Source organism: Lithobates pipiens, unplaced genomic scaffold (genome assembly GCF_037356315.1).
Source record: "Lithobates pipiens isolate NorthernLeopardFrog02 unplaced genomic scaffold, aLitPip1_a1.2 Scaffold_30, whole genome shotgun sequence".
NCBI lineage: Eukaryota > Metazoa > Chordata > Amphibia > Anura > Ranidae > Lithobates > Lithobates pipiens.
The window spans coordinates 57,480,279-57,552,367 of NW_027507791.1; the positions used below are offsets into that span (position 1 = coordinate 57,480,279).

The 72,089-nt window shown below is 44.1% G+C and overlaps 1 protein-coding gene across 2 annotated transcripts; it reads left to right on the plus strand.

The window, feature by feature from the left end:
• The first annotated feature begins 11,947 nt into the window (after positions 1-11,947).
• Positions 11,948-48,607, plus strand: POLR3GL (RNA polymerase III subunit GL). 2 transcript variants are annotated; one of them, XM_077464280.1, is made up of 8 exons: positions 11,948-12,003; positions 16,289-16,449; positions 19,636-19,765; positions 31,738-31,806; positions 36,422-36,478; positions 40,192-40,265; positions 46,279-46,389; positions 47,273-48,607. In XM_077464280.1, the coding sequence occupies exons 2-8, from the start codon at positions 16,330-16,332 to the stop codon at positions 47,357-47,359; spliced, it is 648 nt and encodes a 215-aa protein (XP_077320406.1). In that variant the 5' UTR covers positions 11,948-12,003; positions 16,289-16,329; the 3' UTR covers positions 47,360-48,607. The 2 variants fall into 2 exon arrangements, with proteins under 2 accessions (XP_077320406.1, XP_077320407.1); XM_077464281.1 differs by having other exon boundaries at positions 11,983-12,049.
• The last annotated feature ends 23,482 nt before the right edge of the window (positions 48,608-72,089 follow it).

Consider the following 72,089-nt stretch of genomic DNA (forward strand, 5'->3'; position numbering starts at 1 on the left):
TCTTCTTCTTCACTGCCTGCAGGGAAAGAGAACTCCTGTGAAGACCAGTTGGTGCAGTAATATGTATTAACGTGGCCACGGAGATGCACCCAAGCTTTGGCACCCCTGTAGGTGTGAGCCAAGACTTAGTTGGGTGTAGGGTAGCCCACTTAAATAAATAGCTGCCCTATATATGCCATATATATAGGGCAGCTATTTATTTAAGTGGGCTACCCTACAGGCATGGGAACACGCAAAAAACACTTTGCGCTGCACCCGTGCTTGGGCACCCCTGTAGATGTGAGCCAAGCCTTAGTTGAATGTAGGGTAGCCCACTGAAATGAATGGGCTGCCCTACATGTGGTGGTTGGGAATGTGCAAAACACGCGTAGAGGCGCACCCACGCTTGGCTGCCTCTGTTAGTGTGATCCGAGCCTTAGTTGGGTGTAGGGTATCCCACTGAAATAAATGGACTGCCCTACATGCAACGAATGGGAACGCACAAAAACACGTAGAGATGCAACGCGCTTGGGTGCCCCTGTTGGTGTAAGCTAAGCCTTAGTTGGGTGTAGGGTAGCCCACTTAAATAAATGGTCTGCCCTACATGCAATGAATGGGAATGCGCAAAAAACAGGTAGAGACGCATCCGCGCTTGGGCACCCCTGTAGATGTGAGCCAAGCCTTAGTTGCATGTAGGGTAGCCCATGCATATTTCAGTAGGCTTCCCCACTGAAATAAAAGGGCTCCCCTACATGTAGTGCATGGGATCGCGAGAAAAACACGTAGAGCCGCACCCCCGCTTTGGCACCCCTGTAGGTGTGAGCCAAGCCTTAATTAGGTGTAGATTAACCCATTTAAATAAATGCACTGCCCTACATGCGGCGCATGGGATTTCGCAAAAAACACGTAGAGAGGCATCCGCGCTTGGGCACCCCTGTATATGTGAGCCAAGCCTTAGTTGGGTGTAGGTAGCCTCCTGAAATAAATGGAGTGCCCTACATGCAACGAATGGGAACGCACACAAAATGCGTAGAGATGCACCACGCTTGGGCGCCCCTGTAGGCGTGAGCAAAGCCTTAGTTGCATGTAGGGTAGCCCAAGCCTATTTCAGTAGGCTTCCCCACTGAAATAAAAGGGCTCCCCTACATGTAGTGCATGGGATCGTGAGAAAAACACGTAGAGCCGCACCCCCGCTTTGGCGCCCCTGTAGGTGTGAGCCAAGCCTTAGTTAGGTGTATAGTAGCCCACTTAAATAAATGCGCTGCCCTACATGCGGTGCATGGGAATGCGCAAAAAAACACGTAGAGACGCAACCGCGCTTGGGTGCCCCTGTAGGCGTAAACCAAACCTTAGTTGCACAGTTGGTCACTGAGGCTGGCTGGGGATCCTGGGATTTGTAGTCCTCCATCATCCTACAGTATGTATGACGCCAGTCCCGATTTCTTGCGTACCTTTGCCCGCCCACACACATAAACATTTTACTAAGCAGTGCGTTCGTCACATGGATGCGTAATACAGCGATGGGAACAAACACTTTTAGTCGTGCATTCACAGAGAAATGTTAAAAGTACATTTATTATGGAACTTGTTTCTTTGAAAAGGATCTTTCTATTCATACCAAGGTCACTATGGCAAGGATAACTTTATATAGCTGTACAGGGCTTCACATTACGCATTATCACGCCACCTCTTACGATCTGCGTTGGCGGTTCATTGCCTTGAGAACGCGTTGCCATCATTTTATTAATAAAATGGGAATGTTTGTTTTTTAAGCACGGCATATTGTTGTTGTTTTTTTTCTTCCGTTAAAATGCTTGTTTTTTGTTCTTTTTATCTAGTGCTGCCGAGTTCCCCCGCAGCCTCTTTGCGGTTATTTCCTGCCTGCACTAAACCACTGGGTGGCATTTCTAAGGGCGAGGTTCCTGATGGGCCAGGGCTGCGTAATGTAATGAAGAAGCGGCTCCTGTATTCTCCAATCGGAAGCCAGCGTGACAGAGTGACTACTGGAGAACAACCCCCTTCACAGCAGAACTCCCAAACAGGGGGAAAAGTTCGGCCTCCATCCGCCATCTCCATGGAAGTCTATGGGAGCCGAACATGAGAAATCGAAAGTCCCCATGCAAGTATTTGGCCTTAAACAGCGTATGGGGGTCAGGGTACTGCCCTGGGGTACATGTGTTATTGCAAAAAAAATAAAAAATTTAAAACAAACTCCCTTCCCTTTCCCAATGCAAGGCATTGGGTGTCGGGGGACCTTGTCCCGGCACTGGTTGTACTGACAAGGGGCGAATCTCAAGCCGCACAGTTAAAAATGTAATGACTTCTTTTGAAGCTTTCTGCAATGGCTGTTATCAGACAAAACTTAAAGTGGCAATTTGTAGAATTTTCCCACGGCGTTCATCGAGGTCTGGAGATTCTCTCTCCGGCTCCTCTTGTGATTCCGGCATCAGTGTGGAGAGTGGATGATGAGGAGGGAAAAGAGAAATTGATGTACAAGACAGAACTGCAAACTCTAGAGCTGAGCGGGAAATAAAAGTTATATAAAGAAGCAGGAAGAAAAAAAAAAAATATTGCTTTTATTTGATCTTCTATGTACAAAAATAAAATAAAGCAAAATAAAACAAAAATATTTATTGATTCCTCAATTTTATATATATATATATATATATATATATATATATATATATATATATATATATATATATATATATATATATATATTTATTTATAAATAAATATATATATATATATATATACACACACACACACATTTAAAAAAAGAAAAACTTTCTAAAAATATTTATTATATTTGCTTGATATATATATATATATATATATATATATATACAAACACACACACACATATATATATATATATATATATATATATATATATATATATATATATATATACACACACACACACATATATATATATATATATATATATATATATATATATATATATATATATATATACACACACACACACACACACACACACACATATATATATATATATATATATAATATATAAAATATATATATTTAAAAAAAAATAAGAACTTTTTTTATTATATTTGCTTGATCTATTATATAAAGGAACCAAGAATAAGAAAAAAAAAAACAAAAAAAAAATGCTTTTTTTTTATTTATTTTTTTATTCTTTATCTATATACAGGAACCAGGAGCAAATAAAACAAAAATATTTTTTGCTTTCATTTCATCAATTATATATATATAAAAAATATTTTAAAAAACCTTCTAAAATATTTATTGATTTTGTTTGATCTATTATATAAAGGAACCAGGAACAAAAAAAAAAAATACAAAAATATTTATTGCTTTTTTTTATTCTTTATATAAAAGAACCATAAGCAAAAAAACAAAAAAAAAAAAAACCTCCCAAAAGTATTTATTGCTTTTATTTGATCCATTATATAAAGGAATCAGGAGCAAAAAAAAAAAAGAAAGAAAAACCTTCCAAGAATATGTATTGCTTTCATTTGATCCATTATATATGTTTGATCCATTATACAAAAGGAATCAAGACCAAAAATAAATAAATAAACCTTCCAAAAATATCTATTGCTTTTGTTGGTTCCATTATATACCAAGACCAAAAAAAAAAAACTTTGAAAAAATGTATTTCTTTTGTTGGATCCATTATATATATATATATATTAAAAACATAAGAAAACATTTTTTTTATTATATTTGCTTGATCTATTATATAAAGGAACCAAGAATAAGAAAAAAAAAATCCAAAAAAAAGTATTGCTTTTTTTTATTTTATTCTTTATCTATATACAGGAACCAGGAGCAAATAAAACAAAAATATTTATTGCTTTCATTTCATCAATTATATATATAAAAACCTTCTAAAATATTTATTGCTTTTGTTTGATCTATTATATAAAGGAACCAGGAAAAAAAATACAAAATACAAAAATATTTATTGCTTTTTTTATTCTTTATATAAAAGATTTATTTATTTATTGCTTTCATTTTATCAATTATATATATAAAAAAATATAAGAAAAATTCTAAAATAATAAAAACCTTCCAAAAAAAAAAAAATATATATATATATATATATATATATATATATAATTTTACTAACCTTATATTAACCTTATATTAAATATGTATTGCGTATTGCTTTTGTAAAAAATACATATTTCTTTTGCTCAATCCAACCAAAAACTGTTTGGAAGTATTGTTGAAATTCTAAAAATGTAAAAATTAGAGAGAACGTCTTACTGAGTACATAATATCAATTTCCAAAAGAATTGTTAGATGGACAAATTTAAAGTTGAACTCTAAATAAATATAAAAGACACAAATCATTTTAGATCTCCATTTATTTTTACATCACTCAGTGGGTCTACATATGAAAAAACTTGCCTTGCAGACGTCTTACCCACGAACGTTCACCGTATCGTCTGTACTATAATTATCTCCTATGATCCTCAGCACCATCTAGTGGCCGTATGAAAAAATTCACCTTGCAGACATCTCAAGCGCGAACGATCTCCTATGGATTATCTCCTGTGAAGGTCAGCCCCATCTAGTGGTCGTAAATTAATTTATTTTTTATTGCGTTATTACAGGAAATTATGCATTATGGCCACTAGATGGAGCTGACAATTCTAGGAGATAATCAGATTACAAAGACTACAGCGATCACTCTTTGTGCCTGTGTGAATACACTGCAAATTTTTATATGTAGACCCCAAAGTATTTTTTTTTTCTTTTTATAAATAGAAAAAAATGTTTTTTTTTTTTATAAATAGAAATAAAGGAAATGTATTTATTTTCATTTATAAACCCCTCCTTTTTTTCATCTGTGTCTCATTGGGGAGATTTCCTTTCACTTCCTGTCCCATAGCCCAAAAACAGGAAGTGAGAGGATAACCCACCAAGGTCCCGATGTTCCCAGGACTAGTGTCCCCATTGGATGATTTCCCTTCTATACCTGTTCTGGTGACCACTCAAAATTTGGGCCTATATGCAGGCACAGATGGGGTTTGAACCCATGATCTTTGGTTTACAAGACCAACGCCTTACCACTTGGCCACTGTGCCTTCTGTTAAAGCAAAAGCATGAAAACTCCATGCAGGCTGCATTCACACCAATGCGTAGCGTCTCAGAATTTTTCCAGTGTTTTTATGCACAATTTTGGTATGCAGCGTTTTTTAGCTGGTACTTCATGGGCTTGTGTTACTGTTAAAGTCCAATTTATGAGGGTTTTTCTATTGTCAAATCAGTAAAAATAATGATAAATAAACAATAAATCAATACATACAATAAATCAATACATACAATAAATCAATACATACAATAAATCAATACTATGTAATAGTAAATAATTAACTCCTAACCTTAATCCCAACCCTAAAAAACAAAACAAAAAAAACAATAATAATAATAAATAATTAACCCCAAGCCTTAACCCTAAATAATAATATAAAAAAGATAATAATAATAATAATAATAATAAATAAATAACCCTAAGCCTTAACCCGAAATAATAATTAAAAAAAAGATAATAATAATAATAATAATAAATAATTAACCCCAAGCCTTAACCCTAAATAATAATTTAAAAAAAAGATAATAATGATAATTATAATAATAATAATAATAAATAATTAACCCCAATCCTTAACTAAATAATAATAAAAAAAAGATAATAATGATAATAATAATAATAATAATAATAAATAATTAATTAACCCCAAGCCTAAATAATAATTTAGAAAAAGATAATAATGATAATAATAATAAATAATTAACCCCAATCCTTAACTCTAAATAATAATTAAAAAAAAAGATAATAATGATAATAATAATAATAATAATAAATAATTAACCCCAAGCCTTAACCCTAAATAATAATTTAAAAAAAGATAATAATGATAATAATAATAAATAATTAACCCCAATCCTTAACTCTAAATAATAATTTAAAAAAAGATAATAATGATAATAATAATAATAAATAATTAACCCCAAGCCTTAACCCTAAATAATAATTTAAAAAAAGATAATAATGATAATAATAATAATAATAATAATAATAATAATAATAATAATAATAAATAATTAACCCCAATCCTTAACTCTAAATAATAATAAAAAAAAGATAATAATGATAATAATAATAATAATAATAATAAATAATTAACCCCAATCCTTAACTCTAAATAATAATAAAAAAAAGATAATAATAATAATAATAATAAATAATTAACCCCAAGCCTTAACCCTAAATAATAATTTAAAAAAAAGATAATAATGATAATAATAATAATAAATAATTAACCCCAATCCTTAACTCTAAATAATAATAAAAAAAAGATAATAATGATAATAATAATAAATAATTAACCCCAATCCTTAACTCTAAATAATAATAAAAAAAAGATAATAATGATAATAATAATAATAATAAATAATTAACCCCAAGCCTTAACCCTAAATAATAATTTAAAAAAAGATAATAATGATAATAATAATAATAATAATAATAATAAATAATTAACCCCAATCCTTAACTCTAAATAATAATAAAAAAAAGATAATAATGATAATAATAATAATAAATAATTAACCCCAAGCCTTAACCCTAAATAATAATTTAAAAAAAGATAATAATGATAATAATAATAATAATAATAATAATAATAATAAATAATTAACCCTAATCCTTAACTCTAAATAATAATAAAAAAAAGATAATAATGATAATAATAATAATAAATAATTAACCCCAAGTCTTAACCCTAAATAATAATTAAAAAAAAGATAATAATGATAATAATAATAATAAATAATTAACCCCAAGCCTTAACCCTAAATAATAATTAAAAAAAAGATAATAATGATAATAATAATAATAATAAATAATTAACCCCAATCCTTAACTCTAAATAATAATAATAAAAAGATAATAATGATAATAATAATAATAATAATAATAATAATAATAATAAATAATTAACCCCAAGCCTTAACCCTAAATAATAATAAAAAAAGATAATAATAATAATATAATAATAATAATAATAATAATAATAATAATAATAAATAATAATTAACCCCTAACCCTAAAAAAATAAAAATAAATAAATAATTTACCCCAATCCTAAAAAAAAAAAAAAAAAAAATGAACCCCTAACCCCAAAAAAGACTGATCTTCTGTTTACATGACATGATCAGCTGCCATTGGCTGACAGCTGATCATGTGGTAAGGGTTGAGATTGACCCCTTACTCCGGTCTGCGATCCCCCGAGTCTCACACACTTGCTGATCGCAGAGAGCGCCCTGCAGGGGGCGTGTGCGGGGAGCGTGCAAAGGGGATGACGTCTATTGACGGCCTCCCGGCAAAGTAAAAAAAAATTGCTGAAAAATAGCCGTATGAACTGAATGCGGAACTGAAGGGGGTTAAAAACGCACTGGAACGCATAAAAAATGCATAAAAAAAGCATCAAAACGCACCGAACCGCACCTAAACTCACCAAAAACGCACTGGAACGTACAGTGGTGTGAAAAAGTGTTTGCCCCCTTCCTCATTTCCTGTTCCTTTGCATGTTTGTCACACTTAAGTGTTTCGGAACATCAAACCAATTTAAACAATAGTCAAGGACAACACAAGTAAACACAAAATGCAATTTGTAAATGAAGGTGTTTATTATTAAAGGTGAAAAAAAATCCAAACCATCATGGCCCTGTGTGAAAAAGTGATTGCCCCCCTTGTTAAAACATACTATAACTGTGGTTGTCCACACCTGAGTTCAATTTCTCTAGCCACACCCAGGCCTGATTATTGCCACACCTGTTCACAATCAAGGCATCACTTAAATAGGAGCTGCTTGACACAGTAAGGTCCACCAGAAGATCCTTAAAAGCTACACATCATGCCGAGACCCAAAGAAATTCAGGAACAATTGAGAAAGAAAGTAATTGAGATCTATCAGTCTGGAAAGGGTTATAAAGCCATTTCCAAAGCTTTGGGAATCCAGCGAACCACAGTGAGAGCCATTATCCACAAATGGCGAAGACATGGAACAGTGGTGAACCTTCCCAGGAGTGGCCGGCCGCCCAAAATTACCCCAAGAGCGCAGCGACGACTCATCCAAGAGGTCACAAAAGACCCCACAACAACGTCCAAGGAACTGCAGGCCTCACTTGCCTCAGTTAAGGTCAGCGTTCATGCCTCCACCATCAGGAAAAGACTGGGCAAAAATGGCCTGCATGGCAGAGTTCCAAGGAGAAAACCACTGCTGAGCAAAAAGAACATCAAAGCTCGTCTCAATTTCTCCACAACACATCTTGATGATCCCCAAGACTTTTGGGACAACATTCTGTGGACCGATGAGACAAAAGTGGAACTCTTTGGAAGGTGTGTGTCCAAGTATATCTGGCGTAGAAGGAACACTGCATTTCAGAAAAAGAACATTATACCAACAGTAAAATATGGTGGTGGTAGTGTGATGGTCTGGGGCTGTTTTGCTGCTTCAGGACCTGGAAGACTTGCCGTGATAAAAGGAACTATGAATTCTGCTGTCTACCAAGAGATTCTGAAGGAGAATGTCCGACCATCTGTTCGTGTACTCAAGCTGAAACCAACTTGGGTTCTGCAGCAGGACAATGATCCTAAACACACCAGCAAGTCCACCACCGAATGGCTGAAGAAAAACAAAATGAAGACTTTGGAGTGGCCTAGCCAAAGTCCTGACCTGAATCCTATTGAGATGTTGTGGTATGACCTTAAAAAGGCCGTTCATGCTCGAAAACCCTCTAATGTAACTGAATTAGGACAATTCTGCAAAGATGAGTGGGCCAAAATTCCTCCAGGACGCTGTAAAAGCCTCATTGCACGTTATCGCAAACGCTTGGTTGCAGTTGTTGCTGCTAAGGGTGGCCCAACCAGTTATTAGGTTTAGGGGGCAATCACTTTTTCACACAGGGCCATGATGGTTTGGATTTTTTTTCACCTTTAATAATAAACACCTTCATTTACAAATTGCATTTTGTGTTTACTTGTGTTGTCCTTGACTATTGTTTAAATTGGTTTGATGTTCCGAAACACTTAAGTGTGACAAACATGCAAAGGAACAGGAAATGAGGAAGGGGGCAAACACTTTTTCACACCACTGTACATATCCTTATTTAACCACTACCCATGAGCGCGGCGATTGCGAGTGGGGCGTGTCACTGTGACACCCCGCATCACCGAGCCTCTGCCAGAGACTTCTTACCACGTGATCAGCTCTGACCAATCACAGCTCATCATCACATGAACCAGGAAGTGCCCGTAAACGGTATTCCCCTCCCCCCTCCCCCAATACCGGATTATTGTCCTTCAGACAATCAGATCCATCCCAATTTCACAATAACGGAAACATTTGTGGGAATGTCAATTGGTAACGGAATGAGTCGCACGTGACGAACGTGTCGCGTGTTTTACCGCCATTCCTTATCGCCCCGAGTGTGGGCGGGGCCTGGTGCCTTCTTCATCCCACAACAATCAGGGCACAACCTAAACAATGCGTTCCATTTGTATCCAATCAGGTAAACCGTCTACTACAGAGAGCAAGGAGATTGTATAGTGAATTGTCCGCATAAAGGAGATTGTACAATCAGATTGTATAGTATATGACCCACTTGAAGGAGATCGTAAAATCTGATTGTATAGTGAAAGGGGATCGTACAAGCGGATTGTATAGTGAATGGGGATCATACAGTCTGATTGTATAATGTATGGTTCCCCTTAAAGGAGATTGTACAATCGGATTGTATACTGTATGGTCCTGTTGAAGGGGATTGTACAATCAGATTGTACAGTGTATGGTCCCCTTCAAGGGGACCATACACTATACAATCTGATTGTACAATTTCCTTCAAGAGGACCATACAGTATACAATCTGATTGTACGATCCCCTTTCACTATACAATCAGATTGTATGATCCCTTTCAACGGGACCATACACTATACAATCCGATTGTACAATCCCCTTTAACTGGACCATACACTATACAATCCAATTGTACAATCTCCTTCAAGGGGACCATACACTATACAATCTGATTGTACGATCCCCTTTCACTATACAATCAAATTGTACGATCTCCTTTAAGATGACCATACACTATACAATCTGATTATACAATCTCCTTCAAGTGGGCCATATACGCTATACAATCCGATTGTACAATCTCATTCCTTACAATCGTACAATCTCATTGTATAGTGAAATAGGATCGTACAATCACATTGTATAGTGTATGTTCCTCTGAAAGGAGATCGTACAATCCGATTGTATAGTGAAAGTGGATCGGATTGTATAGTGTATGGTCCCGTTGAAGGGGATCGTACAATCGGATTGTATAGTGTATGGTAAGGAATCAGATTGGTCGGTTCTCTTTGTTTACCATCACACAGTACAGGATCTGACAATAATAGCGCTCCCTCGTCTCCATGGCAACCACACGCTGCCTTGGCCCTCTGGCTCCCCGGGCCAGTCCCGCCTCTCACTAACTTTTCAGCCATTGGCCGCGCAGGAAATTGTACAATCTGATTGTATAGTGTATGGTCCCCTTGAAGTAGATTGTACAATTGGATTGTATAGTGAAAGGGGATCGTAAAATCAGACAGTACAGTAACTGTTCAGCCATTGGCCGCACGTGGGCTGACTGGCGCCCCGCTACAATCGGATTGTATAGTGAAAGGAGATTGTACAATCGGATTGTATAGTGTATGGTCCCCTTGAAAGAGATTGTACAATCGGATTGTATAGCGAAAGGGGATCGTACAACCAGATTGTACAGTGTATGGTCCCCTTGAAGGAGATTGTACAATTAGATTGTACAGTGTATGATCCCCTTCAAGGGGATCATACACTGTACAATCCGATTGTACGATCCCCTTTCACTATTCAATCAGATTGTACGATCTCCTTCAAGAGGACCATACACTATACAATCTGATTGTACGATCTCCTTCAAGAGGACCATACACTATACAATCTGATTGTACAATCTCCTTCAAGGGGACCATACACTATACAATCCGATTGTACAATCTCATTCCTTACCATACACTATACTATCGGATTGTATAGTGAATGGGAATTGTACAATCTGATTGTATCGTGTATGGCCCACTTGAAGTAGATTGTACAATCGGATTGTCTAGTGAAAGGGGATCGTACAATCAGATTGTATAGTTTATGATCCCGTTGAAGGGGATTGTACAATCGGATTGTATAGTGTATGGTAAGGAATGAGATTGTACAATCAGATTGTATAGTGTATGGCCCACTTGAAGGAGATTGTGCAATATGATTGTATAGTGAAAGGGGATCGTACAATCAGATTGCATAGTGTATGGTTCCAATGAAGGAGATTGTACAATCAGATTGTATAGATTGTATAGCGAAAAGGGATCGTAATCGGATTGTACAGTGTATGCGATTGTATAGTGAAAGGGGATCGTAATCGGATTGTACAGTGTATGCGATTGTATAGTGAAAGCGGATCGTACAATCAGATTGTACAGTGTATGGTCACCTTGAAGGGGATCGTACAATTCAATTGTATAGTGTATGGTCCTGTTGAAGGGGATTGTACAATCGGATTGTATGGTGAAAGGGGATCGTACAATCTCATTGTACAGTATATGTTCCCCTTGAAGGGGACCGTACAATCGGATTGTATAGTGTATGGTAAGGAATCAGATTGGTCGGTTCTCTTTGTTTACCATCACACAGTACAGGATCTGACAATAATAGCGCTCCCTCGTCTCCATGGCAACCACACGCTGCCTTGGCCCTCTGGCTCCCCGGGCCAGTCCCGCCTCTCACTAACTGCTCAGCCATTGGCCGCGCGTGGGCTGACTGGCGCCCCGCTAAGCCAATGGGCGCGCCGGCTAAAAATACCCAGTCTGGCCGGAGCCCTGACGTCATCATTGCGTGCTGCGAAGCCTGCGCTCCACGTGGGGGGAAGTGCGCTGCGAGGTAAATAAATGGAGGAGGCGGCGGGCGTGTGATACCGGGCGATGTGGTAACGTGCACCAGGCGTATCGTGCGATGTGACTCTTAATTAGGACTGATTACAGGAGGGGGGAGGTGCTGCAGGGTTAACCCTTTCACTGCGGGTAGAGACCTCTCCCAGTGGGCCTCCATGAATGGTGTGACTATCTGGCAATATATGGCAGATCTTCATATCTGGCAATGGCAATGTATGGCAGATCTTCATATATGGCAATGTAGAAGAAGTCGCCATCGACCGCCGTGACCGATCACTGTTGTGGCGTTCGTAGGATTAGCGGCGCGGCCAAAATATTATTCTGAATACTTTTTATTTTGAATAGAGCGGGAAGAGTTCTCATTCCAGTAATTTTTTTTAATGTTTGTGACTCCGTTGAAGAGATTTCCCCTCACTTCCTGTCCCTGTGACACCATGTTAATGGAGAGGAGGTTCTGTGGTCATCGGGACAGGAAGTGAAGGGAAATCTCTCACTTCCTGTCCCTGTGAATTTATTGAAGAGATTTCCCCTCACTTCCTGTCCCCGTGACACCAGGATAAAAAATTGAGAAGGGGTGCTGTTGTCACCAGGACAGGAAGTGAGGGGAAATCTCTAATTTCCGGTCCCTGTGACTCAGTTGAAGAGATTCCCCTTCACTTTCTGTCCCCGTGACACCATGTTAATAAATGGAGAGGAGGTGCTGTTGTTCACTGGGACAGGAAGTGAAGGGAAATCTCTCACTTCTTGTCTCTGTGACTCTGTTGAAGAGGTTCTCCCTCACTTCCTGTCCCCATGACACTCGGATAACAAATGGAGAGGGGATGCTGTTGTCACCGGGACCAGAAGTAAAGGGAAATCTCTCACTTCCTGTCTCTGTGACTCTGTTGAAGAGGTTCCCCCTCACTTCCTGTCCCTGTGACACTCGGATAACAAACGGAGAGGGGGTGCTGTTGTCATCGGGACAGGAAGTGAAGGCAAATCTCACTTCCTGTCTCTGTGACTCATTTGAAGTGAGTCCCCCTCCGTTCCTGTCCCTGTGACACCAGGTTAATAAATGGAGAGGAGGTTCTGTGGTCATCGGGACAGGAAGTGAAGGGCAATCTCTCACTTCCTCTCTCTGTGACTCAGTTGAAGAGATTCCTCCTCACTTCCTGTCCCTGTGACACCAGGATAATGAATGGAGAGGGGGTGCTGTTGTCACCGGGATAGGAAGGCATAATAAAACCTGTCTGAAGGTGCGGTATAATGGTGAAAAGTGCCTGTAGAGGGTGAACAGCGATTGCTAATCTACTCCTTCCAGCCAGGAGGAGCCGGCACTTTAAATGGTTATGAGCCTTGGAGGCAGGCTTCCCAGTCATGTGATTGGCTGTCTCAACGATCACATGATCGGGCGCCCGTCGCTCCCAATTAATTCATTTTTATCCAGGGGCAGCTGGTCCTTTAAATGGTCCTCAGCAGCAGAGGCAAGCTTTCCCGTCATTTGATTGGCTGTCACAGTGATCACCTGATCTGGGGTCTGTCCCTGCTAATAAACCCTTCCCTCCAGGGGGAGCCGGCCCTTTATGAGCAGCGGAGGCAGCCTTCCCAGCCATGTGATTGGTTGCCACGATGATCGCATGATTGCCAACACATCCCTGATATTTAATCCAGGAGGATGCCGGCCCCTTTTTAAACAGTTATCAGCAGGGGAGGGGAGCTTCCCAGCCATGTGATTGGCTGTCCCTGCAAATGAACCCCTGTAGTCCAGGGGGAGCCGGCCCTTTATGAGCAGCGGAGGCAGGCTTCCCAGCCATGTGATTGGCTGCCACAGTGATCACATGATCGGGAGCACATCCCTGCTAAATTAGTCTTTGTCCTCTAGGAAGGAGGAGTCGGGGCTTTAACCAGTTGGCGTCCGCGCTATAGCCAAATGACGGCCACAGCACGGGTCTGAATTTCCAGGAGGTTGCCATATGACGTCCTCCCCTTTTGCACGCTCCCCACACATCCCCCGCGGGGAGCGCGCTGTGATCACCGAGTTACGAGACTCGGGTGATCAGAGATCCAAGTAAGGGGTCGGTCCCGGCTCCTTACCACATGATCAGCTGTCAGACAATGACAGCTGATCACGTGATGTAAACAAAACCTCGGTAATCGTTTTTCTTTCTCTTCACGTGAGGAGAAAAAAAGGATGATCACCGGCTTATGTGCAAGGGACATTGGTCCCGAAAAGGAAGGAGGCACATCTACCTCGTCTGTGCCAAACAGTGCCACCTATCAGTGCCCACCAGTGGTGCCAATCAGTGCCTCATTAGTGCCACCCAGCAGTGCTGACTATCAGTGTAACCTATCAATACCCATTATTGCCACATATCAGTGACCATTACTGCCACCCACCAGTGCCCATCACTGTCAGCTATTAGTGCCACTTCTCAGTACCCACCGGTGCCACCTATCAATGCCCTTCAGTGTCACCCATCAGTGCCACCTATCAATGCCCTTCAATGTCACCCATCAGTGCCACCTCTCAGTGCAGCCCATCAGTGCCTATCAGTGCAGCCCATTGGTGCCCATCAGTGCAGCCCATTGGTGCCCATCAGTGCAGCCCATTGGTGCCTATCAGTGCAGCCCATCAGTGCAGCTCTTTGTTGCCCATCATTGCAGCCCTTTGTTGCCCATCATTGCAGCCCTTTGTTGCCCATCATTGCAGCCATTCGGTGCCCATCAGTGCAGCCCTTTGTTGCCCATCAGTGCAGCCCTTTGTTACCCATCAGTGCAGCCCTTTGTTGCCCATTATTGCAGCCCTTTGTTGCCCATTATTGCAGCCCTTTGTTGCCCATCATTGCAGCCCTTTGTTGCCCATCATTGCAGCCCTTTGTTGCCCATCATTGCAGCCATTCGGTTCCCATCAGTGCAGCCCTTTGTTGCCCATCAGTGCAGCCCTTCGTTACCCATCAGTGCAGCCCTTCGTTACCCATCAGTGCAGCCCTTCGTTGCCCATCAGTGCCGCCTCATCAGCGTACATCAATGAAGAAGAAAAAGTATCTGTTTGCAAAGTTTTAGAACAAAATATTAAAAAAAATATAATTTTTTTACATTTTTTTAACAAAAAAAAAAACTGCAGAGGTGATCAAATACCACCACAAGAAAGCTCTATTAGGAGCTATTATGATATGATATTAATAATATGATAAAAATGTCATTTGAGTAGAGTGTAGTATGACCGCGCAATTGTCATTCAAAGTGCGTCAGCGCTAAAAGCTGAAGATTGCTCTGGACGGGGGGGGCGGGGGGGTTAAGTGCCCGGTAAACAAGAGGTTAAATGGTTATCAGCAGCATAGACAGGCTCCCCAATCTTATGACTGACATGCAGCACTTGAAGAATAACTAAAGGCAAAATATGATTTTTTTAGTTTTGGATGGGGTTGGGAGGGATTAGAACCCCTGTCGGTTTTTATTGCTCTCTGTGCTCCGGTAGGGGGAGATTCCCCCTCTCTATTTGTCCTGTTTACCATTATCATTGAAAGCGAAGGAAAATCCCAAATTTTGGGTTGTCCCCAGAATATCTTCCAGATGGAAAATCTTCCAATGGGGACACCAGTTCTGGTGACCCGGGGGGGGGGGGGGGGGAGGGGGTTGTCACCAAGAGATTCCCTTCCTGTTTGGCTGTGGGACAGGAAGTGAAGGGAAATCTCGGAAATGGGACACAGATGGCGGAAAAAATAAAATCTGACAGGGGTTATAACCCTCCCTCACTCTAAAATGGGAAAAAGTTTTGCCTATAGTTCTACTATAATGTGACGGAGCGCTCCTGTGTTGTGCTGCAGTGCATCAGATCTGCACGGTCTGAGCGTGTGGGGGTACCATTCACAAGCCGTGTTTCAGCCTCTATGTGCGTTTTATCTTTTGGGGGAAAAAAAAAATCTGTCATCCTGATAACACGCCAGCTATAAAAAGCCACGCAGCTCGCACACCCCGCGCTTGATTATTATCACACCGATAATCTCACCTGTCTTGTCACTCTGCTCTCTCCCTCTGCCAGCATGTTCCTTGTTAGCAGCACCGCATTGTAGCTGATTGGCTCCGTGCTTGGCTCCTCCCTCTCCTAGTCTGAGCTCTGCTGTACAGGAACTGCAAGAGGCTGACCGCCAGTCAAGTTCAGGGACTACTTGCGTTACAAAAGAAGAAATGATTGAATCCTGAATGAATACAGAGCTGCGATGTGTTTGCGTCTTTTATATCTGGAGTTGCGCTTTTAACCAATGTGATCTGTTTTCTGTCATATATATCTACAGATTTGATTCTCTGTTGCTGTGAGCCGAGGAGCAGAAGAACAATGGCGGGGCGGGGCAGAGGCGGCGGCCGCGGTCAGATGTCATTCAATATTCAAGCGGTCGGCATTGGACGGGGCGAAACCTTGCCGCCGCCCACACTTCAGCCGTCTCCTTTGTTTCCTGTAAGTATTTTTTTTTTAGCGAAATGACGGCGGCAAAGTGGTTGCGATTTCCTGACCGGACGTCAAATGAGGTTCTCGGGATATCAAGCTGCTGCGCCCCCCCATGGGCGCGCATTGCGGCGATCGTTGTTGTGGGGTGTCAGTCTGACACGCCACAACTCCTCACCCAGGACCACCAGGGATGGCCACCACACTGGACCACCAGGTATGCCACCCTAGACCACCAGGGAAATGCCAATCAGTGCCCAAGCAGCTGCCAATCAGTGCAAGTGAAAAATGCCTACCAGTGCCACCAGTGATGCCTATCAGTGAAATCCAGTGCCAGCCATCAGTGCCCATCAGTGTCCAGCAGTGCCGTCTATCAGTGCTACCCATAAGTACTCATTAGGGCAGCCTTTCAGTGCCCACCAGTGCTGCCCATCAGGGCCACCTCATCAGTGCCACCTCACTGGCACTGATGATGGGCACTGATAGGTGACACTGATGGGCACTGGTATGCGGCACTGATGGGCACTCATAGGCGGCACTGATGGGCACTCGTAGGTGGTACTTATGGGTGGAACTGATGGGTACTTATGGGTGATATATATGACTGATGGGCACTGATGGGTACTGATAGGTGGGCATGAATGGGCACTGATAGGTGGCACTGATGGAAACCACTGGGTGGAATTGCTGGGCATCACTAATTTTTATTGTGCCATAGAGGTGCCAGTCAGTGCCCATTTGTGGGCACTGATTGGCATATGTTGGCATTGATTTTCACATGTGGATGGCCATGGGTGATGTACCTGGCCATCCACATGTTAGGAGCTTCCCTGGTGGTCCAGTGTGGGCATCCGAGGGGGGCTGCACTGATAAACAATCAGCACAGACACCCACCCCGGTCAGGAGAGCCGCCGATTGGCTCTCTTCTACTCGCCTCTGTGTGAGGAAAGGCCGATCAATGGCTCTTCCTGTTTACATCGTGATCAGCCGTGATTGGACGCGGCTGATCACATGGTAAAGAGCCTCCGCCAGAGGCTCTTTACCAAGATCCGTGTAGCGGCGTGTCAGACTGAGACACCACCGATCGCCGTGATGTGTGCCCCCATGGGCGCGCGACGTCTGTTATCCTGCAGAACGTCATATGATGCCCAGTCAAGACAACTGAACCACCTCCCGGCCATCATTCTGCTATAGGCCGGGCGGGAAGTGGTTAAAATTAATATAAGGGTTCGTTTTTTTTTTTTAATAAAAAACATATACCTCCACTGTGCAGCTTGTTTTCCACAGAGTGGCCCCGATCCTGGTCTTCTGGGGTCCCCCAGTGGCTCTCGCGGCTCCTCCCCACATCAGATAACCCCCTGGGAGAATCGCTCTCCTGGGGGGGGGGGGTCTATTTAACTCTTACAAAGAGAGCGAAGCCCCCCAAAGAGGTAAATATTCATCCTTTTCTATGAAAGTGGTTTTAAAGGTTCCATGCATGAAGGTAAAAAACATTCTGTGTGCAGAACCCTCCCCCCCCCCCCCCAATACTTACCTGAGCCCCCTCGATCCAGCGATGTCCACGAGAGCCTTGCCTCTCAGGGGACTTGCATTCCTGATTGGCTTTTGGCAGCAGTAGCCATTGTCTCTCGCTGCTGTCAATCACAGCCAATCCGAAGACAGAGAGGGCGGGGCCTATCTGCGGCTCCGTGTGTGAATAGACACACAGATCCACGGCTTGGGAGTGCGTCTGCTTGGGTGCCCCCACAGCAAGCTAATTGCTGTGGGGGGCACCCAGCAGGAGGGAGGAGCCAGGAGCACCCGAGGGGGGACCTGAGAGAGAGAGGAGGATGGGGCTGCTCTGTGCAAAACCATTACACAGAGCAGGTAAGTATAACATGTTTGTTATTTTTTCTAAAACAAGTCTTTAATATCACGATATAATATAATATTAGATCACAATATAATCATAATATAATATCACAATATAATCAATATATAATATAATATCAGAATATAATCAATATATAATATAATTTTATGATATAATCAATATATAATATAATATCACGATATAATAAGTATATAATATCACGATATAATCAATATATAATATCATGATATAATCAATATATAATATATCATCACAATATAATAAATATATAATATAGTATCATGATATAATCAATATAATCAAGGGTTCAGATTATAGATTAGCAACAGAGTTTGCCTAGAATTAACCTCTTGCCGACCAGCCGCCGCAGTTATACTGCGGCAGAATAGCTCGGCTGCACAAATCGCTGTATCGGTATGGTGGTCCTTTTAAAGCCTATAGCATGCGCGTGCCCGGACCTGATGCACGTGGCCACCCACGATCGCTCTACAGAGAGCCAGAACGGGGATATGTCAATGTAAACCAACAGATCCTCGTTCTGGCAGGGGAGGAGAGAGAGATCTGCTGTTCCTTCTGATCAGGAACAGCGATCTCTCTCTCCTCCTCCAGTCAGTCCACTCCCCTCACAGAAACACCTCCCTAGGGAGCACATTTAACCCCTTGATCGCCCCCCCTAGTGTTAACCCCTTCCCTGTCAGTGACAGTTATACAGTAACCAGTGGCTATTTTTAGCACTGATCGCTGTATAAATGGTCCCAAAAAAGTATCTGTCCACCGCAATGTCGCAGTCCCGCTTAAAAAAAATCGCAGATCACCGCCATTACTAGTAAAAAATAAACAATAATAATTTCGCGCAAACTAATCAATATAAGCATATTGTGATTTTTTTATTTATTTTTTTTAATAATAAAAATGCCATAAAACTATCCTCTATTTTGTAGACGCTATAACGTTTGCGCAAACCAATCAATATACGCTTATTGTGATTTTTTTATTTTTTATTTATTTTTTTTTTACCAAAAATTTGTAGAATAATACATATTGGCCTAAACTGATGAAGACTTTTTTTTTTTTTTTTAGGTATATTTATTATAGCAAAAAGTAAATAGCACCAATAGAAAGCTCTATTTGAGTGAAAATAATTATAAAAATTTAATTTAGGTGCAGTGTTTGATGGCCGCGCAATTGTCATTCAAAGTGCGACAGCGCTGAAAACTGGTCTGGACGGGGGGGGGGGGGTGTTTACAGTGCTTACAGTGCCCAGTAAGCAAGTGGTTAAGTACTGACATGTTATTTATCTTTTTTTTTTTTTTTTTTTTTACCAGGCGTTGGATTTTAAGCCAGTTCCTCTGCAGACGGGTGAAGAGGTGGAGTACATGCTGGCACTGAAACAGGAGCTAAGAGGGGCACTGAAGGGCCTACCCTACTACATTAAACCGGCCGTGTCAAAGAAAGGTGCGTAATGCTCTGACATCGTGGCTTTTCTGTGTTTTCTTGTCAGGACCGGGCCCTTTTCCGACACTTTTCGCGTACAAGTAAACAAAAAAAAAAAATCAGTATTTGCTGAATTAAATAGGTCACTGGAAGGAAATACCTGCGGGCTATTGTATTCGACCAGCTGGCATCAGCAGCTTTCAGAATACCCAAACAGCGGCTGCATCTGATTGGATGCAGCTGATGTTTGGTTGAGAGGTTTCCATAAATGATGTCGCCGCGCTTGCTGTGGGCACAGAGGCTACAGATTGCTGTAGTGAGGCGAGATGTGACGGATGTTGTCTATTCTCACCGCTTGATGCCTTTTTCTTCCGTTATTCCTTTTTTATCTTTTATAGGGATGCACCGAAATTTCGGCCGCCGAAACATATCGGCCTGAAAATGGCCTGCCGAAAAGGAAATCACACCGAAAATGGGGCGGAGCCGCCCCACCCCTAGTGCCACCCAGTACAGGGGTGTCGTTCTGAAGCGTCCCCGTCCAGCCCCAGTCCAGTCCTCTCCTCCCTCCCTCCTCGACCAGGCAGCTGAAAGCAAAACAGAGCTCTGTCTATGGAGGAAAGCTGTCAGCACACCGCATTAAGGAGCGGCTTGTCGGTATGATCAGCGGGAGGAGCATTATCAGTGTGCAGAACCGCGGGGGTTAGGAGTGCCGGACTTGTTGTTTGACATGCTGTTAGATCGGGGAAGCGAGCCTGCTCACTGTTTCTAACCACATGCCAAACAAGTCCTGCACTCCTAACCCCCGCGGTGCTGCACACTGATAATGCTCCTCCCACTGATCATACCGACAAGCCACTCCTTAGCACCTTGTGCTGACAGCTTTCCTCCATAGATAGAGCACTGTTCTTGGCTTTCCCTTGCTAACACTGCCCTGTCCTGATCCTGTCTGACATACTAAGGCAGGCTGCATTATGGGCACTGGTAGGCTGCTGGGCACTGGTGAGGCACAGGCAGGCTGCAAATGATTGGCACTGGTAGGCTGCATTCAAAGGAACCTGGTGAGGCTGCATTGATCTTCTGTACCACGTCTGCAGCCTCTGACCATCTCCTATACCATGTCTGCAGCCTCTGACCATCTCCTATACCATGTCTGCAGCCTCTGACCATCTCCTATACCATGTCTGCAGCCTCTGACCATCTCCTATACCATGTCTGCAGCCTCTGACCATCTCCTATACCATGTCTGCAGTCTCTGGCCATCTCCTATACCATGTCCCCAGTCTCTGACCATCTCCTGTACCATCTCTGCAGTCTCTGACGTCTCTGACCATCTCCTGTACCATGTCCCCAGTCTCTGACCATCTCCTGTACCATCTCTGCAGTCTCTGACCATCTCCTGTACCATGTCTGCAGTCTCTGACCATCTCCTGTACCATCTCTGCAGTCTCTGACCATCTCCTGTACCATCTCTGCAGTCTCTGACCACCTCCTGTACAATGTCTGCAGTCTCTGACCATCTCCTGTACCATGTTCCCAGTCTCTGACCATCTCCTGTACCATGTCCCCAGTCTCTGACCATCTCCTGTACCATGTCCCCAGTCTCTGACCATCTCCTCTACCATGTCCCCAGTCTCTTACCATCTCCTGTACAATGTCTGCAGTCTCTGACCATCTCCTGTACCATGTCTGCAGTCTCTGACCATCTTCTCTACCATGTCCCCAGTCTCTGACCATCTCCTGTACCATGTCCCCAGTCTCTGGCCATCTCCTATACCATGTCCCCAGTCTCTGACCATCTCCTGTACCATGTCCCCAGTCTCTGACCATCTCCTTTACCATGTCCCCAGTCTCTTACCATCTCCTGTACAATGTCTGCAGTCTCTGACCATCTCCTCTACCATGTCTGCAGTCTCTGACCATCTTCTCTACCATGTCCCCAGTCTCTGACCATCTCCTGTACCATGTCTGCAGTCTCTGACCATCTCCTGTACCATGTCTGCAGTCTCTGACCATCTCCTGTACCATGTCTGCAATCTCTGACCATCTCCTGTACCATGTCTGCAGTCTCTGACCATCTCCTGTACCATGTCTGCAGTCTCTGACCATCTCCTGTACCATGTCTGCAGTCTCTGACCATCTCCTGTACCATGTCTGCAGTCTCTGACCATCTCCTGTACCAGTCTGCAGTCTCTGACCATCTCCCGTACCACGTCTGCAGTCTCTGACCTTCTCCTGTACCATGTCTGCAATCTCTGACCATCTCCTGTACCATGTCTGCAGTCTCTGACCATCTCCTCTACCATGTCCCCAGTCTCTGACCATCTCCTGTACCATGTCTGCAGTCTCTGACCATCTCCTGTACCATGTCTGCAGTCTCTGACCATCTCCTGTACCATGTCTGCAGTCTCTGACCATCTCCTGTACCAATCTGCAGTCTCTGACCATCTCCCGTACCACGTCTGCAGTCTCTGACCTTCTCCTGTACCATGTCTGCAATCTCTGACCATCTCCTGTACCATGTCTGCAGTCTCTGACCATCTCCTCTACCATGTCCCCAGTCTCTGACCATCTCCTGTACCATGTCTGCAGTCTCTGACCATCTCCTGTACCACATCTGCAGTCTCTGACCATCTCCTGTACCACGTCTGCAGTCTCTGACCATCTCCTGTACCATGTCTGCAGTCTCTGACCATCTCCTGTACTACATCTGCAGTCTCTGACCATCTCCTGTACCACGTCTGCAGTCTCTGACCATCTCCTGTACCACATCTGCAGTCTCTGACCATCTCCTGTACCACGTCTGCAGTCTCTGACCATCTCCTGTACCACGTCTGCAGTCTCTGACCATCTCCTGTACCATGTCTGCAGTCTCTGACCATCTCCTGTACCACATCTGCAGTCTCTGACCATCTCCTGTACCACGTCTGCAGTCTCTGACCATCTCCCGTACCATGTCTGCAGTCTCTGACCTTCTCCTGTACCACGTCTGCAGTCTCTGACCATCTCCTGTACCACGTCTGCAGTCTCTGACCATCTCCTGTACCACATCTGCAGTCTCTGACCATCTCCTGTACCACGTCTGCAGTCTCTGACCATCTCCTGTACCACGTCTGCAGTCTCTGACCATCTCCTGTACCATGTCTGCAGTCTCTGACCATCTCCTGTACCACATCTGCAGTCTCTGACCATCTCCTGTACCACGTCTGCAGTCTCTGACCATCTCCCGTACCATGTCTGCAGTCTCTGACCTTCTCCTGTACCACGTCTGCAGTCTCTGACCTTCTCCTGTACCAGGTCTGAAGTCTCTGACCATCTCCTGTATAAAAATACTTTTTAAAAACCGTCATTTTCGGTATCAGTTTCGGTTTTCGGCCTAGTGTATTTTTCATTTTCGGTATCGGTTTCGGCACCAAAAAAAACATTTGGTGCATCCCTAATCTTTTGTATTTCTAAAATGTGGATGATGATACACCTAGGTTTAATGACATGTGGTCTTATGTGTTGCAAAAGATTTGTGCCCTGGTCTATAGCCAGCGACTTACAACCATGCTGGCTTTGTATATTTTCTAATGTTTTCGGAATAAAAATCATTGGGAATGAAAAATTGCAACGACCGCCATTTTATTATCTAGGGCCTCTGCTAAATAAAATACTGTCAGAATAGGCCTGATCCTTAAGCGGGGTCTTCCGCTTACTGGGCGCAGCATGGAAGTTTTAGTTTGCCTGGCCTGCCAGCTGCCTGTAGCCAATGAGAGGGAAGTGGGCATTGCATAACCCCGCCCCCTCATTACACCCCCCACCCACATGTGGCGGGGGGGGGGACTAATGTGCCTTAACCTGGGCAGGCACCTTGCACCGCCCCCGACTGCCCCAATGAATTCCATCCTCTAGACGATGTCACATATAGTATTCCAGGAGTGGGGTACAGGTCAGTCTAGGCGAGAATGAAAGGGGGGCGGGGGGCAGGAACATAAAAAAAAAAAAAAAGTTGGGCAAAAAACATTTGTAGGTAAATAAAGGTCACTGTAAAAACCTTGCAATCCCTGGTCTGGTGCCATTACCGCTTTGTACAGGTTTGTCCTTCCCTCCGGACCCTCCTCTTATTGGGGGCATTGTGGGGTATGTGAGGAGCCTCACCGAAACGCGTCAATTTGATTAATAAAAAAAAAAAACAGTCATTCACAAGGTTGGGTATCAAAAATAGGAAATCCTGCGCCTCTTATGCAGAAATAGAAGCCCAGGAGGGGTTATTCTTTTAACATACTACATTTTATTGCGGTGAATTAGTCATAGAATGAACAATGGAGAAAACAAGAACGTTTTTTGGTTGTGTAGGAGAGACGCAATTCTCCTGTCGGCACTCCGGAGTTTAGAAGCAATGCTATCGGCACTCAATGAAAGTGTAAATTGCAACCGACAGCGATCCCAGAGATTGCACACCCCTCCGGAGATTTAACCGCTTCGGCCCCGGAAGATTTGGCTGCTCAATGACCAGAGCATTTTTTTTTGCGATTCGGCACTGCGTCGCTTTAACTGACAATTGAGCGGTCGTGCGACGTCTCCCCCAAACAAAATTGACATCTTTTTTTTTCCCACAAATAGAGCTTTCTTTTTGTGGTATTCGATCACCTCTGCGGTTTTTATTTTTTTGCGCTAAATACAAAAAAAGAGCGACAATTTTGGAAAAAAAAAAAACACAATGGAGGTTATTTACTAAAGGCAAATCCACTCTGCACTGCAAGTGCACTTGGAAGTAAAGTCGCTGTAGATATGAGGGGGACATGAAAGGAAAATAAAAAACAGCATTTTAGCTTGCACATGATTGGAGGATAAAATCAGCAGAGCTTCCCCTCATTTCAGATCTACCCCTTAGATTTAGAGCGACTGCACTTGAAAGTGCACTTGCAGTGCAAAGTGGCTTTGCCTTCCGTAAATAACCCCCAATATTTTGTACTTTTTGATATAATATATATCCCCGTTTTTTTTTTTTTTAAGCTAATTATTTTTTCATTTTAGGCTGATATGTATTCTTCTACATATTTTTTGTATAAAAAAAAAATCACAATAAGCGTGTATTGATTGGTTTGCGCAAAAGTTATAGCGTCTACAAAATAGAGGATAGTTTTATGGCATTTTTATTATTTTTTTACTAGTAATGGCGGCGATCTGCGATTTTGATCAGGACTGCCACATTATGACGGACATGGACACTTTTGACACATTTTTGACAATTATACAGCAATCAGGGCTATAAAAATGCACTAATTACTGTATAAATTTCACTGGCAGGGAAGGGGTTAACACTAGGGGGCGATAAAGGGGTCAATTGTGTTCCCTGTGTGTGTTCTAACTGTAGGGGGAGGGGACTGACTTAGAGGAAGTGACAGATCATGATTCCTAGCTGTTAGGAACATACGATCTATCTCTCCTCACAGAACAGATTTGGATTTGCGTGTTTATACACACTTGTCTCTGTTCTGCCGCTCGTGGCTGGCGGTCATCGCAACCGTTGGCCACAAGCAGCGGCACCCCCGCAGTGCAGTGGAGGGGATGACAGATCGTGATTTCTAGCTATTAGGAACTCACTATCTGTCTCTCCTCACAGACCAGAACAGGGATTTGCGCGTTTATACACACTTGTCCCTGTTCTGCCTCTCGTGCCCGCGGCCAGCGGGCATCGCGACCGTTAGCCACGAGCATCGGCACCCCCGCACTGCAGCGGGCGCGTGCCTGCTATCCTGCTTAAAGGAGCCGACGTACAGCTATGGCGGGTCACGGTAACGTGCCGACCTGTCGCAGTATAATGACAGCGGCTGGCCGGCAAGTGGTTAAAGTAGTATTACACCGTCAGCATTATTTAGCTTAACACACTGAACACAATAAAAGAAACATTCCCCAATAAACTGTTAAAACTCTCAACACTTGCAGTTTACAACTGTCAGTGCTGCTGGCTCCTGCTCTCTTAGTGCTGCTTCCCTGGGCTTCCGGTCTTCACAGCAAAGAGTTAACAGTGGACAGTGCAGTTTGGAGGAGGAGAGAGGAGCAGGGGGTGCCTTGCCATCCTAGTCTATAGGGGTTGTGTGCTTCCATTGATGCACACGGTGTGGGGAGACACAGCTCTAGTCCCCGCATGCAAGGGTGGCTCCATAGGAGGTTGCAAGAGAAAGGAGCCACCCTGAAACAGGAAAACTTGGAGCAGTGGTCATGGCACCAACCTAAACTGGAACATAAGCCACCTGATTGCTTCCATCAGCACAGTGACAGCATTCTCTGGGGCCTCTGCTTTCAGAAAATCTATGTGTTGGGGGGGTTTTAAATAATCTTCAGACCTAAAATGTGCATTTTAACTTGGGATGAGCTCAGGCGTGTTCAAGTACTAGTCCGAACCTGCCTGAGCTCTCCCATCAAGAAGCTGTCACTATGGACCACCAATCATAAGCACCGGGGTGTCGCTAGGGGACGGCTTCTGGGGCTATAGGCTGAATCTGGGGCCCATAGCTCCAAGCCTTTCACCAGGTGCAGCGGTTAGGGCCAGGCTGGCCTACCGGGATACCCTATGGCCGCTTTGAGGGCACAAGCGCCCGTAAAAGGTATGGCTGCGGGCCCAGGCCAACATGTCAACTGCGCATGCACCACCGCCGCTCAGGAAAGCTCGTACACGCTCTGCACTTTTCAGGCAGGTGGGGTGTGCCATTTTTAAATGTAAAACAACAGTGTCACCTCTGTGAGGTGTCGGCGGTGTCGCGTGCCTCTCATAATGGCCGGGTAAGACCCCTCTGCAGCCTCTGACTACCTCCTGTTATTGGTCTCCTGCACCATGTCCACAGCCTCTGACCATCTCCATCTGCACCATGTCCACAGCCTCTGACCATCTCCACCTGCACCATGTCCGCAGCCTCTGACTATCTCCTGCACCATATCCACAGTATCTGACCATCTCCCCCTGCACCATGTCTGCAGCCTCTGACCATCTCCATCTGCACCATGTCCACAGTATCTGACCATCTCCCCCCGCACCATGCCTGCAGCCTGTGATCATCTCCACCTTCACCATATCCGCACAGCCTCTGACCATCTCCTCCTGCACCATGTCTGCAGCCTCTGACCATCTCCTCCTGCACCATGTCCACATCCTCTGACCATCTCCTCCTGCACCATGTCCACATCCTCTGACCATCTCCTCCTGCACCATGTCCGTAGCCTCTGATCATCTCCTCCTGCACCATGTCTGCAGCCTCTGACCATCTTCTTCTGCACCATATCCGCAGCCTCTGACCATCTCCCCCTTTACTCCTGCATGTCAGCCTGTGACCATTTCCTTCTGCACCATGTCTGCAGCCTCTGACCATCTCCCCCTGCACCATGTCCACAGCCTATGACCATCTCCTCCTGCACCATGTCCACAGCCTCTGACCATCTCCTCCCGCACCATGTCCGCAGCCTCTGACCATCTCCTCATGCACATGTCCACAGCCTCTGACTATCTACTGCACCATGTACACAGTATCTGACCATCTCCCCCTGCGCCATGTCTGCAGCCTGTGATCCTCTCCACCTTCACCATATCCGCACAGCCTCTGATTATCTCCTCCTGCACCATGTCCGCAGCCTCTGACTATCTCCTCCTGCACATATCCGCAGCCTCTTACTATCTCCTCCTGCACATGTCCACAGCCTCTGACCATCTCCTCCTGCACATGTCCGCAGCCTCTGACTATCTCCTCCTGCACATGTCCGCAGCCTCTGACCATCTCCTCCTGCACATGTCCACAGCCTCTGATCATCTCCTCCTGCACCATGTCCACAGCCTCTGACCATCTCCTCCTACACATGTCCGCAGCCTCTGACTATCTCCTCCTGCACATGTCCGCAGCCTCTGACCATCTCCTCCTGCACATGTCCACAGCCTCTGATCATCTCCTCCTGCACCATGTCCACAGCCTCTGACCATCTCCTCCTGCACTATGTCCGCAGCCTCTGACTATCCTCCTGCACCATGTCCGCAGCCTCTGACCATTTCCGCCTTCACCATGTCCGCAGCCTCTGACCATTTCCACCTTCACCATGTCCGCAGCCTCTGACCATGTCCTCCTGCACATGTCCGCAGCCTCTGACCATCTCCTCCTGCACATGTCCACAGCCTCTGATCATCTCCTCCTGCACCATGTCCACAGCCTCTGACCATCTCCTCCTGCACTATGTCCGCAGCCTCTGACTATCCTCCTGCACCATGTCCGCAGCCTCTGACCATTTCCGCCTTCACCATGTCCGCAGCCTCTGACCATCTCCTCCTGCACATGTCCGCAGCCTCTGACCATCTCCTCCTGCACATGTCCACAGCCTCTGATCATTTCCTCCTGCACCATGTCCGCAGCCTCTGACTATCCTCCTGCACCATGTCCACAGCCTCTGACCATCTCCTCCTGCACCATGTCCATAGCCTCTGACCATCTTCTTCTGCACCATATCCGCAGCCTCTGACCATCTCCCCCTTTACTCCTGCATGACAGCCTCTGACCATCTCCTCCTGCACCATGTCCGCAGCCTCTGACTATCTCCTGCACCATGTCTGCAGCCTGTGATCATCTCCACCTTCACCATGTCCGCAGCCTCTTACTATCTCCTCCGGCACCATGTCCGCACAGCCTCTGACCATCTCCCCCTGCACCATGTCTGCAGCCTCTGACATCTCCTATTTTATTTTCTATATATATATATATATATATATATATCAATACTAACAAACCATGGGATCCACGCTCAGATATGTAACAATACTATATATATATATATATATATATACACATACACGAATATTATATACATGCATTCCTTATTAAATACATAAGGAATGCGTCAAACTAATATGATTGGCGGTCTGCAGTGACAGCTTCCTGATGAGGGAGCTCAGCTGAGGTTGGACTAGCACCTGAACACGCCTGCGCTCATCCCATGTGTGCATAACCGGCTCTGATAGCGAAAGGGTTAAATGTAAGCGGGTTCTTTTACTGTTTTTTTAAATAAAAGCATCTAAGATGATATCACACTATTGGAGCTTTTTATTTGTGGTATGGCAGAGAGTGGAAGATTTTAAGGAGCAGCGGACCTTTTATATAAGTAAAAAGGTCCCATCGGTGTGGTGAGTTCTCTGTGTGCACTGGGTGGGGGATTGCACTTGGTTTATCTTGAATGACACATGTGGTGGTGAAGGATTTTCTGCACGGGAGCCTACAAGTGTATAGATTGTTTTTGTGTGACTTTTTTATTATGTATGTGTATATGTGTGTTTCACACTGCTGTGACTTATCATGCGACTTGCGACACATATAAAGTCAAAGCGCACTCATTTCAATGGGTGGCATTTTAAGTAATGCAACCTAAGTCGCAGCTACAAAAAAAAGGTTCCTGTACCACTTTTCTGCAATTTGAGCTCCATAGGCGGTAATGTTAAATCGCAAAAGTTGCAAGCAAGTCACGACTTTGGGGTCGCCACAGTGTGAACCGAGCCTGATACCGGCATTATTGTTTTAGTAACAAAGAAGGACACTGTATCCATTATGTTATTATACTTTGTATTTTGTACTCTAAATGATACTTTGTTGGCAATTTGGGACCCGTTCATAAGTCGCCGTTCACATATAAGCAATTTGGAATCGCAGGCTGGATCGCTGCAGAATGCGCATGTTATTTTGTGCCTGGCTTAGGGTCAAAATTTGGTCCCTGAGCATCTCTGGTGCAACAAATGCGGCAAGCGATATGTGAGCAGGGCGTAAACCTTTGTGTTTTTTTACCTTAATGCATCCTTGCAGCCATCACGCATGAATTTTTGTCTGCGCGTCTCTGCTGTCCTTCTCTCCACGGGTTCCCAGCTCTTTGGATAGATTAATAGCAGCACAGCCATTGGCTCCCGCTGCTGTCAATCAAATCAAATGACGCAGGGGGCGGGGCCGAGTCCTGCATTTGGCCTCTATGGACGCTGAATGCTGGACTCGGGAGCGCACCCGCAAGGTAACCACCTTGGGAGAGCGCTTCTCCTAGGGGGTTATCTAATGTGGGGAGGAGCCACAAGAGCTGCCGAGGGACCACAGAAATAGATGTTTGGGACCAAGGTGCAAAACGAGCTGCACAGTGGAGGTAAGTATGACATGTTTGTTATTTAAAAAAAAAAAAACGATCCTTTAGTATCACTTTAATAGCCACATGCCAAAATACAATCTAGATTCTTTTGGGCCAGATTGTATTTTGGCATGTGGGCCAGCAAGGGCCCTTAACCAGTTCCCGACAGAGGCAGTATGGTCGTCCAGTTCTGGGAGGACGTCCATGGACGTCTTCCCAGAACCTTGCACCCCCATGTGTTCTTTGGACACATCTGATCACATGGTAAAGGGCTGCTGTGATTGGACCTTTTACCGTGATCTGTGATCAGCTGTGTCCAAAGAACACAGCGATCATAGAACGTGCCGCAATCATGGTAAAGGTCCAATCGCAGCAGCCTTTTACCATGTGATCAGCTGTGTCCAAGCACAGCAGCCCTTTACCATGTGATCAGCTGTGTCCAATCACAGCTGATCACTTGTAAACAAACTTGCGGGTTGACGGCATTTCTTTCCTCCCACGCTGTCACAGCATGAGGAAAGGAGAGCCCATAACTGGCAATTCTGACGGGGCACATTTACATTCATAAATAGGGCATCGCTGCAATCTGCTGTTCAGGTCCCTTCGCAGCTATTTTCGGGCCTTCTCGGTCATTGGATTCCGGCTGCTTCTTCCTGTTCAGGTATCCGGCCTCCAACAACGACTGTAGCGCTGTGCACTGGCGGCTGTTATTCTCTACTCCTGCAGCCTTCCAGCGGGTCGATCCTGACTGCTACGATATCATAAAGATTGAAAAACAAAGTGGATCCTGAGGAAGCTCTTGCCGGGCGAAACACGGCGATCCATGTGCTCTTCGTTTTCACGCTTATCCAACTGTATACATTTTGTGCTGTATTTGTAGGCTACATTTTATGTTTTTAAAGATGATATAATGTGATAAAAATATGCTTTTATGTTTACTATGTTTTTTTTATTCGTTATTTGGGCACTTAAAAATCCCCATTTCCCACAGTCTCCTCTTTGTAGGGACATGCAGGTATTGTGTTTTTTATTTTTATTTATTTTTTTATTATAAGGTTGTAAGACCTAATATTTGCTAGCAGTATGAACCTAGGTTGACACTAAAACTGCACCGCATTTGCGATCACACTGCCCTTTCGATCTGTTTCAGGTTTCAATACGAATTTAAAGACACCCCAAGCGCAATGCCTTTGCATTATTATTTATATTACAAAATATGTGCTAACTAAATCCACGGTGGTGTTTCCCCTTACAGGAAAAAAAAATGTTTAATTCCTAATATTTGCCGTGATGACCGGTGGCGCTTTTATTTTTTTATACCGATTTGCAGGGCCCAGCCGGCAGCCATCTTGTCTGGTAATGCACTTGATGTGCTGTCATTTTTTTTTAATGTATTTCTCAAGTATCCCCCCCCCCCGCCACATTTTCTGACCAGGCTGCTCCTGACACTTCTAACATATCCTCTTAATTGCCCCATGCCCAGCGGGCAAGATTCATTAGTCAGACCCCCCCCCCCCCACAACACCATCTGTCTAAAGGGGGGGTTGTTAGGAAATCTAATTGTGTCGCCCTTCCCAGAAATCTGAGCCCGTAGTGTACCTATCACAATCTATTAGCACTTGCAAAATAAGGACGGTTGCATTCCATTCTTCCCCCTTCGCTGTCACAAAGCCGCGAAAAGCTCCACGCTCGGCCTGTGACACATTTCAGCAGCGACTGCAGAAGCGTCGCCTGCTTCCCTCCCTCTCCTGATTGGCCGGGAAGAGTTTGTGTCTGCGTCTACGTGGTGTTATATTGATTTTGCCTCTCGGTGACGCAGACAGTGGCATCTATTTTTAACCTCCTGTTATTTCTCTCTCTCTCTCTCTCCCTCTCAGATGTGGAACGTTACTCTGATAAGTATCAGACGTCTGGACCTGTTGACAATGCCATTGATTGGCACCCTGGTAAGTTCTTGTCTCTGTGAGCCCGGGTCTATTCTGAGATGTATGGAGCTGAATACATGCTCGGCCCTGGTAAAGGTTAGGCCCATTACTGCAACTGTACTATCAGTGACCAAATAATCGTCTCACAGCCGTGACGGCGGTGCGATTATCCCACCGGGGATATTGTCACCTCCAGCTGCGATTCCTGAGGGACACATACTGTACATCACCTCTATAAAACTCACTTCTATCTCTCTGAAGGGATCCAAGTCCTAAAACTATTTTTGGAAAATACATCTCTATCTATATATACTGTGTCCTATAGATATAGCTTTCTATATATATATAGTGTGTTCTATATACATGGTGTCACACACACACACACACACACACACACACATATATATATATATAGGACACAGTGTATACAGGCATACCCCACTTTTAAGTACACAATGGGGTTTATTTACTTAAGCTGGAAAGTGCAGAATCAGGCTCACTTCTGCATAGAAACCAATGTGTACTTGTGGGGTAAAAGTGGGATATGCCTGTATAGGACACAGTATATATAGGTGTCAGTGTGTGTGTGTATATAATATGAGAGACAGTATATAATAATATATACTGTGCCTTATATATACTGAGTCCTATACATATATACTGTGTCTCATATATATATATATATATATATATATATATATATATGACTCTGTGTGTATGTATATATAGATATATACATATATCTATATATACGTTTTTTTTTTGTTGGTTTTTTTAGATTTAATATTTTATTATTTAACGTTGAGATATTTATTAAAATTTTTCATTTTTCTTATTTTTTTCTTATTTTATTTTACCCCTTACATCTTCCCTTTGAGACAGAGAAAAGGCCTGAGGACATAGATTTCCCAGTTCCTTTCTCTGCAGCCTCAGCTGCACTGTAGATAAATGGACAGGAGACAGAGGCTTCTCCCCATGTATAAACTGAAGCATCGTACACACAGTTTACAATGTTTAGTCATGAATGGACAGAGTCAGGAAAAAGGAAGGAGTCAGTAAATTACATATTTACCGGCTCCTTCTTCTGCTTTCCAGCACAGAGGGGAACTGGAGGAGGAATTGGAGGTGGACCGGAGAAGGAGCTGAGGAGGTCACGGAGAAGGAGCGGAGGGGGACGGGAGAAGGATATGGAGAAGGAGCAGAGGAGGACTTGGAGAAGAAGCGGAGGAGGACACGGTGGGGGACCAGAGAAGGAATGGAGGAGGACACAGTGGGGGGACCAGAGAAAGAGCAGAGGAGGACACGGAGGGGAAGCGGAGGAGGACACGGAGGGGGATAGGAGAAAAAGCGGAGGAGGACACGGAGGAGGAGCAGAGGAGGACACGGAGGGGGAGCAGAGAAGGCCGTGGAGGAGGACACTGCGGGGGACCAGAGAAAGAGCAGAGGAGGAGGGGGGGCGGAGGAGGACACGGTGAGGGATAGGAGAAAGAGCGGAGGGGGACCGGAGGAGGACACAGAGGAGACGCGGAGGAGGACACAGAGGAGGAGCGGAGGAGGACACGGAGGAGGAGCGGATGAGGACATGGAGGAGGAGTGGAGGAGGACACAGTGGGGGATAGGAGGAAGAGCAGAGGGGGACCGGAGGAGGACACGGAGGGGGAGCGGAGTAGGACATAGCAGGGGACCTTAGGAGCATGGAGGAGGACACAAGGGACAGTCAGGGATGATCGGTGCGGTTGTGAGGGCCATTTAAAGCACCGATCTCCCAGTGTAGATTTCAATAAAACGGCGGAAAGCTGTGGTGGTGGGGGGGAGAAGCGTCTGTCAGCTGCTTTATTGAATACTATACAGTGAGATTGGTGATTTAACAGCCACCACCGCCACACCGATCATCCCTGACTGTCCAGGTATTGGATTAGGAATCGGAGCATTTGCACGAGTACAAGTACTTGTGAAAATGCTCGGTACCGTATTGGTGCAACACTAATGATAAGTACTATAGAATAAATACAATAAGTACTATAGATATATACTTAAATATTGTAGATAACGAGATACTGTAGATAAATGCTATAGATAAGTTAGCTTTGATAAGTACTGTAGAAAGATACGTGCATACAATAAGTTATATGTGATAGATACTGGAAATAAATACTATAGATATAGAGCTATATATATAAACATTATAGATAGATACTGTAGATAAATGCTATAGATACAATAGATAGATTAAATATGATAGTTACTGTGGATAAGGTAGGTTGCGATAGAAATATATATACTATAGATATACACTAAGGCTCAATTAAATACAATAGATAGACACTGTAGATCAGGGGTAGGCAACCTCAGAGAGGTGAAGATCTAACTTCATAACATGGGAGAAGTCAAAGATCACCAGGCACAGTGTCGCCTCCTCACACCCGATTTAAACGTTGAATTGCTGTACATTTACTGTATTTTACAATTGCATGCATTGCACGACAATCATGTCTTTACATCAGGTAGTGAGGAGGCACCATATTGCAGTCAAACATGCTCGGATCGGTTTTCTGGGGAGCAGCAGTGCCTGCTGCCTTTGTGAATGAGCCCTTAGTTGCATGGGGGAAGACGATTTGTGCTAGAAAAGGTGATATGGGGGGGGGGGGGGGGGGCGGTTGGAGGATGGGGGTTGGTGTGTACTGGTATCAGTCAGTAGACCGTCCTGTCTGACCAGCTGCACCTCTGGATAGAAGGTGCAAGTCCTGCATGTTTCCATACCATTCCGTCCTAAACCGCCAGTGATCAGAATGTGCGACAACCTGCCGAGCGGCTCATCAAGAGATGTGATATTAATGAAGCCCCCTGTTGATTTAAAGGCTGTATTTAGAGTGCAGACAATCAGGAGAGCAAAGGGAGGAAAGTATCCCAATCTCCGAGCAATCAGAGACACATAGAAGCTTTTTTATACCTTGTGTCGCTTCTAATTACTAATAAATAATTTAACCATCAGAAAGGCATAATATGTGTGTGTGTATATATATATATTATAAAACTTTATATTTATATATTTTTTTATATATCATTTTATTTTTATATATATATATATATATATATATATATATATATATATATATATATTATTATTATTTTTTAAGAAATGTATATAATTGTTTTTAGAGATATATATATATATATATATATATATATATATTCTAAATATAAAATTTATATATACATTTTTTTATATATAAAAGAAAATCTATAAAATGTATTTTTATATTATCATTTATTTATATATATATATATATATATATATATATCTAAAACAAATTATATACATTTCTTAAAAATATATATATTTTTTTATATATATATATATATATATATATATATATATATATATATCTCATCCAAACTCATTTTTTATTTCTTATGAATACAGTAGATATGAAATATTACATAGGAACACCTATTCTTATTTACCACGTACACTCTCCAGGTGAATAGCAGGGAGATCAGATTACACACATCATAGAAGACAGAGGACACCCTTCATTCCTATTAGAAACAGGAACTCTTGGTTTTCCAGTATCTTATCATATGTGTTCATGTTGGGGATGAGGTGGCAACTCTAATTAGACACCATTGACCACCATTATTTAACAGGGGGCTGACACCATTGACCACCAACATTTCACAGGGGGTAGACATAGGGTTGCCACATAGGGTTAATGGTGTAGGGCCCCCCCCCCCGTTAAATGTTGATGGTCAATGGTGTCTACTTAGGGTTGCCACCTCATCCCTTTAAACGTGAACACACATGATTTACACGGGTTCTGTGGCTGATTAAGGTGGTAATGAAACTCACTTGGTGCCTTATCTGCATTTAATTAGCCTCACATCCGGTGTGAATCATATGTGCTAGTTTTTCAAGGGAGGATGAGATGGCAACCCTAAGTAGACACCATTGACCACCAACATTTGCCAAGGGGGGTAGACAGCATTGACCACCAACATTTAAAGGGGCTCTCACCACCAACCAACTCCAATAAGATGGCACTAAATGCTGACTACTGAAATCTCTATATGTTATGTCCTAAACAAAACAGTTTTGATGGGAACTTTCGGGCCCTCATGAAATGCAAACATCAGCTCTTTTTTTTATTGTTATTTTATTTTTATTTTTTTTATCAATTGTTTGCTATTTTTTCCTTTAAATAGTTAAAAAAAAAAAAAAAAAAAAAAAAGAATATTGCTTATTAAATATCACCAAAAGAAAGTTTCATCTGTCTCCAAAAAAGAAACAAATTTGGGCACAGTGTTGCATGACATGAGTAATTGTTAGTCAAACTATCACAGCACTAACAATGGGCTGGTAATGAAGGGGTAGATATCTGGATTGGTATTCAGGTGGGCAATGATGCTTGTTAGAGGCATCCATATGAATGCACTTTCCTCGCCCGAATCCTTTCTGAAAGCTCTCAAAGTTCTGTGTTATCAGCGCAGCCCACGTATGTTACAGTTCTTTACAAGTGCCTTTATGAATTAATGATTTGATTGCAGGTGTAGTTTGTGTTAAGCCTTTTAATATAACACAGTGGGCAGAGATTGCAGGAGAATTCATGCTTTGTTATTCTTTGTTGTGTATTTGCAGACTGGAAACTGTTACCCCGCGAGCTGAAAATTAAAGTGCGAAAGCTGCTGAAGGAGAGTAAGTTGCATCTCTGCATGATCTTACCTGGACGAGCACAGTGCAAATTTTTTTTTTGAAAAGTCTAAAATTAGAACAAAAAAAAACAGAACAATCAGCACAAGGGACATAACTTACAGTCAGTAGTAAGTGTCCCTTGCACCGATGCCCTTTCTTTTTGTTGAAATCCCCCCCCCCCCCCACCCCCCAGCCTGAAATAGAAATAAAAATCAACACAAGGGACATAGCTTACAGTCAGCGTCCCGTGTGCTGATGCCCCGTCTTTTTGTTGAAATTCCCCTTTGTCTATGCCCTCCCCCATTCCTTATTATACCCTGTATTACCCTGTATTGTAGGCTTTAGGTGGACATTTAGGCAACAATAAAACAGTGAAAGGTAGAAAAATAAAAAACAGAACAATCAGCACAAGGGGCGCAGCCTACAGTCAGTAGGATGTGTCCCTTATGCTGATGCTCCTTCTTTTAGCTGAAATCTCCCTCCATCTATCTCCCACTTAAGCCTGAAATAGAAACAAAAAACAGAACAATCAGCACAAGGGACATAGCTTACAGTCAGTAGTAAGTGTCCCTTGTGCTTATGCCCTTTCTTTTAGTTAAAATCCCCCTTTGTCTATGCCCCCCCCCCCAGCCTGAAATAAAAAAACAACAGTCACCACAAGGGATGTAGCTTACAGTCGGTAGGATATGTCTCTTGTGCTGATGCCCCTTCTTTTAGTTAAAATCCCTCATCGCCAATTGACCCCCTGCCCTCCTCCCCAAGCCTGAAATAGAAATAAAAATCAGAACAATCAGCACAAGGGACAAAACTTGCAGTCAGTGGGATGTGTCCCTTGTACTGTTGCCCCCTCTTTTAGTTGAAATCCCTCTCTGTCATTCACCCCCCCCCCCCCCCCCCCAAGCCTAAAATAGAGATAAAATACTGAAAAATCAGCAGAAGGGACATAAGTTACAGTCAGTGGGATGTGTCCCGTGTACTAATACCCCTTCTAGTTGAAATCCCCCATACCCTTCCCTCTAGTCCCTGAGATAGAAAACAGAACAGTCACCAGAAGGGACGTAACTTACAGTCGGATGGATGGGTCCCTTGTACTGATGCCCCTTCTTTAAGTTAATATCCCCCTCTGACTATGCCCCCCCCCCCCCCCCCAGCTTGAAATATAAATAAAAAACAGAACAATAAACACAAGGGACATAGCTTACAGTCAGTGTCCTGTGTGCTGATGCCCCGTCTTTTAGTTGAAATTCCCCTTTATCTATGCCCTCCCCCATTCCTTATTGTACCCTGTATTACCCTGTATTGTAGGCTTTAGGTGGACATTTAGGCAACAATAAAACTGTGAAAGGTAGAAAAATAAAAAACAGAACAATCAGCACAAGGGACGTATCTTACAGTCAGTAGGATGTGTCCCTTGTGCTGATGCTCCTTCTTTTAGTTGAAATCCCTCGTCGTCAATTGTAAACCATAAAACTGTGAAAGGTAGAACAATCAGCACACAGGACATAACTTACATTCAATAGGATGTGTCCCTGGCACTAATGCCCCTGTTTTGCAGCAGGTGGGCATTTAGGCAGCAGTAAAACCAAGAAGGGTGAACCAAACATGACCCATTCAAGTGAATGCCGTCACCATAGGGGTTGCCACATGGCGGTGCGGGTTTTCCAGGGTAGAAACAGGCAATAGGGAGATGCCTATCAAGCTCCTCTAAAAAGCAGCCCAATGCGGATTGCTTTTCAGACGGGCAGCAAGGGCTGTACTTTTTACATTGGCTCTTCTCAAGCTGGGTGGTTCTTGCAGCGGCTGCCCACGGCGTGAAATTGCAGCCGTCTATAGGGATCGTTGGTCCTTATTGCTCTTCTTTTCTCCTTCTCCCGGTAGTGTTGGCCAGCCCTGACCATGTAAGCTTCCTATTTGGACCGGAGAAAGTGATCGGAGAATAGGGAACAGGTGCTTTGCCAATCCTTTTTTTCCTCAAGCCGCGTATCCAGCTCTGCCCAATACGTGTGCCAGTTTAGTTTCATTCTCTTTGAAATGCAAAAAGCATAATTTACGCTTTTTGATTAAATCCTTTGGCATAACAAAAAAAAAAAAAAGCATATGAAGAGAAGTGACTTTATTACAGTGCCATCTAGTGGCTGATCAGGGTGTGTGCACATTTGTATTCGAGTGTTCAGCGATGTTTCCCAGGCTCTCCCGTTCCTATGGGGAGCCCGAGACCCATTAAAAAGAGCTTGGCCAGGGAGAGCAGGAGGAGCTCAGGGAACGTCCTTCCTCGATCCCTCCTGTAACTGATGACCCCAGAAGTGACAGGTCACTTCCAGGGTCACAGCTGTCATTGCTCTGCTAGTGTAGCCAAGGATGACACTGGTCAGACACCATCTGTGTTTGAATAGATGCATTGGAGGTCAGGGGGAGACATTGAGGTCTGATAGACCCTTGATGTCCCCATAAAGAGTACCTGTCACCTGCCCATGGACAAGTGACAGGCCTGGTCATGGAGGGGGTAAAATCTTTCAGGGTGCAAGTGGTTAAAGGATAAGTTCACCTTTAAAAATAAATAAATGCATATATATATATATATATATATGTGTGTGCATTTAGTACTTATATATATATATATATATATATATATATATATATATATATATATATATATATATATATATATATATATATATATATAAAATAATAAAAGCAAATTTTGTTTTACCTGCAAAAAATTATATATATATATATATATATATATATATATATATATATATATATATATATATAATTTTTTTGCATGTAAAAAAAAATTAGCATTATTATTTTATTAAAAAAGTAATAAATGTATGTGTGTGTGTGTATATATATATATATATATATATGCATTTATTACCGTTTTTTTTTTTATAAAATAATAAATTCACTTTTTTTTTACTTGCTACATATATATATATATATATATATATATATATATATATATTTTTTTTTTTTTTGCATGTAAAAAAAAAATGTGCATTTATTATTTTATTTAAAAAAAAAAAGTAATCCATGCATGCATGTGTGTATGTATATGTGTATATATATATATAGTATATGCATTTATGACTTTTTTTTTTTTTATAAAATAATAAATGCACATTTTTTTTTACCTGCAAAAAAATATATATATATATATATTTTGCAGGTAAAAAAATGTGCATTTATTATTTTATTTAAAAAAAAAAGTAAAAAAACTATATATATATATATATATATATATATATATATATATATATATATATACACACGCACATATATATGTGTGTGTGTATATATGCGCATTTATTACTTTTTTTAAAAAAAATAATAATAATAAATGCACATTTTTTTTTTTTTACCTGCAAATTTTTTTATATATATATATAATTTTTTTGTTTTGTTTTTGCAGGTAAAAAAAATGTGCATTTATTATTTTATTTTTTATTTTTTTACTGGAGCCTGCAGAGCATTGCACCCGCGATCAGCAGATTCTATGTTAGACTCCTCCCTTGTGATTCTTTCCATGCTGAGAATCGCACAGCTCTGTCAGATAAACGCCTCTGGGATTTCTTTCTTTCTTTTTTGCCTAATAGCGGGATTGTGATTGCTGTATGTGAAGCCCTTTGTCATCGCCCCCTCCCCCCCCGCCCGGTGTCTACTTGGTAAGTCTTCCAGACTCATACAAGGCTGTGTCTTTGCCTCTTCTGCAGAGTCCGCTGTCGTCCTTCCCAAGCACAAGCAGAGGATCCCGCTAGATAAAGAGGAGATTATAAAGAAGTTGGAGGTAAGGATCGTGTGTGTGATGTGATATCGGGTCTAATGTCCAATCGCAAGGATTAGAGGCTCTACCATGTTTTCATTGCTTATTTATGGGGGGAGAGAGCAGAGAGATGACCTAATCAGTCTTCTTCTTAGTAGTCAGCAGGCTGGAGGACCCGTTGATAGGGGGAGAGAGCAGAGAGATGACCTAATCAGTCTTCTTAGCAGTCATCAGGCTTGGGACCGGCTGATAGGAGGAGAGAGCAGAGGGATGACCTAATCAGTCTTCTTCCTAGTAGTCAGCAGGCTGGAGGACCTGTTGATAGGGGGAGAGAGCATAGAGGTGACCTAATCAGTCTTCTTAGCAGTCATCAGGCTTGGGATCTGCTGATAGGAGGAGAGTGCAGAGGGATGACCTAATCAGTCTTCTTTTTAGCAGTCAGCAGGCTGGAGGACCTGTTAATAGGGGGAGAGAGCAGAGGGATGACCTAATCGGTCTTCTTCTTAGCATTCATGAGCCAGGAATTGAAGGGAAAACGAGTGCAGAGACAGACAAAACCACATAAGATTTTTTTATTTTTTTTACTTTTGCTTTTAAAGGTAGAGGTGATATTTGGATTCTTTTAGACCCCCCCCCCCCCCCCAGATCTCTCCATAAAGAGGTCCTGTCATCCCATATTTCTATTACAAGGGAAGTTTACATTCCTTTGTAATAGGAATAAAAGTGATAAAAAATAAAATGAAAAAAATAAAAGGGACAGTGTAAAAATATAAAGTGAAATAAATAAGAAAAAAATAAACCTAAATTGAAATCATCCCTCCGTTCTTGTGCTCAGAAACGAACGCATACATAAGCTGCGCACGTAAACGGTTTTCGCACCACACACGTGAGGAATCGCCGCGAACATCAGAGCGAGAGCAATAATTCTGGCACTAGACCTCCTCTGAAACTCTAAACAGGTAAACTGTAAAGGTGTTTAAAATGTCACCTATGGAGATTTTGAAGTACCGTAGTTTGTCGCCCATTCTACGAGCGGGCGCACTTATTTTTAATTTTTTTTTTACGAGCGGGCGCACTTTTAACGCATGACGTGTTGGGTATCTATTTACTCGGTGTAACATCATCTTATATTTTTACAAAATTTGGAGTATATGTTGTGTGTTTTTATTTTTTTATTTTTTATTTAATCCATTAAAATATTTTTTTTTCCTAAAAAATTGCATTTAAAAAGCCACTGCGCAAATACGTGGTGACATAAACAATTTGCAACGATCGCCATTTTATTCTTTAGGATCTCTGCTAAAAAAAAATAATAATAAAAAATAATTGTATATTATTTGGGGTTTATAAGTAATTCTCTAACAACAAAATATTGATCAGTCTTCTTCTTAGCAATCAGCAGGCTGAAGGACCTGCTCATGGGAGGAGAGAGCAGAGGGGTGACCTAATCAGTCTTCTTCTTAGCAGTCAGCAGGCTGGGGGGCTGCTGATAGGAGGAAAGAGCAGAGGGATAACCTAATCTGTCTTCTTAGCAGTCAGCAGGCTGGGGGACATGCTGATAGGAGGAGAGAGCAGAGAGATTACCTAATCAGTCTTCTTCTTAGCATTTAGCAGGCTGGGGGACACTCTGATAGGAGGAGAGAGCAGAGGGATGACCTAATCTGTCTTCTTAGCAGTCAGCAGGCTGGGGGACACACTGATAGAAAAGAGCAGAGAGATGACCTAATTAGTATTCCTCTTAGCAGTCAGCAGACTGGGGGGTCTGCTGATAGGAGAGAGCAGAGAGATGACCTAATCAGTCTTCTTCTTAGTAGGCTGTTTCCTTATAGTTCTGCACCCTCACTGGTTATGATTTGTGAACGATTTTACCTGGAAATTCCCATTTCTCAAGAAAAATATTGCTTCCATCCCTCATAACCCTCTGGTTATGATTTGAGACCGATTTTATGTGCAAACTCCCTGGCACCCCCACACTGCAGTGCTCTGTGCTGACAGAACTGAGTAACAGCCACACCCCCCAGTGTCTTTTATTTTCATTATAGTCTTCTACCAGAGTTGGTTATGATTTGAGAGCAAGGAGCAGAGAGATGACCTAATCAGTGTTCTTAGCAGTCAGCAAGCTGGGGGGGGGGGGGGGGGCTGTTGATAGGGGGAAAGAGCAGAGAGACAACATATTCAGTCTTCATCTTAGCAGTCAGCAGGCTGGGGGATCTGCTGATAGGAGGAGAGAGCAATGAAATGACCTAACCAGTCTTCTTCTTAGTAGGCAGGGGACACGCTAATAGGAGAGAGCAGAGAGACAACCTAATCGGTGTTCTTCTTAGCGATCAGCAAGCTGGGTGACCAGTTGATAGGGGGAGAGAGCAGAGAGATTACTTAATCAGTCTTCTCCTTAGTAGTCAGAAGGCTGGGGAACCTGTTGATGGAGGGAGGGAGAGAGCAGAGTGACAACCTAATCAGTCTTCTTAGTAGTCAGCAGGCTGGGGGATCTGCTGATAGAGGGAGAGAGCAAAGAGACAACCTAATCTGTCTTCTTCTTAGTAGTCAGCAGGCTGGGGGATCTGCTGATAGGAGGATAGAGCAGAGAGATGACCTAATCAGTCTTCTTAGTAGTCAGCAGGCTGGGGGATCTGCTTATAGGAGGATAGAGCAGAGAGATGACCTAATCAGTCTTCTTCTTAGTAGGCAGGGGAACACGCTAATAGAGAGCAGAGAGACGACCTAATCAGTCTTCTTCTTAGTAGTCAGAAGGCTGGGGGATCTGCTGATAGGAGGATAGAGCAGAGAGATGACCTAATCAGTCTTCTTCTTAGTGGGCTGAGGGACACGCTAATAGAGAGCAGAGAGACGACCTAATCAGTCTTCTTCTTAGCGATCAGCAAGCTGGGGGACCCGTTGATAGGGGGAGAAAGCAGAGAGACGACCTAATCAGTCTTCTTCTTAGTAGTCAGCAGGCTGGGGGACCTGCCGATAGGGGGAGAGAGCAGAGAGACGACCTAATCAGTCTTCTTCTTAGCGGACCTATTGGGCCCAGCTAGGGTAGAGATGAACGCAGCCACTTGTGATATCCCCAGCGCGCGTCCCGTGACTCTACATTTTCTTTTGAATAAAAAGAAAAAGGAAACGCACATCAGCATTCCATGTCTGAGTAGATTGTACGCCGGGACCCGGACCTGTTCTAGTAAGCGTGGGAATAAACAGGCTGACAATAACAATTGCCACAATTCCTCCTGTCACATTTTCCTTTCAGCCTCCTCCCGGCAGCCATGATTGCCGTATCATTAGACTGTTCATCATCCCCCCAGACAATACACACGCACAATGCAGCTGCCAGACAGGAGAGCGGGCCGCGTCTCATATCGCAAGCTTTCGTATTGTGACAGCGATTGTTGACTTAGTAACAATGCTTCTCTCTTTTTCTTCCGCTTATAAGTGTTGGTATACATCTGTGCACTATAATACGGTGCGGTAAAGTGAGGCTGCTGCGAAAATGCTGCTTGCTTGGCTGTCACAGTGCAGATGATGTCACATAAATAGATATGCAGTCTGATAGACTTTGTAATAACCATAGCTTCCTACCATGCTTGCCGTCAGGACTTCTCCAGAACCTCTGCCGTCCTCTGGAACTCCCTACCCCAGTATGACCCCCGTCCGTCTTTAGGCAGTGCTTGAAAACGCATTTATTCAGAGAAGTCTACCCCACCCCCACCTAAGTACTGTACTTGGGTCACCTCCATCAGATCATCCCTTTGCGGCTATTACCTTTTTGTAGCACCTCCACCCCCCCCCCCTCCTTTTTAGATTGCAAGCTCCGTGGGCAGGGCCATACACACCTTGAATGTCATCTGATTCCTGCTGAATCAGCCAAAGTGCGACGGGCACTGATAAGGCGGCACTGATGGGCAGTGATGAGGTGGCACCAATGAAGTGGCACTGATGAGGTGGCATTGATGGTCACTGATATGTGGCACTGATGGGCAACATGGATGGACACTGATAGGTGGCACAAATTGGCACTGATAGCTGGCACGGATTGGCATGGATAGGCGGCACAAATGGGCATGGATAGGCGGCATGGGTGGGCACTGATAGGTGGCACTGATGGGCACTGATAGGTGGCACGGATGGACACTGATAGGCGGCATTGTATTGTTTTGTACTGATGGATGCCAATCAGTGCCAAACAATAATGCATGCCAATCAGTGATGCCCATTGTGGGCACTGAGTGGCATCCATTGTGGGCACAATTGGCATCCATTGTGGGCACTGACTGGCATCCCTGGTGGTCTAGGGTGGGCATACCTGGTGCTGGCCATCCCTGGTAGTCTGGTGGTGTCCCTGGTGGTCCAGTGTGGGCATCCTCAGGGGGGCTGCACTGATAATCGATCAGCACAGACCCCCCCTGTCAGAGGAGCAGCCGATCGGCTCTCGTCTACTCGCGTCTGACAGACGCGAGTGAGGAAAAGCCAATCACCGGCTCTTCCTATTCACACTGTGATCAGCCGTGATTGGACTGATCACGTGGTAAAGAGTCTCAGTCAGAGACTCTTTACCAAAATCGTAGTTGCGGAGTGTCAGACTGACACCCCGCAACAACGATCGCTGCAATGCGCGCCCCCGGGGGAGCGGCAGCGGCTCAAAATCCTGAGGACGTCCTATGACGCCCAGTCAGGATTTTGAAACTACTTTGCAGCGGTCATTTGCCTATAGGGCGGGCTGCAAGTGGTTAAAAATCAAAGGGACCAGGTAGAAGAGTCTCAGCTGAAGAGTGCTTGAAGATAAATCGGATGCAGTTGCTGTTTGGGTATTCAGAATACAATAGACGGCAGGGGAGATCCCGGCATCTGTGCTGTTTAGCATGGAATCTGTATGTGTGTGTGGCTAAGCTTAGAACCGCTGTTCTTTTGTTAATATAACAGACTTGGTCAGACAGGCCCCTTCTCTTGCACGGCAGTTCTTTGTGCCGAGGAGTGCGGCGTTAAGGGCTGGAAGCAGCATTTTCCCAGAGAAAGGTACAGGACGATAAGGAAACAAAAAGAGCTGCCAAACTCCACACTGAGGGGTGTGGCTGTTACTCAGCTCTGCCAGCACAGAGCACTGCAGTGTGAGGGTTGGCAGCAGCATTTTTTCTCTCTCTAAAAAAAAGGGAGGGGGGGGCTATTTTTGGGAATTTTTACATAAAATCGGTCACAAATCATAACCAGTGGGGGGTCAGGACTGTAAGGAAATAAAAAAGTTTTAGACTTCAGAGTAAGGGGTGTAGCTATACAGATTACATAGAAGTGCATGGGGCCCTCTGTGGCCTGTTGGAAGGGGTCCTGTTGAGGGTGATATAAAAGTACATGGGGCCCTCTGTGGCCTGTTGGAAGGGGTCCTATTGAGGGTGATAGAAAAGTACATGGGGCCCTCTGTGGCCTGTTGAAAGAGGTACTATTGAGGGTGATATAAAAGTACATGGGGCCCTCTGTGGCCTGTTGGAAGGGGTCCTTTTGAGGGTGATAGAAAAGTACATGGGGCCCTCTGTGGCCTGTTGGAAGGGGTCCTACTGAGGGTGATATAAAAGTACATGGGGCTCTCTGTGGCCTGTTGGAAGGGGTCCTGTTGTGGGTGATATAAAAGTACATGGGGCCCTCTGTGGCCTGTTGGAAGGGGTCCTGTTGTGGGTGATATAAAAGTACATGGGGCCCTCTGTGGCCTGTTGGAAGGGGTCCTATTGAGGGTGATATAAAAGTACATGGGGCTCTCTGTGGCCTGTTGGAAGGGGTCCTATTGAGGGTGATATAAAAGTACATGGGGCTCTCTGTGGCCTGTTGGAAGGGGTCCTATTGAGGATGACATAAAAAATACATTGAGCCCTCTCTGGCTTGTTGAAAGGGGTCCTGTTGAGGGTGACATAAAAGTACATGGGGCCCTTTGTGGCATGTTGGGAAGGGTTCTGTTACAGGCTACATAAAGGTACATGGGGCCCTCTGTTGCATGTTGGGAAGGGTCCTGTTTCGGGTGTCATAAAGGTGTTGTCTCTTTTTTTTTTTGTAGAATCTTGAGAAAAAAGAGGAGGAAGTGAGCTCTGAGGAGGAAGAAGAAAAGAAAGAGGAAGAGGAGGATCAGGAGGAAGAGGAAGACTATGATGAAGAGGAGCACGAGGAGGTAAGAGAACTGTTCAGACAGGACCGTATTTAAAGCAAAACTCCAGCTATTCTCCAAACCTCCACCTTTTCCCCGGACTCTCCCTGAAGCCCTTGGCTGCAGATGGGCGCAGTGAGGCTGCAGATGGGCGCAGTGAGGCTGCAGATGGGCACAGTGAGGCTGCAGATGGGCACAGTGAGGCTGCAGATGGGCACAGTGAGGCTGCAGATGGGCGCAGTGAGGCTGCAGATGGGCGCAGTGAGGCTGCAGATGGGCGCAGTGAGGCTGCAGATGGGCACAGTGAGGCTGCAGATGGGCACAGTGAGGCTGCAGATGGACACAGTGAGGCTGCATATGGGCGCAGTGAGGCTGCAGATGGGCACAGTGAGGCTGCAGATGGGCGCAGTGAGGCTGCAGATGGGCGCAGTGAGGCTGCAGATGGGCGCAGTGAGGCTGCAGATGGGCTCAGTGAGGCTGCAGATGGACACAGTGAGGCTGCATATGGGCGCAGTGAGGCTGCAGATGGGCACAGTGAGGCTGCAGATGGGCGCAGTGAGGCTGCAGATGGGCACAGAGAGGCTACAGATGGGCATTGTTTACCCAGTAGTTGCTGCATTTGCCACCCTAGGCTTATACTCAAGTCAATATGTTTTCCCAGTTTTTTGTGGTAAAGTTAGGTGTCTCGGCTTATATTTGGGTCGGCCTATACTCGAGTATATACAGTACTCTGTTCCCGTTGGGGTAGGTTGCCCTCACTTTCTATTCCCCGTGACTGGATTTATCGGTGTGTCACAAGGACAGGAAGTGAGCACCAATCCCTCCCACTGGGGACACAGCCAGTAATAGCGGTTCTGCCTCTTTTCATCCTATAATGTCCCTAATCTCTCTTCCTCTGCTTCTGTAGGAGACCGACTACATCATGTCTTATTTCGATAACGGGGAGGAGTTTGGCGGCGACAGCGATGACAACATGGATGAAGCTACGTATTGATCCGCACACCTCCATAGAGGAACGCCACAACCGCTCATTGTGTTCTGTGAGCAGATCTCCACGTCTGAACAGGGAAGAGCTACAGAGGAGCATAGGAGGCAATTTTTAGAGGATTTTATATTGTTGCTTTTAACTGAAACCATTTTTAGAAGAGCGGGGGGTACTGCGAGGCCTTCACCTTTATTACCCTGAAATGTCTCCTCCGTGCACCCCTCTGATTCTGCTTCCCTTTCTGGGTTAAGCACCGCCCACCTTCTACTCCCTGTCCAGAAAAAGTGCTTCAAAGTCAATGGGACACAATTTTGCTTTGAAGTCAATGGGACGCGATTGTGCTTTGAAGTCACTAGGGGGCATTTTTGCATTGACGTCAATGGGATACAATTTTGCATTGAAGGTAGTAGGACACAATTGTGCATTGAAGTCAATGGGACGCAGCATGCCATTGTCTGCACCTTTAAGAAGAAATATATTAAAGCGGAGTTCCCGATTAAAAAATGTAAAGGTCAGCAGCTACAAATACTGCAGCTGCTGACTTTTAATAATCTGACACTTACCTGTCCCAGGGTCCAGCGATGCGGAGGGAACAGAGCCCCGCTCGTCTTCCTCTCCTCTCTGCGGCGCCGGCATTGTAACTCTGGGCCCCTGGCTGTGCAACCACTGCGCATGCGCGAGCCGCGCCAAGCGCCGTGACTGGCCTGGGCAATCATCTGGGAACTGTGACGTGTCCCAAGTGATTGCCGAGAGGGAGGGGAGAGGTGATCTCCCTTCCGGTGCCGCGGTGCGTCGGAAGGAAGTGGGAGCCGGGGCCCTCAGAAGGGCCCTTATACTAATTAGGGGACCCTCCCTCCATCTGCAGTCTACAACAGGGGTCTCCAAGCTAAGGCCCTCCAGTTGTTCAGGAACTACAATTCCCATCATGCCTAGTCATGTCAGAGTTTTATGACTTATGGGGAATGTAGTTCTGTAACAGCTGGGAGGGCCGTATCTTGGAGATCCCCTGGTCTAGAGAATGAATGCTGGCATCTGATTGGTTGTTGTGGATGGTAAGAGCCAATGTTTAATCAGAGGTTTCATACTAACAAATATGGTTACAGAGGACGGCCTGGATATGTTCTAGGTCTCAATACTTTATATAGTTTACAGTTTCATACTGGAATACAGAGGTTTTGTAGATATGGGATGTACATTTTATACTTTTTATGCTTTTATATATTTTAAACACGTGATACCCTTCTGCTTCATTAAAAACCCCCCCAAGATCCTGATAAATCTTCAACTCTTGGAGGGAGTGTGGAAAGGTTTAGAAGCTGTCAGATGAGACCTTCCCTGGGGGGATGATGACCCCCCCGGCCCCCCCATCACAATAGAGCCAGCGATAGCCTGCTCAGGTCTGAGTACTGTCACTGTCATCCTATAGCCAGAAGCCCCACTCCATTACAGCAATGGACAAAGCGGGGAGGGCGGGTTATCGGGAGACACTGCCACTTTGTCCTAAATGGGCAAAGTGGCAGTTTCTCTTTTAAGATACCAGCTATAGGTCTGCGGTGGAGTGTAGATTGGAGTCGCTGCCCATTGAGCTGGTATTAACGTTTTCCATTACAGCCAGCTTCTAGCAACAAAGTGCTTTAGTATGACAGGCCAGCAGAGGGCGCTGTTGTAGCATTAGTTGGTTTGTGAGCCCTGTATACTGTGTGTGTATATATTGTACACTCTATTGTCAAAAGTATTGGGATGCCTGCCTTTACATGAACTTTAATGACATTTCAGTCTTAGTCCGTAGGGATCAGTATTGAGTTGGCCCACCCTTTGCAGCTATAACAGCTTCAACTCTTCTGGGAAGATTGTCCACAAGGTTTAGGAGTGTGCCTATGGGAATGGTTGACCATTCTTCCAGAAGCATATTTGTGAGGTCAGGCACTGATGTTGGATGAGAAGGCCTGGCTTGCAGTCTCCACTCCTGATAGATCTCAGAGGTGTTCTATCAGTTTGAGGTCAGGACTGTGCAGACCAGTCAAGTTCCTCCACCCCAGGCGCCTCAATACTTTTGACAATATTGTGTGTATGTATAGATAGATAGGGGTGTGTGTGTGTGTGTGTGTGTGTGTGTGTGTGTGTATATGTATGTGTGTATGTATCTGTATATATATATATACACACACACACATAGAGAGATATATAGATCTATATATAGATATATATCTCTCCTCTCTCTCTCTCTCTCTATCTATCTATATATACATATATATATATATATATATATATATATATATGAGATAGATAGGAGTGTGTGTGTATATATATATATATATATAGATAGATAGATAGATAGATAGATAGATAGATAGATAGATAGATAGGGGTGTATATATATATATATATATTTATACATTTTTACACAAATTGGTTGCCATTCATATATAAAAATGTACACAGATTGGTTGCTGTGTATAGCTGGACACGATACATCATGGTTCACCTTGGCTGCCTTGCCTGCAGGCCTATCCTAGATTCCCCCACACACATTACAATCTGATTATACAATCTCCTTTTAGATCTCCCAACAACTATAGTCCAAGTGCCTGCCCGATTGGGTAGATTATGTAGGTCCTCCTATTACATAGTTTCGGTAAAGTTGATTGTATGGCCAGACTGTAACATGTATGGTGAGCCCCAGGCTTTTTTTAAGCACATTTTAGGTGTCATGCATAGTGTTATGTTTGTGTTAATGGCGTGTTCTTTTGTATGTCATAAGATTGGTTTAATGTGAAACTACATCTTTTCGCCCCAAATTCCAACAAGAGATTAAAAAAAAAAAATGTCTGTGTCCAGTATATATATATTTTTTTAGTTTTTTGTTTTTTCATTTCCTAGGGCAGGGATATGCAATTAGCAGACCTCCAACTGTTGCAAAACTACAAGTCCCATCATGCCTCTGCCTCTGGGTGTCATGCTTGGGGCTGTCAGAGTCTCGCTATGCCTCATGGGAATTGTAGTTCTGCAACAGTTGGAGGTCCGCTAATTGCATGTCCCTGTCCTAGGGGTTTAGCTCCTTTATTTCCATTTGATCCATCAGTTGACATCAGCAGGTATGGTATAAACAGTCATTAGGCTTTGCTTGTATGCAGTTCTTCTCATTGAGGATGCCAATAGCTGAGCTGGGCATGACTTTCAGTGACATTCAGCTTCCCAGGGACCTTCTTTGTCCTAGAGACACCCATCCAGAACATCCAAGCACAGGACCTGTGCCTAGTGCACACATGTGCCTCATAATAATTACTTTCTTGAGTAATGGGGGAGAGGGACAGGGCGTGCAACATATGCCCTGTGCACTATGATGAAGGTTTTTGGGCGTACGCCATACTCTTAAAGTCCACTACTGGTTAAATCACACAATCCCCATGACTAAGCTCCGGGGGTGGAGTGAAACATGTTGGTCGCATGGCCCGAGTCCAGGCTGAAGTTGCCACTCCATTCATTGCAGCAGGACACCGTAGATGTGAAACTTCTGGGGGGTCATCCTTCCTTCCTTGCACCTTTGCAGGAGCCAGGATGGGTGCCATCCACTGTCAGCACATTAGCAACAGCTATGGATGCACTGTCTACATACCATCTCCCTATCAAGCCTGAGCGGCCCACACACTTTTCCTAGGTCACGGTTAAATTACACAACATGGTCAAAAAGGCTGACCATCACACCTATATGAGCTTGTTGGACATTTCATTCTAAATTCATATCTATTAATATGGAACACCCCCCCCCCCCCTTTCCCTTTGCAGCTATAATATCTTCCACTCTTCGGTGAAGCTTTTCTCAAAGATGGAGTTTGTATGTGGGAACTTGAGTCCAATAGAACAATTGTGAGGTCAGGGACTGATTTTGGATGAGAAGACCTGGACCACCATCGGTATTCCAATTCCTCCCAAAGGTGTTCAGTAGAGTTGAGGCCAGAGCTCTGTGTAGAAAACTTGAGGCCCTCCACACCAACTTGGTCAAACCAAGTTATTAATGGAACTGGCCACCATATATGAGGTCAGGTACTGGTGTTACATGAGAAGCCCTGGCTTGAAATCAGTGTTCAAATTCATCCTTAGCCCTTGTACATGCGATCGGAGATTCCGACAGAATGTGTCCGATCGGAGCGTTTTGTCAGATATTCCAACTGTGTGTGGTCTGCATCGGACTGTTTCCGTCGGAATATCCGTCGGACCAAATTTTCCAACTTGCCGGAAATATTTTCCGAAAAAATGCTCCAATCGGACATACTCCGATCATGTGTAGAGAATTCCGATCGGACAAAGTGCCACGCATGCTCAGATCAAATTCCTACATCAAAGCTATTGGCTACTAGCCTGAACGTAGTCCCGTCGTAACAAAATAACGTCACCACGTTCTGAACGATCGGATTTTCCGACAACTTCGTCCGACCGTGTGTATGCAACAGTTTCGGACAAAATTCGTCGGACAAAATCTGACGGATTTGGTTGTCAGAATCTCCGACCGTGTGTACAAGGGCTAAAAGTGTTCAGTAGGGTTGAAATCATGGCTCTGTGCAGAAAACTCGAGGTTCCTCCATAGAAAGCACATCAAACCATGTCTTTATGAAGCTGGTCACAATTTACAACATCAGGTAATGATGTAGAATGAGAAGACTTGCCTTGATTTCATCCATCCAAAGGTGTTCAGTATGGTTGAGGTTAGGGATCTGTGCAGCAAACTCGAGGCCCTCCACACTAAATTCATCAAACCATGCCATCATGGAGCTGGCCACCATATAAGACGTCAGTTACCAATGTAGGATGTGAGGACCTGGCTTGAAATCAGTATTCCAATTCATCCTAAAGGTGTTCAGTAGGGTTGAAGTCAGGGATCTGTGCAGGAAACTTGAGGCCCTCCACACTAAATTCATCAAACCATGCCATCATGGAGCTGGCCACCATATAAGACGTCAGTTACCAATGCAGGATGTGAGGACCTGGCTTGAAATCAGTATTCCAATTCATCCTAAAGGTGTTCAGTAGGGTTGAAGTCAGGGATCTGTGCAGGAAACTTGAGGCCCTCCACACCAATTTCATCAAACCATGTCTTTATGGAGCTGGCCACCATTTATGAGGTGGTTTATTCATTTATGAATGAGAAGTCCTGGCTGGAAATCAACATTCTAATTCACCCCAAAGGTGTTCAGTTGGGTTGAGGTCGGGGCTCTATGCAGGCTCCTTGAGTTCCCCAACACCAAACTCATCAATCCATTTCTTTATGGAGATGATCACAATTTATGAGATCAGGTAATAGTTACTTAGTTGGTAAGGTTAAATTAAATTAAATAAAGACAACAGTCCATCCAGTTCAACCTGTGTAGGTGTGTACGTGTAGAAAAATTATTTCCCACATCCTCTTATATTGTTTTCGTTAATCTGCACGTAATGAATTCGGATGAAAAGACTTGGCTTGAAATCAGTGTTTTAACTCATCCCAAAGGTGTTCAATAGGGTAGAGGTCAGGACTCTATGCAGGAAACTCAAGGCCCCTCACACCAAACTGCTCAAACCATGTCATTTTGGGGCTGGCCACTATTTATGAGGTCAGGAATTGATATCGGGTGAGAAGACTTGGCTTAAAATCAGTGTTCCAATTCATCCCAAAGATGCTCAGTAGGGTCGAAGTCAGGACTTTGTACCAGAAACTCAAAGTCCTCCATGCCAAACTGGTCAGACCATGTCTTTATGGAGCTGGCCACCATTTATGAGGTGGTTTATTCATTTATGAATGAGAAGTCCTGGCTAGAAGTCAACATTCTAATTCATCCCAAAGGTGTTCAGTTGGGTTGAGGTCGGGGCTCTATGCAGGCTCCTTGAGTTCCTCAACACCAAACTCATCAATCCATTTCTTTATGGCGATGATCACAATTTATGAGATCAGGTAATAGTTACTTAGTTGGTAAGGTTAAATTAAATAAAGACAACAGTCCATCCAGTTCAACCAGTGTAGGTGTGTACGTGTAGAAAAATAATTTCCCATATCCTCTTATATTGTTTTCGTTAATCTGCACGTAATGAAGTTGGATGAAAAGGCTTGGCTTGAAATCAGTGTTTTAACTCATCCCAAAGGTGTTCAATAGGGTAGAGGTCAGGACTCTATGCAGGAAACTCAAGGCCCTTCACACCAAACTGCTCAAACCATGTCATTTTGGGGCTGGCCACTATTTATGAGGTCAGGAATTGATATCGGGTGAGAAGACTTGGCTTAAAAATCAGTGTTCCAATTCATCCCAAAGATGCTCAGTAGGATCGAAGTCAGGGCTTTGTACCAGAAACTCAAAGTCCTCCATGCCAAACTGGTCAGACCATGTCTTTATGGAGCTGGCCACCATTAATGAGGTCAGGTATTGATGTTGAATGAGAAGAATTGGCTTGTTATCCGTGTTCCAATTCATTCCAAAAGGTGTTGAGTAGGGTTGAGATCAAAGCTCTGTTCAGGACACTTGAGTTCCTCCACACACCAAACTCATCAAGCTATTTCTATATGGAGCTGTATTGGTGCAAAAGGCGACAGAAAAGGGTCTTCCCACAAACTGGGAAGCTAATAATTGTCTTTGTATGCTGTTGAATTAACAGTACCTTTGACCGGATCATGCATTCTTGGCCATATCATGTTTGTTTTTCGGATGCTGAGTAAGGCTGTGGTTTGCTATTTGTATCGCAGTTACTTTCTTCTCCCCTAGATAGCGCCATTTCCCTCGTTCTCTATACAAACCACATCATTTAATCATGCTGCGTATGAGAGATAATTACAGTCATGATCCAGCAGTGTGACTGAGGGTTATAGGAGGTCCCCACCCTTCCTCTGGCCACACAACAACCCTTATCATCTGACTGGACTGTAATACATTATATGATATATCATTAAAAATGTTTTGGTTGAACAGTGTAAAAAAAAATGAAAGTTTGGCGCAATAATCATTTGTGTGTGATCAGATTTACAATTACGATCTCCAATTACCGTTTTACAATCCCTCAACCAGCATTCCTCTTACTTGGAATATTCCAAGATTTAAAGCTGACCTCCAGCCTTCCCTTTAGTCTTGCATAGTTGTATCTGCTCCTCTCCTGGCTTACTCTGATATCAACACACACTGTGAGCCTCTCACAGTGTGCATAACTCTTCTCACTGCTTGTGTGTGGGAGGAGGCAGGGTGCTGTGATGTTTTCAGGAAGGTATGTACAGCACCCTGCAGGGCCCCTTCCACCAGATCAATACAAGATACATCAAGATACAATACATAGGGAAGCTTAGAGACCGATGTCACTAGGCCTACAATACGGCATGTTATGGACATAGAAAGGTTAGCGGGCACTTTCTTCCTTCCTGCCCAGACCAATTTTCAGCTTTCAGCTCTGTCGCACTTTGAATGAAAATTATGCGGTGATACAACACTGTACCCAAACCAAATTTTTATCATTTTCTTCCCGCAACTAAAGCTTTCTTTTGGTGGTATTTGATCACCGCTGGGTTTTTTATTTTTTGCTTAACCACTTCGCATCCAGGCCAATTCTGACATTTCTCTCCTACATGTAAAATTCCTAATTTTTTTGCTAGAAAATTACATAGAACCCCCAAACATTATATATATACAGTGGTGTGAAAAAGTGTTTGCCCCCTTCCTAATTTCCTGTTCCTTTGCATGTTTGTCACACTTAAGTGTTTCGGAACATCAAAACCAATTTAAACAATAGTCAAGGACAACACAAGTAAACACAAAATGCAATTTGTAAATGAAGGTGTTTATTATTAAAGGTGAAAAAAAATCCAAACCATCATGGCCCTGTGTGAAAAAGTGATTGCCCCCTAAACCTAATAACTGGTTGGGCCACCCTTAGCAGCAACAACTGCAACCAAGCGTTTGCGATAACGTGCAATGAGGCTTTTACAGCGTCCTGGAGGAATTTTGGCCCACTCATCTTTGCAGAATTTTCCTAATTCAGTTACATTAGAGGGTTTTCGAGCATGAACGGCCTTTTTAAGGTCATACCACAACATCTCAATAGGATTCAGGTCAGGACTTTGGCTAGGCCACTCCAAAGTCTTCATTTTGTTTTTCTTCAGCCATTCGGTGGTGGACTTGCTGGTGTGTTTAGGATCATTGTCCTGCTGCAGAACCCAAGTTCGTTTCAGCTTGAGTACACGAACAGATGGTCGGACATTCTCCTTCAGGATCTCTTGGTAGACAGCAGAATTCATAGTTCCTTTTATCACGGCAAGTCTTCCAGGTCCTGAAGCAGCAAAACAGCCCCAGACCATCACACTACCACCACCATATTTTACTGTTGGTATAATGTTCTTTTTATAAAATGCAGTGTTCCTTCTACGCCAGATATACTTGGACACACACCTTCCAAAGAGTTCCACTTTTGTCTCATCGGTCCACAGAATGTTGTCCCAAAAGTCTTGGGGATCATCAAGATGTGTTGTGGAGAAATTGAGACGAGCTTTGATGTTCTTTTTGCTCAGCAGTGGTTTTCTCCTTGGAACTCTGCCATGCAGGCCATTTTTGCCCAGTCTTTTCCTGATGGTGGAGGCATGAACGCTGACCTTAACTGAGGCAAGTGAGGCCTGCAGTTCCTTGGACGTTGTTGTGGGGTCTTTTGTGACCTCTTGGATGAGTCGTCGCTGCGCTCTTGGGGTAATTTTGGGCGGCCGGCCACTCCTGGGAAGGTTCACCACTGTTCCATGTCTTCGCCATTTGTGGATAATGGCTCTCACTGTGGTTCGCTGGATTCCCAAAGCTTTGGAAATGGCTTTATAACCCTTTCCAGACTGATAGATCTCAATTACTTTCTTTCTCAATTGTTCCTGAATTTCTTTGGGTCTCGGCATGATGTGTAGCTTTTAAGGATCTTCTGGTGGACCTTACTGTGTCAAGCAGCTCCTATTTAAGTGATGACTTGATTGTGAACAGGTGTGGCAATAATCAGGCCTTGGTGTGGCTAGAGAAATTGAACTCAGGTGTGGATAACCACAGTTATAGTATGTTTTAACAAGGGGGGCAATCACTTTTTCACACAGGGCCCGTTATCGCAAACGCTTGGTTGCAGTTGTTGCTGCTAAGGGTGGCCCAACCAGTTATTAGGTTTGGGGGGCAATCACTTTTTCACACAGGGCCATGATGGTTTGGATTTTTTTTCACCTTTAATAATAAACACCTTCATTTACAAATTGCATTTTGTGTTTACTTGTGTTGTCCTTGACTATTGTTTAAATTGGTTTGATGTTCCGAAACACTTAAGTGTGACAAACATGCAAAGGAACAGGAAATGAGGAAGGGGGCAAACACTTTTTCACACCACTGTATATATATATATATGTTTTTTTTTTAGCAAAGACCCTAGAGAATACAATGGCGCTCGTTGCAACTTTTTATCTCGCACGGTATTTGCGCAGCAATTTTTTCATGCTTAAAAAAAAAACGCAGTAAAATTAGCCCAATTTTTTTGCATAATGTGAAAGAGGAGGATACGCCGAGTAAATAGATACTCAACATGTCACGCTTCAAAATTGCACGCGCTTGTGGAATGGCGCCAAACGTTGGTATTTAAAAATCCCCATAGGCGACGCTTTAAATTTTTTTACTGGTTACATATTTTGGGTTACAGAGGAGGTCTTGGGCTAGAATTATTGCTCTCGCTCTAACGTTCGCGGCGATAGCTCACATGTGTGGTTTGAACACCGTTTTCATATGTGGGCGGGACTTACGTATGCGTTCGCTTCTGTGTGCGAGCTCACGGGGACAGGGGCGCTTTAAATTTTTTATTTTTTTTATTGTTAATTTTATTTTTATTTTTTTAGTTTTACACTTAAAAAAAAAAATTGATGACTTTTATTCCTATTACAAGGAATGTAAACATCCCTTGTAATAGGAATATGGCACGATCGGACATATTTACAGTGAAATATGGGGTCAATAAGACCCCATATCTCACCTCTAGGCTGGGTAGAATAAAAAAAAAAAAACGATCCTGGCTTCCTAGCCAGATCGGCGCCGTTAATTTGAATACAGAGGCCGGGCGTGACGTCATAACATCGCGCCCGGCCTCCGAACGATCATAGAGACTCCGGGGACGATCTAGTCCGACGGAAATCTCTATGGTAACTTGCTGGGGCCGGCGGATCCTGTGACCGACTCACCAATGGAAACGGTGAGTCGGTAGAAGCACCGGAGGTGGTGGTAGTGTGATGGTCTGGAGCTGTTTTGCTGCTTCAGGGCCTGGAAGACTTGCCGTGATAAAAGGAACTATGAATTCTGCTGTCTACCAAGAGATCCTGAAGGAGAATGTCCGACCATCTGTTCGTGTACTCAAGCTGAAACGAACTTGGGTTCTGCAGCAGGACAATGATCCTAAACACACCAGCAAGTCCACCACCGAATGGCTGAAGAAAAACAAAATGAAGACTTTGGAGTGGCCTAGCCAAAGTCCTGACCTGAATCCTATTGAGATGTTGTGGTATGACCTTAAAAAGGCCGTTCATGCTCGAAAACCCTCTAATGTAACTGAATTAGGACAATTCTGCAAAGATGAGTGGGCCAAAATTCCTCCAGGACGCTGTAAAAGCCTCATTGCACGTTATCGCAAACGCTTGGTTGCAGTTGTTGCTGCTAAGGGTGGCCCAACCAGTTATTAGGTTTAGGGGGCAATCACTTTTTCACACAGGGCCATGATGGTTTGGATTTTTTTTCACCTTTAATAATAAACACCTTCATTTACAAATTGCATTTTGTGTTTACTTGTGTTGTCCTTGACTATTGTTTAAATTGGTTTGATGTTCCGAAACACTTAAGTGTGACAAACATGCAAAGGAACAGGAAATGAGGAAGGGGGGCAAACACTTTTTCACACCACTGTATAGGCGAAACTAATAGATGACATTGATGGGCACTAGTAGGTGGCACTGGATAGGCAGCACTGATGAGGAGGCACTGATCTGTAGAATTGATGGGCACCGATAGGCTACCCTGATATGTAGCATTGATGTGCACTGATGAGGCTGCACTAATGGGCACTGATGAGGAGGCACTGATATGTAGAATTGATGGGGTCTGATAGGCTACACTGATATGCAGCATTGATGTGCACTGATGAGGCTGCACTAATGGACACAGATGAGGAGGCACTGATCTGTAGAATTGATGGGGTCCGATAGGCTACACTGATATGCAGGATTGATATGCACTGATGAGGCTGCACTAATGGACACTGATGAGTAGGCACTGATATGTAGAATTGATGAGCATCGATAGGCTACAATGATATGCACTGACATGCAACACTTATAGGCGAAACTAATAGATGACACTGATGGGCACTAGTAGGTGGCACCGATATGTAGAATTGATGGGCACCAATAGGCTACAGTGAAATGCACTGACAGGTGGCACTAATAGGTGACACTGATGGGCACTAGTAGGTAGCACTGATGGGCACTAATAGGTGGCACTGGATAGGCAGAACTGATGAGATACTGGCATTACTGATTGGCATTTGAAGGGCACTGACAGGCATTACTGATGGGGCACTGGCACATTTCTGGGCACTGATTGGCACTTTTATGGGCACTGACAGGTGTTACTGATGGGGCACAGACCGACAGCTGATGGGCACTGATTGCCAGCTGATAGGCACCACTCATGGGGTCTGCACTGATAATCAATGTGCTGATTATCAGCGCAGACACCCCTCTGACAGGGAGAGCCCCTGAACGACTCTCCCTGTTGGCGCAAACCAAGGAAAGCCGTTTAGCGGTACTTCCTGGTTCTCGCTATGATCAGCTGTGATTGGTCAGAGCTGATCACGTGGTAAGAAGTCTCCATCAGAGGTGCCATACCACGATCGGAGATGCGGTGTGTCAAGACTGACACACAGCAGCACTGATCGCCCTGGCTCATTATCCTGAAAGACGTCATATGATGTCCAGTCAGGATAACGGAACCACTTAGCCGGGCGGAACCACTTCCCGCCCCCCGGCCTATAGCAGAATGACGGCCGGGGGGGAAGTGGTTAAAAACGGCACGAGAGGGAAGCAGGGAAAGCAAAATATAAGGAGATTAAACTTCAAGGCTTTAACTCAACCGCAGTCGAGTGTTGAGTAAGGTTCACTTTAATTTAAATCGCGTACCAGCGTCCCGCTTATAAATGTCATTTTCTTTATGATGTGCTTGTCAAATTCTGGTAATCTGCCAAGGGGTTCACCGGGAGGTGGGGGGGGATCTGCACCGAGATCACTTACTTTGAAAGCTGCAAACATTTCATTACGTCGCTCTTTACAGTAACTATTTTCTGGCCTCCTGCCAAGGGACGCATTTGGCGATCTGTAGGAGGGCGTGCGTTCTAGAAGTACACGGTGAGCTCTGCGAGTTACACTTCTTTTGATTGGTTTTGTTTTCTTTCAGCCTTGGGTACAAGATGTTTTCTAGCCATGCAGGATTACCTGAGCAAACTACGCGCCTTTTTAAACGTCCGTCCCTGACTCTCCCTCATCTCTCGAAGAATGTGGAAACGTCTTATGATTCCTGGAAGGTCCTGAACATCCGAGAGGGCTCCTGGGGTGATGAAAACAGCTCTGTTTTGGAAAGCGGCTCGTATAAATAGCTGGCATATTTTGACTTTGGTCTGGTGCAGGAGTGACCTCACTGCCAAGCTTTACTGTCCATCGCGCTTCCCGTGATGTCCATACTTTCCATTGGTGGCTCAGCCAAGACTTTCTGGGTCAGTGGGAGCTTTACGTGAAATTGCCAGACAATCCTGAGAAGTAAGGTGCCAACAACAACCTTTGTACACCATAGGAGGGCCTTAAATCATTTTCAGGTCTTGGGGAACCCTTACTAAAACCAATTTATCTGGGGTCAGTCCCAAAAATGTCCCTTACATTGGTGGTCAATAGAAGGAATGCAATGCTTACATTAGTGGTCAGTAGAAAGAATTTAACTCTTGTAGTGGTGGTCAGAATGTCACCTAAAAAAGTAATTGGTATCATGCTGCTCCCTCTGCCAGTTGGTAGAGGCACCTAAAAAATAGGAGGTCAGTCAGCCACAGCTCAAGGAATTCCTAGAAACCTCTGGAGGAACTCGAGGATTCCATGGAACCCTAGTTGACTGGCTGGTCCAGATCAGGAGTCTCCCCGAACTTTTCAGTATGAAGGCCACATTATATATTTTACAAAAAGCCAAAGAATTTCAGTTTGATAAGCAGTCACCCTTTAAATCCAGAAGAGCTCATCAGAGTGCCCCCTTATGTTCAAGAGTACCCAGCAGAATCCCGCTTACCTCCATGTGTGCCCAGCAGAGTCCCATTAAATTCATATGTGTGCCCAACAGAAGCCCCCTTACAGCCATGTGTGCCCAGCAGAGTCCCTATAACATGTATGTCCAGCAGAATGGGAAATCAGAAAAGAAGAAACTGCGCTATGGTAGGTACACACACGGTGTACAAATAACTGGGCGTTTGGGTCTTCTAAGAAGGCCTATCAGAAGCTGCAACTCTACTGTAAAACATACCTACAGTGGAAGAAGTGAATAAAAAATAAAAGAGTTGCGCTTTTAGCGCAACTCTTTTATTTTTTATTTATGTCCAGCAGAATGCCCTCCTTTGCATCCAGATGTGGCCAGAGGAGACCTCCCCTTACATCCACGTGTGCCCAGAGGAAACCCCCCTTACATCTATGTGTGCCCAAGCAAGTCCCATTACATTCATATTTGTGCCCAACAGAAGCTCCCCTTACATCCATATGTGCCCTGCAGAGTCCCCTTTACATTCATGAGTGCCCCTTTATGTGCCCAGAGGAAACCCCCTTACATCCTTGTGTGCCCAACAGAGCCCCCATTACATTCATGTGTGCCCAGCAGAGGCTCCCGTAACATCTATGTGTGCCTAGCAGGGTCCCACGTTAGATCCACATGTACCCATAGAGTGCCCCCTTAACTTTCAGGTGGTAGAGTGGAAGCCAGGAGGTGGAGCAGGTCTGGATGGAGGAAATCAAACACGTCATTGGTTGCTAGAATGCCAGCAGTCCTAGCAATCGGTCATGGTGGAAGGTGTGAGGGGATCTCTGCTGAGGACTGGGGAAGGTTCATGGCTGGCTGGCAGTGGATGCTCCAGTCTCCGTATTATACACAGGCTGGCGAATCCACTACCAGCCAGTCAGGGTATTTACCCATTTCCAGTGTATCACTGGCATGGGTAAGTGTAACACTTGGAGGTATGTATTACCCCTCACAGAGATCACAATATTTGACGTGACAAAGCCTCCATCTGCTTTTCGCTATAGAAGGACGCCACCATCTTCGTTCAGGCATCCCCTAGGGTCACCCTCTATTTCCTGGCGCAATAATGTAAATATACGGCGGTAAGGGGTAGTCTTCTTAAGAACAGTTAACACTTGGTACACCATGCACTTTTACTCTTCAGGACCATCCAAGACTTTCACCCTTAACATACTGTAGGACTCTCCTACTTCTGGTCACTGGGTGAGGTCAAGTCCGAGGACCACCCTCCCGGAGCACCTCGTGCTCCCAAAAAGGGATTTAGGATCCCAACTCACCCCTGGGCCAACCAAGTGGGCATGCAGATCACGTCCCACACCATTGCTCTTCAAGAACGTAGAAAGTCACCAGCCTGGGAGAGCCAGACTATCTACACCAATACCCAGAGTCCAAAATAGGTGCCAACCCCCCGTGAATATGAATGTCAAAACCAGAGTATTATGAGTTTAGTCTCTTTTATAAAAATATCAAAGGCAAAAAAAACTTCTATTGGGAGAGCCTCTGTACCCACATCTATAGATGTCAGAGAACTGTCCTACTTCCACTACAGTATATTGGCACCCCTCTATTCCTCACCCCTTCTCCACTAGGGAGTAGCCCCTTTCTCCCCTTAAGGGGAGTGCCAGAAATATTTCCATCACATGGTGGCGACATTGTACTCAAAAGAATTTCAGTCTCCACTTTTCTCCCAACATCACCCTTGACTTCTTCACATTGGTCTTAAATAGGCACAGGTAAAGAAGTATGATGGGCATAAACTGATACCCAGGAACGCCTGATTGGGACCCCTCATTGAAGGAACCTACACCCCATGACCCTTTGTCATATATTAAGTATTTATCTGTATAAAAAAAATATCTATCTATCCAAAACTGACACAAGGCAACTACAGTTTCCCCCAATATGTTGGGTAACGACACGAGTCTTTGAAGTCACTGACACACGTACTTGTTTCAGGTCGGCGCTCAAAAAATATTGGATCAGCATGACAACCAAGCAACTAGCATTTTCAGAAGGGGCATTGTCCATATTTCACTCCATACAGGTATCCTTTTAAAGGAACATCCAGGTATTGCCCTAATTTACCCCCAACCTCCCTGCTTTTCATCTTGTTCCTTTAGCTGAGGGATATGCAATTAGTGGACCTCCAGCTGTTGCAGAACTACAAGTCCCATAAGGCATAGCAAGACTCTGACAGCCACAAGCATGGCACCCAGAGGCAGAGGCATGATGGGACTTGTAGTTTTGCCACAGCTGGAGGTCCGCTAATTGCATATCCCCGCAGTTTAGCAGCTTCTATTACTCCCTCTGACACCACCCCAGGTTTGTTAAAGTGGTTGTAAAGCCTAACGCCGGGCACACACGACCGGACTTTTCAACGGACTTGGTGCGGCGGACAATCCGACGGACTTTGCAGCTGAGGTCCGCCAGACTTTCAAACGAACGGACTTGGCCACACACGATCACTCCAAAAGTCGGACAGTTTGAACGTGATGACGTAGAATAAGGAAGTTCATAGCCAGTAGCCAATAGCTGCCCTAGCGTCGGTTTTAGTCCGTCGGACTAGCACATGACTGTAATTTTTCGACCGGACTCGAGTCCATCTGAAAGATATGAAGCCAGTCTTATTTCTAGGTCCGCTGGACTTTTGGGAAGAAAAAGTCCGCTGGAGCCCACACACGATCGAATTATCTGACCGTGTCCGTCAAAAAAAACGGTCGTGTTTACGCGGCATTAAGGTTTTTTTAATGCTTTCTCCTTCCTCACTGTGTAGATTGACAGCCATTGGACACAGACAGGGCGGCTCGGGAGTGAGTCCGCATGGGCGCCTCCATGGAAAGTGGCCTTCTGTGGGGGCACTCGCCGAACAGGAGGAGGCAGGAGAGCTGTCAGGGGACCCCAGAAGAGGAGGATCGGGGCTGCTCTGTGAAAAAACCATTACAGGTAAGTATAACATTTTTTATTTCCATTTTTTGAAAATTTACGGTTTAATGTCACTTTAACCAATTGCCTACCGGGCATTTTCGCCCTCTTCCTGCCCAGGCCAGTTTTCAGCGCTGTCACACTTTGAATGACAATTGCGCGGTCATGCAACACTTTACTCCTATGAAACTTTTATAATTTTTTTCACACAAATAGAAAATAGAGCTTTCTTTTGGTGGTATATAACCACATGCCGACTGCCCGCCATCGATGCTGGCAGAATGGCTCCCCTGCGCGAATCGCCGTAGCTGTATGGCGGCTGCTTTAAGGGGTATAGGGGGCATGTGCCTGCCGTGTCAGGAGCCGATGGGCGTACCCGGCGGCTGAGATGTTTGCTGGGCACCTGCCATCGCTCCTGACAGAGCAGGAATGGGGAGCTGTGTGTGTAAGCACAAATCCACGTTCTGTCAGGGGAGAGAGATCATGTGTTCCTAGTATATAGGAACACCAATCGGTCTCCTCCCCCAGTCCATCCAATTCCCCCCCCCCCCCCACAGTTTTAACATACAGTGAGGAAATACATTTAACCCCTTGATCGCCCCCTAGTGTTAACCCCTTCCTGATGTGCGCTGATGAGGCAACACTGATGGGCAATGAAGAGCACTGATTAGGTGGCACTAATATGCTGCACTGTTGGGCACTGATGAGTACTGGTAAGCAGCACTGATGGGCACTGATAGGTGGCACTGGTGGGCAATGATAGGTGGCACTGATGAGCATTGATAAGTGGCACTGGTGGGCACTGATAGGCGGCACTGATATGTGGCACTGGTGGGCAATGATAGGTGGCACTGATGAGCACTGATAGGTGGCACTGGTGTTCAATAATGGCGGCACTGATGGGCACTGATAGGTGGCACTGGTGGGCAAGGATATGTGGCACTGATGAGCACTGTTAGGTGGCACTGGTGGGCAAGGATAGGTGGCACTGATAGGTGGCACTGATGAGCACTGATAGGTGGCACTGGTGGGCAAGGATAGGTGGCACTGATGAGCACTGATAGGTGGCACTAGTGGGCAATGATAGGTGGCACTGATGGGCGGCACTAATGAGCAGGCACTCATGGACACTGAAAGGTAGCACTAACTGACATCATTAATGGGCACTGATTGGTGTCACAGATGGGCACTGCTGGAGCACTGATGATCAGTGCCCTGATTACCTGTACAGTTTTCCCCTGCGAGGAGATGCCACTGATTGGCTTTCCTCGCCACACAATCTGTCAGTGTGAGGTGAAGAGCGCAGATTACCGGCATGATTGTGATTGGACACAGCCCATCACATGGTTAAAGAGCCTCGTCATCGGCTCTTTACCGAGATTGGGTGTCTCGCCGTGTCCTAGGAACATCGCCGTGCTGCGCGCCCCCATGGCAGTTCCAGGGCTCCGTCATATGATGTCATCCCAGAACGAGAGTGCCACACCGCCATTTTACTATACAGCAGGCGGCAAGTGGCTAATGTCTTGCAGGGGCAGCTGCTGGAAGCTCTGTTCTTACTAATGTAGGTGTGACTCCAGAACTACATCTCCCAAGAGCCCTGCCCAACACAACGTATGTGGCTCTTAGAAGTTAATGCAGCAGCATTGCTTTGCTGGGAATGAAGTGAAGATGTACATTGAGGGAAAAAACGAAGTGCTGGAGATGCACTAAACCTGTATTTTTTATTTTACCCAGACATAGGTGTTTTGGGCCCCCTGGTGCAGTTTAGGTGTGGTAGAGGCAAGTCCTGGCACTGTACAGGTTAATATCGCCGTGGAAGAAAGTGCCGATTGCTCCAGCGATCAGGTATGAGCCCTCTGTGTGTTTCATATCACGTATGTGATGCCAGCTATTACGAACATGACCTTCCCATGTGCGCGGGACTATGGAAATATGCAATGGCCTTACATAGCCAGGGCTGAGCTATGTCTGCCCGATCGCTGCCTATGAGAGGAATGATAGGGACAGGAATTACTTCTAGGAAAAGGGAGGGAGAGAATGTCATGGAAGATACCGGGGAGGAGAGACACGCATATGGAAACATTGAGATATTATTTTATTAGCAGCCATGGAATATTTACACGTCCCATGTGTGGGTCACCCAACGTAAAAGCCGAACCCCATTTTTTCTTGTTTTGGATACAACAAGAATGGGTTAGAACCTCTGGCAGGATTTGTTTGCGTCCCCCCCCCCCCTTCCTGTCCTGGTGACACCTTCTGTATATGACAATATCATATAGACACCATATAATGGGTGAAATAATCTAATACAGTATATGACACATATATAAAACCACATAGACACAATATAGCGGGTACAATAATCTAATATATGATGATAAATAAACATAATATAGCAATATAATTATCTGATATATGATGATAAACACAAAATTAAAAATATAATAATATGATCTATGGTGATATATAAACACAATATAATAATCTAATATATGATGATAAATAAACACAATATAACAATATAATAATCTAATATATGATGATAAATAAACACAATATAACAATATAATAATATGATATATGATGATATATAAGCACAATATAACAATATAATAATATGATATATGATGATAAATAAACACACTATAATAATATAATAATCTTATATATGACAATCTCATATAGATATCATATAACATGCACCATATTCTAATATATGACAATATCATATAAACACAATATAGCGGGTACAATACAATCTAATATTTAAAAAATATCATATAGCTACAATATAACGGGTACAATAATCGAATATATGACCTATTATCACATAGACACAATAATGATATAATAATCTGATAGATAGACACAATATAATGTTTACACTAATCTCATATATGATGTTATATAAACACAATATAATAATCTGATATATGACAATATTTATATAGATACCATATAACAGGTACAATATTCTAATTATGATATCATATAAACACAATAGAATGGGTACAATAATTTCATATAAAACCACATAGACACAATATAGCGGGTACAATAATCTAATATATGATAATATATATAAAGACAATATAACATAATAATCTGATATATGACAATATCATATAAACACTATATAATGGGTACAATAATCGAATATATGATGATAAAGAAACACACTATAAACATATAATAATCTGATATATGACAATCCCATATAGATATCATATAACAGACACAATATTCTAATATATGACAATATCATATAAACGGGTACAATAATCGAATATATGACATATTATTACATAGACACAATAATGATATAATAATCTGATATATAGACACAATATAATGGGTGCAATAATCTAATATATGATGATATATAAAGACAATATAACAATATAATAATCTGATATGTGACAATCTCATATAAACACTTTATATTGGGTACTACAATAACATGCTTATGGAAAAGACGAGTTCCATTGAGAAGCAGAGGATAGTCTTGGTCCCCCCTCCCCCCTCCCTTGGTTGTTTTGTACAGTGTGTCCTATGAAAGGAAGTGGGTGTGTTGAATGTGTAGCACATTGTGTACTCAGGATGTATAGGACGGATCTATAGCGTGCAGGCTCCTCCCACTCTACTGGATCCAGACAGAGCTGGATTGAACCGTCCATCTGCCCCACGTACACATGTCCCCCCCCCACCCCCCACCTGCTGTATTGGGACGGAGTATAGAGAGCATTGAGGGGCTCATCCTACATGACCGTGTGTGCAGAGAGCAGATACTAGAGGAGGTGTATTGCTTGGGAGAGGGGGGGGTCATCCTATATGATAGTGTATGCAGAGACCACATACTATCCTATGTGTATATATAATGTCCACTATGGAGGAGCTCCACATGTACAGCTCATGTGTCTCATCATCACCATTGCAGAATGGGTCTATGTTACCTTCTACAACTATCAGAAGATGTTATCTATATACCTTCCATCTACATTCACCAGCCTCTTTATTAGGTATACCTTGCTAGTACTGGGGATGGACCCACTTTTCCTTCAGAACGGCCTTCATTCTTCATGGCATGGGCTCAACAAGGTGTTGGAAACATTCCTCAGAGATTTTGGTCCATAGTGACATGATAGGATCACGCAGTTGCTGCAGATTTGTCAACTGGCACGTCCATGATGGGAATCTCCCCAATCTTCCACTACATCCCAAAGGTAGGGTTGCCACCTCATCCATTCAAAACCAAACACATATTAAGGAGGAAGTAAACCCTGATGGGTTTAATTCTTCTTTGCCTCCCTGCAAAGGTAAAGCATAATGGGCTACTATGCATCGCATAGTCTTTTAGTAAATATCTCCTAAACCTTAATCTAGGCTTACCTGTAGGTCAAAGTGGTTTGTAAGGGTTTACAACCACTTTAATTACACAGATTCCATGGCTGAATAAGGTGGTAATTAAACTCACTTGGTGCCTTATCGGCATTAAATTAGCCTCATTCATGTGTGTTCAGGTTTAAAGGGATGAAGTGGCAACCCTAGGTAGACAACACTGACCATCAACATTTAACAGGGGGCTGACACCATCAGCCAGCAACATTTTGGGGATGAGGTGGCAACCCTACCCAAAGGTGCTCTATTGGATGAGATGTGGTGAGTGTGGAGGCCATTGGATGAGATGTGGTGAGTGTGGAGGCCATTGGATGAGATCTGGTGAGTGTGGAGGCCATTGGATGAGATGTGGTGAGTGTGGAGGCCATTGAATGAGATCTGGTGAGTGTGGAGGCCATTGGATGAGATCTGGTGAGTGTGGAGGCCATTGGATGAGATCTGGTGAGTGTGGAGGCCATTGGATGAGATCTGGTGAGTGTGGAGGCCATTGGATGAGATCTGGTGAGTGTGGAGGCCATTGGATGAGATCTGGTGAGTGTGGAGGCCATTGGATGAGATCTGGTGAGTGTGGATGCCATTGGATGAGATCTGGTGAGTGTGGAGGCCATTGGGTGAGATCTGGTGAGTGTGGAGGCCATTGGATGAGATCTGGTGAGTGTGAAGGCCATTGGGTGAGATCTGGTGAGTGTGGAGGCCATTGGAGTACAGTGACCTCACTGTCCAGTGAGTGAGATGATTGGAGCTTTGTGACTTGGTGCATTAGAAGCCATCAGAAGATGGGTACACTGTAGTCATAAAGGGATGGACATGGTCATCAACAATACTCAGGTAGGCCGTGATGTTTGAATGATGCTCAATTGGTACTAAGGGGCCTAAAGTGTCCCATGAAAATATCCCCCCCAACCCAATTACACCACCACCAGCAGCCTGAACCATTGATACAAGGCAGGATGGGTCCACGTTTTCAAGGTTGTTTACACCAAATTCTGACCCGACCATTTGAATGTTGCAGCTGAAATCGAGACTCATCGGACCAGCCAATGTTTTTATGATCTTCTATTGTCCAATTTTGGTGAGCCTGTGTCAATTGTTGCCTCAGTTTCCTGTTCTTAGCTGACAGGAGTGGCACCCGGTGTGGTCTTTTGCTGCTGTAGCCCATCTGCTTCAAGGTTCGATGTGCTGTGCATTCAGAGATGGTATTCTGCATACCTTGGTTGTAAGGAGTGGTTATGTCCTTTTTCATGTGATCTCAGACACCAAGGCATTTTCGTCCACACAGCTTCCGCTCACTGGATATTTTCTCTTTTTCGGACCATTCTCTGTAAACCCTGAGAGATGGTTGTGTGTATGAAAATCCCAGTAAATCAGCAGGTTTTTGAAATACCCAGAACAACCTGTCTGGCACCAACAACCATGCCACATTCAAAGTCACTTAAATCCCCATTCTTCCCCATTCTAATGGTCGGTTTGAACTTCAGCAAGTTGTTTTCACCACGTCTAGATGCCTAAATGCATTGGGTTGCTGCCATGTGATGAAGTGCCTGGTATTTCTCTGTGACATCTACAGTATCTATCTATCTATCTATCTATCTATCTATCTATCTATCTATCTATCTATCTATCTATCTATCATTCTATTCTATTCTGTTAGCCCTTGTACACACGGTCGGAGATTCCGACGGAATGTGTCCGATCGGACCGTTTTGTCGGATATTCCGACTGTGTCTGGTCTACATCGGACTGTTTCGACGGACCGAGTTTTCCAACTCGTCTGTAAAATTTTCCAAAAAAATGCTCCGATTGGACATACTCCGATCATGTGTAGAGAATTCCGATCGGACAAAGTGCCACGAATGCTCAGATCAAATTCCTTCACCAAAGCTATTGGCTACTAGCCTGAACGTAGTCCCGTCGTAACGAAATAACGTCATCACGTCGGATTTTCCGACAACTTTGTCCGACCGTGTGTATACAACAGTTTCGGACAAAATCCGTCAGACAATATCCGACGGATTTGGTTGTCGGAATCTCCGACCGTGTGTACAAGGGCTTAGAGTGTTGGTGTTGATGCCATACGGAGGGTGGGGGAGAGGAGATCAGTAGCAGACTCTGCTTGTGCAGGAAACAACGATCAAAATAAGGAACAAGGAGCTTTAAAGCCTCGTACACACGATAGAATTTTCGGCAGGGAATTGTGTGATGACAGACCGTTTTCCTAAAATCCAACCGTTAGTACACTCCATCAGACAATTGTTGTCCAACTGTCCGCCAACAATTGTTGGATAGCAGGCTAGTAAATTTTTGGTGGACAACGGTCTGTTGTCAGGTTTTCCTATCGTCTGTATACAAGTCCATCACATAAAAGTCCAAAGTACAAACACGCCTGCTCGGAATCAATGCTCACCAAACACAACATTAGCAGAAGGTGCCCAAAGGGTGGCGCTCAAGAGCTGAAATTGCTCGTAGTACGTCACTATGTTCGTGTTTGTTGGCCAACAGTTGTGTGCCGTGTGTATGCAACACAAGTTCCCAGCACACACCCTTCGGACAAAAGTCTGACGCTCTGTTGGCCAACAATCCGATCGAGTGTCCGCGGCTTAGGACTCCTATCACACAAACAGCAGTGTTTACTCCTCCCCTGAAAAGTGATCAGTGGGGGATCGCTTTTTAGAGAATGACAAGAGGAGGTTTGCAGGCATTCAAGAGGTGATGCCGTCGCTTGATGGTACCTCATTTTTTTTTATTTGCCATGCAGCAAATTTTGCAATGCATTTGTCTGTCAGTTGTGGTGTGATCCCATTCTCCTGGGAACTCAGCACAGGGATGGTGGGAACCCCTCATAATGGGCACAGCAGGTGTACAGACCTGGGAACTCAGCACACGGATGGTGGGAACCCCTCATAATGGGCACAGCGGGGGTACAGACCCAGGAACTCAGCACAGGGATGGTGGGAGCCCCTCATAATGGGCACAGCAGGTGTACAGACCTGGGAATCAGCACAGCGATGGTGGGAACTCCTCATAATGAGCACAGCAGGTGTATAGACCTGGGAACTCAGCACAGGGATGGTGAGAACCCCTCATAATGGGCACAGCGGGGGTACAGACCCAGGAACTCAGCACAGGGATGGTGGGAGCCCCTCATAATGGGCACAGCAGGTGTACAGACCTGGGAACTCAGCACAGGGATGGTGGGAACTCCTCATAATGAGCACAGCGGGGGTACAGCCCTATCAACTCAGCACAGGGATGGTGGGAACCCCTCATAATGGGCACAGCGGGGGTACAGACCCAGGAACTCAGCACAGGGATGGTGGGAGCCCCTCATAATGGGCACAGCAGGTGTACAGACCTGGGAACTCCTCATAATGAGCACAGGAGGTGTATAGACCTGAGAACTCAGCACAGGGATGGTGGGAACCCCTACTTCTGTAATGGTTTATGATGCTGAATTATCTTTAATATAATTTCCCTTGTTAAAAGAATATTTCTCTTTTCCAAGAACAGAAGAAAGAAATAGGCTCGGTGCCCAAAGCTGACATTCCGGGATAAGTATAGTTTGTTTCAAAAGAGATTTTTTTTTTTTTTTAAGCGACGACAGTCACATGACTAAAAATGAAGCTTGTTGTGTTAATGTCCAAGTCCCACCCCACAACCACTCCCACCCCGCCCCATTCTAAAAACTTGTTTTTTTTTCCTGTCTGTATCTTTTACTTCCTGTCCCAAAGACAGTGCAGGATACAAAAATAGGAGAACGTCTCTCCAATCTAAGGCAAATCATCTCTGTGGACACTTGTCACTAGTGTTGAGTTAAGGTTTGGGCCAAACCAGGAGGAAACCGTCACATGTTAGCAGTCCATTGGCCCAGTTAGCTACAGCTAATGAATTCCCCACCCCACAGTCCCAGGGGAGGGGATGCCGGTAACCAGGGCCGTCTTTAATATTGATTGGACCCTGGGCAAAAATTTTCTTAGGGCCCCCCCCCCCCCCATGCAATTTCACTTTCCACCTTCTCTGATACATGCAATAAATAGCAGCTAGACTTAAAATCAGTTCACTGTATCAGATCAGGCAGCAATTGCGATTGGTTGCCAGAGGTT

What these genes read in the sequence shown, in the direction of transcription:
- POLR3GL (XM_077464280.1), top strand. Translation starts at nt 16,330, where the DNA reads ATGGCGGGGCGGGGCAGAGGCGGCGGCCGCGGTCAGATGTCATTCAAT. An exon ending in AGATTATAAAGAAGTTGGAG is followed by an intron (nt 40,266 to 46,278) that starts GTAAGGATCGTG and finishes TTTTTTTTGTAG; the next exon opens with AATCTTGAGAAAAAAGAGGA. An exon ending in ATGAAGAGGAGCACGAGGAG is followed by an intron (nt 46,390 to 47,272) that starts GTAAGAGAACTG and finishes CTGCTTCTGTAG; the next exon opens with GAGACCGACTACATCATGTC.